The sequence below is a fragment of the Enoplosus armatus genome, chromosome 9 (genome assembly GCF_043641665.1).
Source record: "Enoplosus armatus isolate fEnoArm2 chromosome 9, fEnoArm2.hap1, whole genome shotgun sequence".
Lineage (NCBI taxonomy): Eukaryota > Metazoa > Chordata > Actinopteri > Centrarchiformes > Enoplosidae > Enoplosus > Enoplosus armatus.
In genome coordinates this window covers 15,508,528-15,580,448 of record NC_092188.1, presented here as the reverse complement: position 1 = coordinate 15,580,448, position 71,921 = coordinate 15,508,528, and the positions used below count along the sequence as shown (strand labels likewise).

The window sequence follows — 71,921 nt, the reverse complement described above, 5'->3', positions numbered from 1 at the left end:
CCCCCTTGTTTTTTTGTTTTTGTTTTTTGTCGTCACTCTGTCCTCTCTCGTATTTTTTCACTCTTTCTTACTTGTTTGTGTTTTTCTGCCCCCTTTTATCTCCTCACTGTCCTCTCCTTTTGTTTTCTTTCACAAGCTCTCTCTCTCTCCGTGTTCCCAGCTTTCTCTGTTATCTGTTTTTCTCTGTCTGAATCAATTCTCTCCTTCCATCTCCATCCTCTTCCCATTATTGTCTCTCTCCTCTCATTTCTGTCTCCTATCGATCTGTCCCTCCTACCATGTGCGTCCCTCTCTGCATGTGTATGATTTTAGAAGTGTGAGATAGTTGAACCGCAATAAACTTCAAAGCTTCCGAAGATGGAGGCAATATTAAAGTCAAGTCGTAACAGTGAGCAGTGACTTCAAAGTTTCTCTGTCTGTGTAGACGTTGTTAGACGGCTCAACTGTAAAATGTAAATGCTAACACACACACAACCACTACAACAAACACTTGAAATGAAAAATAAGAACATCACCCATGGACAGAACAGATGGTTCTCTGCTGGCTGGCTCTCCTGTATGATAAAACTTTAATTTCCCACAAAAAAATAAAATAAATTAAAAAAAGTACATTATTCTTGACAGAGGGAAGTGCAGTTGTCACTTTTCCTTGCTGGGAATGTGTCCAGTTATTGACAGAGATTGTGTCCGTGAGTAACTCTCTGTACTTTGCCTGTGGCAGTTTGAGCAACATCATGACTCTCCAGGTTTGAGATGTAGGAAAACAGTTAAAATGCTGACCAGGATCTGAGGTCATACTCGTTTGTGAGAAAGCATCTTTTTGCCCAGCTGCTAACAGGATCTAAGGCTATGATCATATCTATAGAGTCACACTGCTATGGACGTTCCTTTATTCAAAATGTGGTGCATCTCCACAACATGCGCCAAAAAGTATAAAAAAATAAAGAAGGAACAGTTTTATATTGTAGGAAATAGGCTTATTTGCTGTCTTACCAAGAATTAAAGAAGAAAATCGAAACCACTTTCATGTCTGTACGCTAAGTTTGGAGCTAGAGCTGGGAAGCGATTAGCTTAGCTTAGCATAAAGACTGGATGTTAGGGGAAACCGCTAGCCTGGCTGTGTCCAAAGTTTAAAAAACAATCTGCCTACAAGCAGCTCTAAAGTTCACTAATTAACATGTTGTATCTCCTTTGTTTAATCTGGACAGAAATAAAACAGGACCCACCTTTAAGCCTTCATCAAGCTATCATTGCTATCCTGTCCACCAGTCTACCAGTCTTCAGAGTGTGCAATGCTTTCTTCAAGTGGCTTGGTCTTAATGGGTCTAAATGGTCTCCTCCTGATAATGGCATCATATGTGTGATGAGGTCGTGGGTGCCCTCATCCCTGTTAATGCCCCCCCCTTTAGTGTGTCTCCCTTTAGTGTAGTGTTTTAGGAAAAACTCTCTTGACAATAACAAATAGCATCATGTACAACAGCTTGCGGAAACTGAACTGAAAGAGAATGAATCACATTAATCTGTTTAACAAACAAGTAGTTTAACAGGTTTTTTCCTGAAAATGGGATGTGTTAAATAGATTTCTCTTAAGAAATATGAAATTAAATTTAACCCTAAATGTCCATGTGACTTTCAGCTGCGCTGTCACAAATCTTGGTTCAATTATTAATCCTTTTAAGAGCATGGTTGCAGCATATGGTTGAACATTCACTTTGCTGGTCTTAAGTTTGACTTTATTGGTCAGCCAGCTATACAAGGAAATAGGTTCAATATCTCATATAGTGACAAGGTGAGTTTTTGCTTTACACAGATAACACAGTGGTTTGATAGAGCTGGAGGGCAGATTCACAGGTACAGATTAAGTCCTAAGCCAAATGTACCTTGACCAGCATGTTTTTTTATGAAGGTCCTTCCTAATCCTCACAGCCAGGACAAATGCCCCTTTGACTCACCAGTAAATATTTAGTAAATGTTTAAATGGGAGGACACCCAAGTTGAAATGTGGTCTGTTATGATTAATCCACGAAACTCACATTTACACTGGAAAGTTGAATACTTGGTGTTCCCAGATAATGTACATCCGCAAGACTAAACCTCCTCTCTCTTTTTGTTATTTTGGGTTCAGAGCTAAAATAGTTTAAGAGGCTTCATGTTAAGTGACAAGGAAATCTGGCTTATCTTTTCTTTACTAGACTCAGAGCACTGTTGCATCCCTCTGAGGGTTTCTCTCTTCATTTCAGCAGATGCTGTTTAAACTGTGTGTAAGCCTAAGAGGACAGACAGAAGAAGGGAATTTGAGGAAAGGCGAGGCACGTACAATGATGAGAAGAGATGACAAAAGGCAAGGAAAGAGAAGTGAGGAAGAAGAGTCTTGATTCATCTTTATTTTAACTATGTAACATTCTGAAGACATTTTCTTCACCTTACTGTGACATAAACAGTGTATAGGGACATAAAGTCTAATTTTCTGTGACATTGGTGACAGCTTTAATTTAAAAAAATGATAGGCTTATACTCTTATCTTTTACAGTGTATATTAAAAATTGTTATGAGAAGGTGTGGAGAGACAGGATAAGAGGAAGTGAGGAGGGGTAAAGGAGAAAAAGAAAAGAAATTGAGAAAGAACAGGAAAGGCAGAGATGAACAAAGATAAGGAAAGGAGAAGAGAGATGCAAAGAGACAAGAGGACAAAATGAATTAGCACATAAAATGGATTAAGTCTATCTTCTACTATTAATCTGTGTCATTACTGAGGCAAAACACTTGAAAAAACTGCAGTGAATGTGAATGTGTGAGACTTGGATATCCACAGAAAACATGTATGGCTATGTAAAAGGAGGAGATGACTCCTGGTAGAACCAGCATGGTTCCTCACAGTATGACAGTTTTCTACAGTACCACAGTTTAACCTTGACACATTTTTGAAAGGATGTGAAGACTTTTTTCTCTTACCTAGGTCAGGTATATGTCTGCATACTATGATATAATAACCCACATACTTCCGCTGGAATATTACATACAACTGGAATGATACAACCTCTTACTTTAGTTTATTTTACTGTGACGTGTAGCATGTCTCCTGACCCCTTAAGTTGTCCCCAGCATCATTGGTTCAATGTGGAGGTTTGTATTCCATACCTCATCATATATTTTACCTAAAAAATCTGCAGCTCCTATGGCCAAGGAAGGAGGAAGTCCAACTGTTAGCCCTGCCCATTCACAGCACTTTCAGAACAGTTGCATATCAGCCAAGAGAGGGCACTTTGTGGCCCTGTGACAGTGGCTCAATATTTACACACACTTTAGTGGAGAAATCATTGATGGCATGCTGTAGACTTAAAACATGAATAAAAACATGAGACTTGGACTAGAGTTAGACTAGGCCACAAAAATGAGGAACTAAATGCTTGGCAGTATTTCCTGGACATTTTTGACAAAATCTGGTCCTGTTTCTTATGAAAAAAACTGCAGAATCCAGAGGTTTTTGGCCCGTGTGTGCTTGTATGTCTGTACTGAAGACTGAATACTAACTTTTAAAGTGACACACACGATACACACACAGAGACCCAGAAGACCTGCAACTGACAACAGTTTGCTTATGAAGAATTGCCCCTAAAGACTTGAAACGTGACTTGAGTTATGCTTTGCCAAGACTTAAGACTTGTCGTGGACGTGTGCAGCAACAATTATTCCATATTCAGTCATCATCTGGATTTAGGCAGAAGCAGGGGGGCCAAAAAAAACAATTACATTGATTCATTGTGAAAGCTAACCATGTTTTCTTGTTCTCTAAGGTCATCTGTGACACACATTTAATAGCATAACTCCAATAGGCTTATATATTTTGTTTTGTTATATCAAAAATATCAGTCTTTCAACAGTATTGTCACGTGCATTGTTGCTTTCCTTCATGGAACTGTTGTGAATGCATACAGAGTTCATCAAGGAATATTTTGAATAAAATTACTGCATGAATCACATCTGTATGCATCTGTAACAGACCTACCAAGCTTGAATACATATTTTCTATATATAGTCTATAATCCTGTGAGACCCACTACCCTTTGATCAAGTGAGAGATTGAACTTCATTCAAGCAGTACCAGACTTATATAATTCCATACATTCAAGTCCAAATAGCGGCCATCCAGTCCATGTGCTGTTCTCCTGGTGATTCCCGATGTTAATGCATTGTGTCTTGCGTGCAAGAGATGGGTAATTCAGAAAATGGCAGATAATGCTTCCTCTAGGTCTAGTATAACTCATGGGGCATCAAGTTGTTGCTAAAACAAACATAATCCTTTAAGAATCTCCTCTACCAAACGCACATCTGGCCCTGGAGTCTCCCCCCTCCCTCCCCCTCTGCTCTCCCAGTCTGTCCTTAATCAACTTGCCTTTTACGGGCAGCAGTTGTATTTTTAACCCAGAGAAACACCTGGAGCTGATCTAGACGCTCTCGCCTTCCTCCGGGGATTTGATGGAAGAGCAGATTCATCACATTCACTGGGGCTTTTCCAGGTCCCCAGTGTGTACTGTATGAATAAAGAAAGCTGCAAGGAAAGCATGTTTGCAGAGTTGAAACCACCCTGGTTTTGGAGTAGTTCCTATTTTAAACCACTGTGAGCACCTGGACAGTGGAGTGCTGTTAACAGACATGCTGGATTGTTTCTAAGTTGGTGGTAAACTCAAGAATGCATTTCCATTAATTTTGTTAGTTGAAACTGAACCTGTACTCCCAGTTCCATGTTGACACGCAGTCAAATCTCACATCTCTATTTCATGCCTTACCTTAAAGGGTTTAAGACCACAAATACTGATTGGACGAGCAGAGATCACAGTCATAACATAAATGAATTCTTGAAATTAGTACGATTCTACTTTAGCTTCAGTTACAATATTTTGTGCTTTTTCACAGCTCAAAGTTCATATTCTTAAAAAATTGCCAAATCTCAGCTTGAGCACACACATAAGAACCGTTTACCATGCCTTGTCCTCTAAACCTCTGAGTCAGCCATCCTTAATTGTTTGTGTGTCAAAGTTAATTGTAATATAACTCTTACTTTGCATCCTTATTCTGGACTCTTTTTTTACTTTCTTCAACTTTTTTTCTTTCTTTAGTATTTTTACTGCTGGTTTTATTCCACAGAGATGAACACTAACTGTATTGATCAGTGTTTGAATTACTTTTTTTTTTTACTGAAAAAAGTTTATGATGTTTTAGAGCTGCTCCTAAGTTTCTCAAATGAGGCTTTCTGGGGAGCTCATGTCTCTTTCAGGGGAGCTGAGCTCCCCGTAGCTCCCATGTATTTCAAACCCTGGTAATGATGCTACAATATGAAGCAGCAGTGCACTGTAAAGGCTGCAACGTGTACCTTTTTAAAATTCATATTCATTGAGAACACAATCAAAGAGCCTTTCTGTGAGATCAAGAACCATCCTACAGATGCATTTCTCTCGAGGCCAGAAATACTCCCATATGATATAAGGAGATTAGTTATGGAAATGTAGTAGGAGACAGCATTATGTCATATGGCCCACAGGGGATGCCTGAGCATTGCCTGTTTGCAGTGTTTTGAATTGACCTGAATAAACCAAAAATTTCAATACCCTTCATTTCATTGTTCTGACCGAGTGCCCATTTTCAAGTGGATGGGAAAAACGAGCATCTGTTGAGGCTGCAACCTAAACCGATAACATTTGATTTCTAAAACTATGAGGTGAAATTAAATTGAGTCAAATTGGGTCTACCTGATAAGGCTAGCAATAGATTTTCAATATTCAAAAAGGAATTTATTCATCCAAGGTTGTGAACCATAGAAGTTTTAGAACCCGTCCAATGATAACCGAAAGGTTAAAGCTGTTTTAACTTTTCTTATCTCCTCCTCCAGACAACTGGAGCTGCACTCCCCTGATGCCAGGCACACCGTGGTGCTGCGGTGCCCAGACCAACCATCTGCCCTGTCCTGGTTCTCTGCCATGCACTCTGTCACATCCACACTGGCACAGGTCTGTCTTTGATTTGATTGATTTTACAGGTAATTCTCATCAATGTGACCATTAGAATTAGACATTTCAGTGATCACATACTGTGGCCATGATTCAGCTCTTCAGAGCTGCTTTGAATCTAATGCGTCTTGAATGATCATCTTTCCTAAAAACTGTCATCCCCCCACAGCGGGCGCTGGCAGAGGTCATCCAGAACACAGCCAGGACGGGGGTTGCTGGCAGCAAAGAGATACGACACCTGGGATGGCTGGCAGGGAAGGTAGGTGTGTGTGTGTGTGTGTGTACGTGCATGTGAGAGAGACAGCAAGTGTAAAAGTGCTTTTTTTTACCCAAGTGTACAATCGTGTGTGTGTGTGTGTGTGTGTGTGTGTGTGTGTGACACTGATGCTTCTACATTTCTCACATTTTAAATGGGGTACCTTCTCTCTTATAACCATTTTGTGACTATGGTGTGTAGGTGTATATGTGCATGTGTGTGCTCTTATTTTATCTTTGTAAGGACCGATTTGAACACCTCAGACATTTTTGGAGACATTTTTAGTTGGTCCTCTCATCTTCAAAGGGCTGTTTAAAGGTTAAGACATGGTTTTAGTTTTTTATTGTGTCCACAGCTGTAAAACATCTGAAAGATATGAGATATTTGCTTGTTTTCTGAGATATGGGTTGTGTTTTTGACATAATTTTTAAGGTTTTGTTTCATATTTATTGTTGTTACAATTGTTATTTATTAGTGTTTTCACATCTTGTTTTCAGGTGCATCACTTATGATTGGCCTTTTATTTATTCAATCAATTACAATAACATTGTGGGGGTTTTTTATTTGTGGCTAGACGGGCTCCTCTTAGTGTTCTCTTGAAATGTGTTCTGTTTCGAACAGTCACACTTGAAAGCGAGGTGAAAGAGAGGAGGGAGACGCAATGTTTAAATATGGGTCTTTCCTCGAAGACATTCATAGTGTTTGTACATAATAAAAGTGACAGAAGTAATTGTGTTACAAACAAAAAAAAGAGCTTGAGAATGAAGTTCAAGCCTCTGTACTTTCTCATTTCTGTACTCCTGGCCGGTCGCTGCATGATGTGGGTGTGAATGTCGGATTGTCAGTTTCAATATATTGCAAAAATGGTAGGCCTCCCGCCAATTCCATAGTCATAAAGGTGTCAAGGGAGGGGGTTTCTGACCATCTGACAAGCACTTCAGTTGGAGCATGCTGACGCCTTCAGTGTTGGCTGTCAGCTGTGGCAGTCTTTCATGTGTTGTCTGCTGTGACCTGTCTGACTTGTTGTAGTAATAATAATAATATTAATAGGGTTAAGGTTAGAATTAGGTTTAGTTTAAGTTCAGGACAAGGCTTGGTGTTTGGCATGTAGTTGTCATTGTTAAGGTAAAAGCTATGAGCTCAGGGATGCAGAACGACAGTCAGGGTACAGAAGTACAAATGTGTGTGCACACAGGTACCTGTGTTTGCATGCATATTTTTATATTGTTCATATCTTCTGTACCCACACATGCACACATCTTTTGAAATTCATACAAGCACGTACGCACACAGATAAAACTTCACTCTCTCTTTTTACACACAGACACACACCTGTGCAAACATATCCACACACGCACTTCCATACCTGTCTAATTTAGTCCTCCTCCGAGTCCTGAATTTGCCTTTTATTTGATTCTTCACATGCAGAGCAGTACTGTTACTTAGCAACATATTGTCATTATGTTAAAAAGCTGACCCTTGACCCTCTAAATCCCACGATATGATTGGCTGAGGCAGAACTTCAAAGAGCAGCTTAGGATTCCATGGCTGGGCTGCAGATAAGCTCTCATAATGAGAATAGTTATGGAGCATTGTAAAATGAAATACCGGGCTGTGTGTGTGTGTGTGTGTGTGTGTGTGTGTGTGTGTGTGTGTGTGTGTGTGTGTGTGTGTGTGTGTGTGTGTGTGTGTGTGTGTGTGTGTGTGTGTGTGTGTGTGTGCTTTAAGTTAACAGATTTAACAGTGTGTTTTCTGAAGGGAAAGTGAGGGGTTTGCTCGTTAGGAGGGATGGGTGGGCAAGGGGGCACAGCAAAGCAAATTCATAGAAAGTGTATCTGCACCTGCACACCAGCCACCTCTTTATTTTTAGCTAATTCCCTACTGGGTACACAGTATAGTTAGTACAGACCAGCCCAGACCAGAACAGCTTTGTAACAGCCCAAATTAGAGCTTTTTTTGGAGTGAAATATGACACAGAGACAGATGGAAAGAGTTAGGGTATACAGTAAGTGAAAAAATATTTGCGTACCCAGTCTTGGATTAAGTTGAGAGGTGAAGACTGGTCTACACCCACTGCTGAGTACACACTAAGTCTTTTACATATTAAACACAGACGTCATTCCTCTCTCTCTGACACAACATTAGTCCCATGAAGCAGCTCACTGGCACACAACCATTGATATCACTGATTAAATACCTTCTTTCGTCTAAAACCCTGAGGACGTTTTCAGTATTCATGACAAATATAAGAGGGCGTAAGTACATAAAATCCTGCAGCATCAAATTCATCAAGGTTGTACTTGATTCCAATTCAACATGAGCAGCCTTGTAGGATTGATTAATTGCTTTGTTGATTCACTGAAATAGATTCTTAACAATCAGTTATTCATTTAATTTACAGCTCCATGAAGATCTGTTGTAATAATATTTAATACTTACTATAATTTGTGCACTTAAAACAGTGCAATAATCCATTAAGCATTCCACCAATAGCCCTGCCGTGTCTCATTGTTTATCTGTTTGTGCTGCAGACAGAGAGTGAGAAGCAGTGCTGGAAGCCGGTGCTGGTGGTGGTGACAGAGAAAGACCTGCTTCTGTATGACAGTCTACCACGAGGCAAGGAGGCCTGGCAGAACCCTGCACACACTTATCCACTTTTAGCAACACGGTAGGTCCACCACCATATGTACATTTCAAAACAGTATATTTTGTTCATAAAATATTTAAGGTATTTTATCTCTTAAATAAATTATATGAGACAAAAATGTCTTCTCCCTGACCTATACTATATGACAGTTTATGTGTGTGTGTGTGTGTTAATCCAGTCTGGTCCACTCTGGCCCTGACCGGGGATCGCCTCACTCTGGCACGGAGCTGTTCTTTGCCACTCGGACCGGCACACGACTGGGTATCGAGACCCACCTGTTCCGGGCTGAGACCACTAAGGATCTGTCCCTGTGGACCAGACAAATAGTCAACGGATGTCACACCTCAGCTGAGATGATCAGAGAAGTCACTACGAGTGAGTACTGATACATAACACATAAACACTCAGATTTAGTAACTCAAAGTACCTTTAAAAAGGATAAAGACATAGAAACATACACAGAGACAGAAACACACACAAACATGTAGCTGTGGATGGAGCGGAGTGCTGGATTCTGTGAGGCTTCCTCAGACGTGTTCAGACATGTGGCAGCAAAACATGTCCATAGAGATTTAAGAGGCTGCAAGGTTAAGTACTGCCTGAGGTCTTTCAAGCCTAAAATAAAGTCTAAATCCAGTGCATAAACTAAATGTATACATACACACATACACCCACGTCCACTCTGAGATAGAAGGGGGTTTGTGATATAATTTGACAGCCATATGGAAGATGTGGACAAAGCACTTGCTATTTATAGAAAGGAATGCTATTCTAGTGTGTGTGTGTGTGTGTGTGTGTGTGTGTGTGTGTGTGTGTGTGTGTGTGCTGTTTGGCATTGGGTATTGGACGTCCAGGGAATTCCAACAGAACACCCCCCCCTCTCTCTCGCTCCCTCTTTGCCTCCCTCTCCCCAAGCACAAAATGTCCTGGGAACAGCATTTCTCCCCTGGGTCCCCCTCCTCTCTCCATCTATGATAACACCGTGCCAAATTAAGTTTCACTTCAGACTCCACTCATATATGAAACAGCGAGTATCCAGCAGCAAATGATACACGACCCCAACACTACATCCTTGTTGTCAGTGTTGTTTCCGCATCATTTGCAGCCACCAAACTCCTGTCAAAACTCTCCTAATTTGTTTCTGCATCCACTGATCCAGCTGTAAATGTTACACTGTGATTAGCGTAGCAAGGCTTCATTCACGTCTGCAGAGCGATTCGATTTGAATTTAACACTCCAAGGTGTTTGATAAAAATCTGATTTTCTATGTCATGGTAGTTAGCAAGGAAATGTGAATGTTAAATGGACATCTTATTTAATCCCATGACAAAACGCTGTCTAGACCGAAGCAAGCTGCTCAGCATCGATGTGCTGTTGCTTAAATGTGGCAGTGAAATCAACAGATAAAGTGTGGGTGCACACCCATTGTACAAACAGACAGGTGATTATCTGTAAACACACCACTGACATACTATCACCTTTTAAGTTGATATGGTTAACTTGTTATGAAACAAAAACATCAATTAATTCTCCTTTTAGCTCGGTTTTTCTCACTACTAACACCTGAGGGAAATATATGCTGCTTTAGCTGCTAAATGCTGCACTGCAAGAGCTACACTAACTTAGGGTGTCTGTCGTTTGGTTCTGGGCAGGTATTGCATAGTGGGCTGTAAAGCCAAAAGAATAAACTAAAAGGTGCTGAAATGATCCACAAAGCTCCGTAGACTCACTAAGTGACACCATTCATGCTACAGCCATGCTGACATGATTAGTTTAGATCACCATCCATAGATGAAAAATATTTGTTACAGCAGCTTCAGTTTTGTAGTGTAATACTGATTTAGGGTACAGGTCATTGACATAGGCCAAAAGAATGAGAAAAAATGACAATGGTTTTGAATATTTATTGCTCATCACTGTTGAATTTCAGTTTGAAATGGATCTCACAACTTTTCTGAAACAGATTGATGTTAGCACCAAGCCCTCGGTTTCTTGTTATGGAAGTAGAAGTAATTTACACTTCCCAGAGAAGGAGTGTGAAAATGCATACAAAGTGAATTTGCTCGTTTTTCAGCAGTTGCCACCTGAGGAGTGGTTGTGCTGACCTTGTCAGCTTTTCATCTGTGTAACATTCTGATAAATCATTGTGATGGTTTATTCACTGTCAAGGCTCGTGATAAAGATTTGCTCTGAAGAGAAATCAACTCTCAATCAGTCACTGGGCAGCAGGCCATTCTTAGAGGGATTCTAAAGGGGAAAGTAATTTGTCCAGCTCTGAAATCAAATTTCACAGGCACTTGGCCTGCTGTCATTTCTGTTGTTATTATATCCAAGGTGACTTCAACTTTTCAGAGGTTATATTGATATTTTGAGCAATTAGCAGGATAAGGCACTGCGTATCATGTAGTCACAGCATCTAGGTTTATACCCTGCTTATGTCTACTACATGCTCTTTTGATTCGCTTTCTTGTAGAGAGTTAGATGAGACAATGAGACGACCTCTAAACCTCACTAACTAACATGTTATGTCTCTCTTGTTAAATCTGTACAGTAAGTCGGTCATGGTTTTACGGGTGTCGTGTGTGCAATGACACTCTTTATGACAAGCTACAATACTCTAACCAGCTGCTCCAAAGACCCAGAACAGCTACTAAATTAACCTTGTGTTGACATTGTTTTCCAACTGCTATGGCCAAGGTATAGAAGAATAAACCTTGAACCACATTTTCAAAATGTTATTTTATGGCCAGCCTCAGATTTATCTGGTTAAAATCAGTAATCCTTCCTCTCCTTCTTCCTGCACACCCACGGCCTTCTCGTTAATGTTGTTGTCAAAGGTGACAGCTGTAAAATCTGTTAAATTGTCTGAGAGGTCGATCCGGTCTCTTTAATGAACAGGTAAACAGCTTAATGACTAAAAAAAGCAATTTTACCTCAGTGGTTGTGTAAAATGAACCTAGTAACCTGCTGTGACACTTGAAGCTCAGCGCTGTGTGATGCAGTTTCAAAATATAAAGTATACCTGCTGCTAATGTAATTTATACCTATAAAACAAATGACAGTGAAAACAGAGTTTCTGTCCCTTAATAACCTTTTAGTGTTTCCACTTGTCGTGATGGGAACAGTTAGTGTCTCCCTCCTCTCTCCTCTGTCCCTCATTCATTCAGTTCGCTCTTTCTGTCTCTCAGTGTTATCACTCTCTGCCCCTCCTTCTGTCCTTTCCACTCACCGTCAGGCAGAAAGAAGGGCTTTTGTTGCAGCCTGAAAAGCCCCTTTCTCTCTGTGTGTGCATGTGTGTGTGTATTCTGGTGGGAAACCCTGCTTTGCCCCACAGATCAAGGCTCTCAGGTAGAAGAGTAGAGTTTCAGGTCTAATTTTTCACTCCTGAACACAACAAAGACCCACCACTCTTTGCCCCATTTGCAACTGTTATGCCATTAGGGAGATGTTTGTCCTGCCAGATTGTCTATACATCATCAGAATAATGTTGCACGTTATGAGACTCATTTTTCATCATGAATGGGACGTCTTCAGGGTTCTAGGGATATTACGCTGTGTATTTGACTGTGTGTGGTGCGCCTCATTTTTCCATTTGTTTCACAGTGTCCTTATCAAGATTATTTCCTGAAGCTGTAATCAACACACCTCTGTTGTTTTAGTGTGTTTCACAGTTGATAAGGAGAGGATAAATGACATACTGTTCTGTTCCTGAACAAAAAAAAAGAGTCTAAAACCCACACTAGCACTTCCTACTATAGGTGCCTTACTGGTCCCAACACCTCACCTGATCAATGTGGCTTTAAACCAACATTGCTTCTCTGGTATTACTGTCTAAAAATATGTAGAATACTGTATATTACAATAGATTATTAAAACAATGCAAAACAATACAGAAGTTGTGTTATAGGTCAACTCCTGAGAAATGTTTCACACACATAATGAGGTGTTAGACAAAATGAGGTAAACACTTCATCAAAAAGAAAAAGGACCTAAACCTTCAAGAATACTATGTCACCATTGCAAACACTGCTTCAAAAATGGATTATACGAGGTTGCAAGATGATTAATAGTATTTGTCAATCCATGACATTCCTCTTGCAACTTGAGAGATCCTCTTCCTTTATCTGTTTGACAAAGAAAGTTCAGTCAGGGACCCTTCAAGAAACTGACCTTTTATAGAAAACAGTTATGCACTGAGATCTGGTGCATAGGGCTCTGCTCTTTGTAGGAGCTCTCTGAAAATCTGAGCAGCAACGACGATTCTGCTGGGAGATTTAAGGGTTTAGTATATTCTGTCTGAACTGCTTGTCAGATGGTCGAATAGCTTCTTAAACCACATCCCATCTCCATGACGGCTGGCTTTTCACTCCACCTTCCAAGTGTAGCCGTTCGGAACAACTATAAACACTTTTGATTTCAGATGTGGCCGGACAACACCTCGTGAGAACTCGTTCTGATCGAGCATATACCCAGCCCGTAATCCCGCCTCAGCAAACAGATACATGAACATATCTTGACATAATGAATACATCTGTAGTTCAGTGCACCTGCAATTTGGGCTCTGACTACGTGCTGGTTGTCTCATGTTGCTTTGTAAACTTCCATGTTAAACTGCTAATTACCACACCTCTTTTACAGCTGACACCTGCTGCTAAATGCCAGTAACCTAATATGGCCCACCTAGCAGTGTTTGTAATTGTGAATAAGTTGTTTCAGAGTGAGAGTGTTTTTTCTTCAAGTGTTTTGTTATTTTGTCTCTCTGCTGAACCTAAGGATGTGCAAAAATGTGAGATGCCAAAAAATGTAGTAACAGAAAATCAAAGTCAATTTAGCAAGTGTTTCTGTGACTTGATTACATTGTTGTGCAGTACAACCCATCCATCTGCTACTCTGTGCAGGGTAAATTAAACTCATAAGAGTTATTTGCGAATCGCGTATTGACCGTAGTCTGGTGTGTGTGTGTGTGTGTGTGTGTGTGTGTGTGTGTGTGTGTGTGTGTATTACTGTGTACACGTTTGCCAACCTTGGTTTCATAATCGCCTTTAGATAAAGAGCCGAACAAGGAAGGGATTTGTATATAGGGTGATTAGCGTGGTTTGACTGACGACATAGTTAAGCAGTCAGAGAATCAGCCTGTTGACGGTCGGACAAAAAAGACTGAAACAGGCCACAGAGGGCGATGAAGCACACGTACATATACGCAAACACACATGCATGCTCATATATGCATCTCCACGTCTCTTTCACATATCTGCAAGAGAGACAATAAACGCCTTTTCCTCACCAGCATAGAGGCATTACACACACTGTCATATGCACACACATGCAAACACACATTCCACTCCCTGTACATGCCATACAGACACATCCTGCTCAGGCCGTCAGCAAACGATAGAAAGATAACAACTCTTTTCTCACTCGCTGTGTCTTTGTCACACAAACACGCCGCTCGGTAGATCAGTTGTCGTCAAGAGAGAGGAGCTTTTGCTGTAAATGAAGTTTTCAGCGCACAGGCCTTCATGTCTGCGGGGGGAGCGGGAGAGGGAGAGGGAACTCTGCTGTCAAGGCACTGAAAAATAGGACTAAATGCCACTTGATCACACTGTGTGGAGACGAGACAGGTTTGTCATTAAAGCAGAGGAAAGTGATGCGTAAATTGGGAAAGTAGATAAAGATAGTACACTCAGCTTTCAGCCAGACACACGCTGTGAAGAGAGAGGAGAAAGAGAGCGGGAAAGAAAGTGATGAGAAATGTTGTAGAGCAGATGAATTACATCGAGCTTTCAGCGGGTTGGTCTCCACTTGAAGAGAGTAGTCTGTCACTGAAATGTTGTAAATTGCAATGTGAGAGAGACATGGGACACATGAGTTAGAACAGAGTCAGGCTCCCTTTTGATAGATAACTAATGTGTTAATGATTGACGACATGACAGAACTGTACAATATATTTTAATAAGGAGAGCATAAATCTCTACTCAGCTGGCAGTTTACTGGGTTCACCTAGAGGTGTCTCTAATATTTAGTCTACCCAAATTGATGTAAATGGCTTGTATATACACCACAAACTACAGTCTGCAAAATTACTAAAAAGTTGAATCACCTCTCTAAAAGAGTTCAACCAAAAACCAAACATCATAGCCTTCATGAAGGAAAGATTTCTAATGATACGATTAGTGTATCATTAGTTTTGGCTCTGTGTTCCTAATAAACTGGCAACTTAGACAGTAAATGCCTTCTGAACAGTAACAGCCGGAAAATATAGCCAAGAATGTCACTACAGTCGTAGTATTTTCTATTATCAAACCATAATAAACTGAGTTAATTGGAAGCACTAATATAGTACAGCCAAAAACTCTGTATTATTCAAAATGTATGTATTGCCTTTCAGTGGAAATATCAATATCATATGATATGAAGTATCATATTACTTGCTTGTTTTACAAATTTCTGTTGTCAAAATGAATGCTTCTGAGCAAAACGTCGCCCACATTGTTAATACAGGGAAAATGAAAAACAAGAGGATTTGTTCATGAGCATCTTGTTAGCTAATAATCAAAAATGAAAATATCCTTTATATTTATCTTCCAGGTTGTCTATACCGGGGTCAGGAGTGCCGGCTGGTGATTCACTACGAACAGGGCTTCTCTGTGCTGGCTGACCCCAAACTGGGAGACGGGGAGAATGGGGAGGAGAGAGGAGCTTGCATACCTAGCAGGCCCCTGGTGCTCCTCTCCTACCCCTACGAAAAGCTAAAGATGTCCTCGGATGACGGAGTTCGCATGCTCTTCCTTGACTTTGGAGGGAAGGAGGGGGAGATTGTGAGTGTTTTCTCTGACACACAAAATGCAGCAAGAAGCTCAATTTTCCTCCATGTTCATGGTCCACTGAAAAATCCACCTCAGAGCATTGTAGCACTATTAAAAACAACTGGAAGCGATGTACATTCTTGGCTCCATTTTGTTCTGTGTATAAATAGTCAAACGCAGATGATAGGAAATCATATTAAGATATTTTTGGTTCAGCTGTAGAAATGCAAATCGCACTTTCTAGTCTCACCAATGTTAAACACACAGGTAGAAAACCATCACGGAAGAGGCTGATATGCCAATTTTTAGACCAGAATGCAATCTTGCATTTCGCAAAAGTGGCACAGGACTGTTGATTTTCAAAAAAGTTTGAACAAACCTGAACACGTAATTAGTTTCAATTAATTTGATCTCAACCCACACAGCCTAACCCTAAACTAGATTATAAAATAGGCGTGTTTCATTCATTCACACGGAGTGCTTTTGCTGCTTCACTTGAGTGACAGGCGAACGTTATGAGGCAGTTTCATTCTCAGCAAACATCCTTACCTTTATGCATGATGCATCCACACATTACTTCTTAGATGGTTTAGTGTCATGATTGTTCGTTGAACATGGCTTGCTAGTTTTCGCCATTTTGCATTAGCGAAGGGATGCAATAGGTCAGTTGTAAAGTGCATTCAATAGTGTCATTATCTCCACATTTAAGAAACCTATGAGACAAAATATTTCTAATATTCAACACAATCCAATCATTTTACATTTCAAGTTCATGTGAGCCTCTAGAAAAATATCAATAACATATCAATAACTGCTTCTTAGTTTTTGATCTTCACTTCATACTGATGGTAAAAAATATATCCAAGCTGTACTTTGCTGTGGTGATGTACAACTCACAGTTAATAGAACAAGTTCATACCCACTCTCAGGGGCTTTCAGAAGGCCTTCTGGGAAATGAAGCAAAACACAAACAGGAGTTCAAGTATATGAGACAGGAAAAGTGAAAGTGGTACAGCAGAAAGTAAATTACAGCACTTCATCACAAACTAACTCCTGGAATAAAATGAACTTCACACGTACGTAGTACCTTACCAGGTAAGAGCGTTCAAGAGTGGAGTTTTCTTTAAAAATAGCCTGTCACTTACTGTAAGAGTTCTAATCTGTTTACACCACTCAACAGCTCACTGTATGGAGGTCCAGGTGGCTCATGTTTCGGGGGGAAAACAGCCAAGTACAAACACTATCACCCTCACTACCCAATATGTTTGTCACTTGTGTTTTCAATAGTTTCAATTTTTAGCTTTTTGGATCTTATTTGACAAAACTGATATGAATATCAATGTTGATGTCAGGAGGATGAGCTCTAGTAGCTCTTTTATTACCTTCCCTTGGCACTTCTACAAACTGTTTTTAGCCAGAAAAACAACATTGATGTTTCATCATTCATAAAGCCATTGCACTGTGATTTACTGTATGCTGGAAATAAAGCGACAGTGAGAACTAAAATATATACTCTCTAGGATTGGATTCAGAAATTGGAAACTGAGACGTTTTATATCTATGCCTCGAACTTTCTATTCAACAGTCCACATACAGCGCCATATAAAACTTCATGTCTCATGTTTGACTGCTCAGATTATGCTGAAGGCAAACAAGAAAAGACTTAGGAGCTTTCATTCAAAACCCTCTGTTGGCTACCTTAGCAGAACAGATTTTGGTGTCTGTAGCATTTCTGAATCCCAACTCAGCCGTAGACAAGGCTTTATAAAAATCCCAAGGCACTTGTCGATGTGGCTGATGGCTCATTAGCTCAACATTTGAAAGTGGAATCAGCTGGGCTTTTTTTTCAAAGTGTTGACTTTACTGTCATTAGTTGGCAGGGACTATGTATGTCTAATTTTGTCACAGCAATTGACAGTTTATCTCCCCCGTACAGAAAATGTATTATTAAGCTTGGACCAAGCCAAACCACTGATTGTGGCTTGGAGAACTTAAATGATATTCACACTTGTGCTCTGGTTTATCAGCAAAAAAAGAACAAAACTGTGTGAGTGTACAGCAACGCTAGCAGGTTGTACTCAGGCATAGTGGCTAACTAAATGTTTGAGTCAGCATGCTAATAGCTCACAATGACAATACTAACATACTGATGTTTAGCAGGTACAATGTTTACCATTTTCACCATCTGTGTGTGTTAGCATTCTAATATTTGCTAATTAGCACTAAACAACGTACAACTGAGGCTGACGTTAATGTCATATTTTTGGAGGTACTGGACAAATTGAAATATTGTTGTGATGATAGCGCTGGATGAAAAGTTGAGGGATCACCAAAGTTAGTACAGTTCATCTTGAGGGGTCATGAATACTGGTGCTAAATTTCATGGCAATCCATCCAAAATATTTCAGTCTGGACCAAAGTGGTGGACCAACTAAGCCTTGCCACTGCTAAGCCAGATGGCTAAAAAGTTCACTTCATTCATCCCAACTCCTGCTGAAAAATCGGACGATTTTTGTGGACCACTAATGATTTGCAGGTCTACTTTTGTTTCATTGCATTGGGTTTGCTGGAGATGAGGTAGCCTCTAAGACTTCCTCTGTGTCAAATTTGACCAACTAAACAGTAGTTTAAGTGTAAATTTATAGGTTAAATCTCCCTATAGGCCTAAGGAACAGGATGTGAGTCATAGCTCCGGTGAAATCACCCGCTGCTGATTCAGGCTATGAACAGAGCTTTGTTCACAGTGATGTGGTGTGTTTGTGTGCATACAGTGCTTAGCTCCAGCTAGGACTGTCTAATCCTTGCCTCATGGGGAACTGTGTTGACTGTGTAGTTAGTTTTGAATATATTTTATGATTTTATGTGCTTTACAAACTCTTTCCCTTTCCTCCCCTGCCTCTTCCTCTCTCTGTGTCATCCCTTCTGCTTTAATGAATTCTCACATCTTTTAATCATATTCTCTCCTCTTTACCCCTGTCAAGTTTTGCATCATTCTGTCTTGTTCTACTTTTTAATTCTGTTGTTTTCCCTTCCTCCTCCAGCAACTGGACCTCCACTCGTGTCCAAAGACCATTGTCTTCATCCTCCACTCCTTCCTCTCTGCCAAGATCTCCCGCCTGGGTCTGGTGGCCTGACCTTTCTAAAGGGACATTTCATCTCCTTTGAAAACAGAAATCCAACCTGATTCTTCACCTCTCTGCAGCCCGCATGCAGTACACCACGTCAAACTCTTTCAGTCGGGGACCCAAGCTGAGTGAATGTAGCCTCAATCAGAAAATTGACATTTTTTGGGTCTCCAACTCCAAGTTAAAGAAACACTGGAGAAACCTTTCCAGATTGGTTTTGCTTTTAGTGAAAGGCACAGACTTCCCTTTAAGGGCTGTACGGACTGAAGTGTTGACTGAAGAACCACAGAAGAAAACATGGACTGGACTCAAAGCAGAAGCATGATGTATACAGACAGAGGGACACATTTAAGGGAGCAGATTGGGCATTACTGTCGCATCCAGGATTGGAAGGACTGGACATGTGCTGCACAGTTGAGATTAATACATTTTTAATTCCATCAAAATGTAATGGCAAACTGCCTTCCATTTACCAATTATATAATTTATTCACCATTAGCTCTGTAAGGACATTCTGAATTTCACTCTGTCATTTATTATCATTTTCATTTGCACAGTTTCCCACAATTTGACAGCTGACTCAAATTATAAAATGTCACAGTATTATTTTAACAGGTTGCACATGATGACCACGGTGGTCAAAGTATTTCAGTGTTTTGACAATGATGTGTACAACTGCGTATTAAGGCCATTGTAGGTTAAATAAATAAATAAATAAATAAATAAATAACGGAGCATGGGGAGGGGGGCAATATTCAGAGGAAAAAACTTGGATATTCTCTGAGATTAAAGTCACAAATTTACAAGAAAATAACTTTTTTTTTTTGTCCGAGGACCCACATTTTTTTTCTTGTAAATTTGTGACTTTGTAATGTCAGTGAATATTCAAGTTTTTTTCTTGTACATTTACCACTTTAATCTCAGATAATATTTATTTTAGTGTTTTTTCTTGAAATATCAGCCCACTCCTCCAGCTCCGTAATTTTTCTTCTTTTACAATGGCCCTAAAACGCTGTTGTAGATGTGAGTTTATGTCTTCAGATATAAAAAAAAAAAAAAGCATTGGCTTCAATTAACATGAATTATAATATATTCAAGCATTCAGATTTTTTCCAAAAACAGGAAAAAAAAAACTCATATCCACCTCATGACAGTACCTGAGTATAATAGCTTGGATTGGCATTTTGTCCACTACACTGGGCATCCAGGTGGCATTAATTTGTGTGTCTGATACATGCAACTGATTAATTTATCCCTAACAGAACCATAACCAAATAATTAGGTACTATTCAGAGTACTTTGGTAAACACATTTTGACCTGATGATTTAAAGCAATAGTTTGTACTTTTTGGGAAATTCGCTTTTTCACTTTCTTGGCGAGAGTTAGATGAGCGTCCAGTTAGCTTAGCTTTGCTTAATAACTGGCAACACAGGGAAACCGCTAGTCTGGGTCTCTCCAAAGGTAATAAAATCTGTAGTAATCCAAATTGTCTGGCACACAACCCCTCTTAAAACCACAACTTGACATTTCTGTTTGACAATGCAACATGTTAATAAGTGAGCATTAGAGGTTACCTTTGGACAGAGCCATCTGTTTCCCTGTTTCCAGTGTTTATGCTAAGCTAAACAGCTACTTATATTAAACGGACAGGTATGAGAGTGTTATTGATCTACTCGTCTAACTCTCGTATTTCCCTAAATGTTGAACTAACAGTCTGATCTGACATGATTATGCTGTTCACTCCTTCCTGCTTTATTTCAGGGTGGAACTGTTCATGATTGTAAGCCTGATTTACCAACTGAAGTCCTTCAATACTCTGAAGAACTGATCATGTTTTAATGGTTAACTGACAAACTGCAATCATGTTCTGCCCCATTAAGCAAACATCTGCAATGAGTTCTACTATTAATTTTAAAAACTGAGGGTCACAATCACCCCATCAAGTATTACTAATCTTTCATTATCGCAAGGCAATCATCATAGGAGTCTTCAGTCCTGCTTTAGTCCTGCATTTGAGAGTGCAGGTCATTATTTCTTTGGATGTTATGCAGCAGATCAAATCTTTCCTCGTGCCTTCAGATGACTGAGAAAAAAAAACATTTGAATTTTGAATGAAATTAATCATAGAGATCACAGGGATGAGCATGGAGCAACAATGTGACTTCTATGATGGCTACTTTCATTTTGGTTATGAGTGTAGAAATACTCAACCAGCAGTCATTTTGTGTTTGCTCTCTTCTTTATATCAGACACACATACACATTTCCAATGACCATTCACACACACACACACACTGTGAACAATGATTTACACATTGTAACCCCACCACTCTCTAGAGGAAATATCATCTGTTTTGTTGATACTAAAAGATAGTGGAGACGTTGTAACACTTTTGTTCAGCCAAGAATACAGCACTTACTGATGATCTCAAGTGGAGAGAAGCTCTTTGAGTAAAGGCTGCTTTGATATGTAGAATACTCTGATGCCTTTGGCAGCTACTGTACTGTCACTCAGAATGATAAAGCTTAGTTTTGAACTCAAACAGTGCACATAAATCATGTATTTAACAAAAGTGACATGATGTGTTTGTTTCTTATTGTCTTCACTTGTCATTTATTCATTTTTCATCAACAGCAAATAGAAATCAATGGAAGCAACTTTGAAAACGTGGAAATTTCAGTTTCACTTAAAATGTAAATTATATCTACAATTTGTTTGCTAATCATGCTGGTTATTTTTGTTCCCCCTTTTCCCCTTTCAGAATTGATAATAACTCAACCCTGCTGTAAACTCGCATGTTCTCTGCAGTGCAACAAAAGCAGGCAGTATTTTATTTGGGTGGACAGTTGAGGTGAAAGTTGGTGTACTAATTTACTGCATATTAGTGACACTTCAGGTTGATTTGGGAAGCATTTATTGATTGAAGAGAGGATTCATGTGTCTTTAGTCAAAAAGCTTGCGAGTAATTGAGTTTTAGGCGGCGCTCAACACAATCGTAACTCTTTGACATTGTTTACGTGGCTGCCAGGTAATGAGCTGGCATCCTCTCTTCCTTCCTCGCTCACAAACAGACGGATGGAAACATTCATGTTATTGAGGGTAAGGAGTTCAGGCCTTAAACTCAGTCATAACTGACATTGTTTACCAGCAAATTTACCCACCTTTTCCCACCTCCTTGTGTTTATCACTGTTTCCCTTCTGTTCAGGTCGTTATTGGATCAAGTCTCAAACCTCTCGGAGGGACACGAAACGTCTGCAGGTAGCAATTGTTGCGTCATGCAACAGAAAAACACAAAGAACTCTTCCCAGCTCATCTTTCCCACTGAGACAGACAGAGTTTGTGCCAACAGCTGTGTTTGTGCCAATCTTAAGACTTACAAACAGACACAAATGGACCAAAACCGCTACTATTGAAATTTTAACACATACGCAACCATGCTCACTAATAGCCAGCTTTCAGTGGGAGAGGGCCGTATTGACTTAGACTGTCAGCTTTTCATTTTGAGGGTCTGGACGAGAGCCAAATCAATTAGCAATCAGCCACAAACTGTGCGTGAGTGTGTGTTTGTGTGTGTGCGTGAACTAATAAATGACCAGAGTTGTGTTCATGTGCACACAGTGGCTACTTCTCTCAGTGACATGCACATACAGTCCGCAAAGTTTTTTTGTTTGTGTTTGTGTGTGTGTGTGTGTGTGTGTGTGTGCGCGCGTGCGTGCGTGCATAAAGGGGCCCTGAATGAAAAGCTTTTTTCTTGGCTCCGTCTCTTGTTGCATTCCTCAGCTGTGGCAGGTCCCCACAGGTTCTGGACTGCCTCACTGAGTGTGTTTGTGTTTGCATACAAGCATGTGGCCTGTACTACTTTATGTGCTTGAGTTTACATCAAAATAGTGCAGGTAACAGGGGAGGGAGAGATCGTGGTCAGCAAAAGGAAAAGGAGGAGGGGGGGAGTGAGCAGCAAGAGGAAGAAAACCGAACATAATTAGTAACTAATAATTAAATAATTGGTTATTTAATATTTACCAATGTTACATTGAAAATTCAGTCTCAGTAAGCTGATAGCGCTCAACCAGTACTCCCATAAGACAAAGCTATTTAGAAATATGCACCATGTAAGCACAATACCAAGGTCCCTCCACAGTGTAAGACAGGGCCTCTAGATTAATAACTAGGACCCAGTATATGTCCATTATTGTTTCAGTGGTATTTTTGATGAGACCTCAAACACTCTTAGGTGTAAAGGGAACTAAATAGATTATAGTCTCTTTAAAAGTAATTCAAATTACCAGTTCTTCATCTCTTTTATTCCCATTTCAATTTCAGCTGTCTGTGAGAAAAGAAATACATGCCAGCTCCCAATCCCCAGTAATCATAAGTTCCTGGATCTTCTGGGCAAAAGTGCCTATGGAACACTCAAGTTATAGTCTCTTTAAAAGTAATAAAAATAACCAGTTCTTCTCTATCTCTTTTGTCCCCATTTCAATTTCAGCTGTCTTTAGGAAAACAAATACATCCATGCCCTAGATGCCGGCTCCCAATCCCCAGTAATTATAAGTTAGTGGAGCTTCTGGGCAAAGGTACCTATGGAAGAGTGATCAAATGTGTGAACCGAGACACTAAACTCACTTTGGCCATAAAAATCCCCAGAAAGGTGGGACACTGTTGATTTAGATCTCAAAGTTGCAAAATAGACATTTAAAAAAAATAGGCCGGGTCAGGGTATGTACTATTATAAAAAAAATACCCTGTTGACCCTGTTTTCCTAATATTTCTGGGTAGAACTACTAGCAGTGATGATTATTGTTGTTGTTGGTGAACATATCAGCACACTGTCTGCAAGTGAGTGACCGAGGTCCATATCGTTTCATCACATTAGGATTAAGAGTTCCCTTGATAAAGATGCGTGAAAAGGCTGTATGATAGGTTACATCTGTAACTATGTATTAGCCTAGTACAGGGAAAACAAATTGTTTTCATTTCCAACAACAGGCAACAAAGTTGTTTATTTTCAGGTATGTGGTAACTATTATGATACATGATATGGATTACTGATATTACTATCTCTGGGATAATTGCCCGGACATTTTGACTGAGTGAGTATACAATCCATGCAACTTTTACTTTTTGCATTTTAATGAAAAAACATTGTACAGTGGATTTAAGATTGTTTACTTGAGTATGGACATTATACTCCACAGCCACCCCTGATCACCATACACTGGTCCACTTTCACTGGTCCACTTATTACTCAGCTTTGTAGTGGTTTGGAGGAATAGTATAGTATACATATTTAAGAGGACTGCAAGGATGTTGTACTGGGCCTATCTACCTGTTTTATGGGATGGTTAGAAAAAGGCATGTCGCCCACCGAGAAAGTGCCCGGTCTGCCAGATGGCCAATCCATCCCTGATCTGAGACAAAAGCACAATTTGTAGGCACTGCAAGAGAAAGAAACTGGGTCATCTCCTCACTCTGTCCCTGTTATTATCTGTTAATAGACTTGAAGAGGATGAGTAACGGTCTCAGCAACATAAACATACAGTACGCAAACACACACAGGTGGGTACACCTTACACACTCAGAGGCATGTCACTGCCGTGACCCTCTTAACAAGCTCTGTTACTCTCAAAAACAACTGCCCACATGTTACCTATACACATATGCAGCTTCAAATCATGAAACTATGTACTCCCACTGACTGTACTCTGTCTTTCACTGTCTTTGTCAGTGAGGAAGAGACACTGTGTCTCTTTTTCGCCTTCTCTCTCACCCACGGAAACACGAAAGTACCAGTCTGGGAACCTGATGATAAAAGAGATGTGGGGTGAGGAAAGGGTGTATGTGTGTGAGATAAAGAGAAAGAAAGGAATGTTTCAGGATGCCACTGCCAAGTCCTTACAGTACCCCTGAATGCACGCCCACCTCTCTCTCACACACATATTGTTAGAGTGCTCTTTGTGTTCTCCTCCGTCCAGTGAACTTGTGCACAGAAGCACAGGGATTGATAAATGTGCAATAAATGTGTGTGTGCTTTGTGCACAAGTGAATGGATCCCAAGGGTAAAGCATGCTGTCATGAAAAAAAAACAGCACCAAAGGGAGTTTGAAGTGGTGATGTTCTGTTTAGTTTAAATACCAGGAAAACCGTGTCATAATAAGATGATTTGATCAGAAGAGCAGGATTTCACCTGGATCTGCAGAGACCAGGACCAAATCTCAGGCGAAACCTCAGAGACGATATCTGATTTGACAGAGAGAGAGACAGAGAGAGACAGAGAGAGATAGAGAGAGAGAGAGAATACGTACACATGAAGGAGAACATTACAAATCATAACACTCTTACTGTGACAATGACAAAATGCTATGCAGTAATAGGCTTCAAAAGAAGCTTTGGGGACGTAATGGGGAAAGTGTTTGACGAAAGCATTTATATAGTAGAAGATATATTAATTATTACATTAAAGGTGCACTAAACATCTTCATATTAACAATACATCAAATGTAGTGAAAAATGCACAGAGAATTATCACCAACTCTGCTTCCCCTTTAGCTCTACAGGGTTTTTTAGCATTGTTCAGCTGAATGTTTTTTGTTTTGCAGCTTGCAACTTTGATGTTTTTGGCTCCACCTCAAAGCATCACTGTAGTTTATAACAGCAGGCTGCTGTTTTCATGGAAAAGCTCTGACAAACCAGGGTATGCTACCTGCCCATCACTAAATGGCAGACAAAGTTAGCAACTAGCTGATGAACATAATGGAGCATTTAACAGCTAAAGAGTCAACGTGACACAAGCCAAACGTGCTGTTCTTTTAACTGACTCTATAAATCCATTCGTTGTATAGATTTTGGGGGTTTTCTATTGAACAGCTTTTCAACAACATCTTGCTGGGTGGACCAGATTACAAAATGCATGCGCCCACCTGTTGTTCATCAACACTCCTTCAAGTTACTTTTTTTTTTTTTTTTTAAATGGTCATGGTAAAGTTTTGGTACAGATGGTGTCTGGCTGCGCAGGCTAGGTGGCAATCATGATTGTAATTTCAACTTAATGGCTCCTCGTTTTCATCATGTCTTATATAACGTTTGTTGATGTGTATTTTTGCATTACCGTTTTTGTCACCAAAATGAGCACTGTCACACACCGATGCACTCGTACAAAATCAACCACCTACCCATACTCACACACAAAATTGAACACACACACACACACACACACACACACACACACACACACACACACACACACACACACACACACACACACTCACACACTAACTGTGGCTACCGGAGTGGCTTCCTATAGTCTGTTCAGCACTAATTGCTGTTCTATAAAATGTACAAACGCAGCAGTCTGTGTCAGCCTGTTTCTCTAGGGACTTCAGTTTCTTTTAACTTCCAGCTCATTACTGTCCCAGTTAAGGTATATCAAGTCATCACTCTTGAAATGCTTCTCAAATGTGAGGTCACACATCAACATGGCTGCCTAAAGACAACAGCAGTTACTTCTGATTAAAATGTAAGAAGCATCATCAGCCTGTCCAAGTCTCTTATTGTCTAATGCAGGTATGTATTTCTACTCCATCAACCCACACAAAAACATACAATAAGTAGCAGGGATGCTAGCCACCATTAAGGACTCCAAGGTCATGTCTTCTGTAATATTTACGAGAATTTGAGGGGTTTAATAACAAGCGACTAAATAATTTAAAATACCACAGTTTTTAGGCAAAAAAGAATGAAGGGTTTTAGTATTCTCCACCAGAATTATATAAGTGACAGTGGAGAGGGCTTTGAAACAGCATTAGGGCCGTAATAAAGGGAGATAGAATTTATAGAAAACATAACTTTATGTTCAGTCCTAATACAGTGACAGTGGTCAGTCAAAAAATGTTATAGGTGAGTTGCATCACACTACGGCAATTTGGACTCTTGACTTCAGTGTTTCTAAATCCTGTCTTAGGCCCTGATACAGTAAGTCAGGAATGTACAATAACCAAAGAAAGGTTTATTTAAAGTATAAATAGAGATCAAACATGATCTTGTCAAGAAATCCCTGCTTTTAGTCAAACAATTCACCCTCACTGAATTTAAGACATGGCATTGAGGTTTTAGAAAATGTGGCAACATAAACCAGACTTCATTATACTTATGCTTGTTTTGCCACACATACATCATGTGTTATTAATCTTAAATCACTATCATTATTTTACGCTATTCCAAAAAGACAATCATCAAGTAAAAAAAGCCCAAATGCAAAGGGTAGTAAAGATTCTATTTTTGATTTCACAGTTGAGAAGATGCACAGTAATAGAGTTACATTATCGAGAAACTACTGAAGGGCTACACAACAAGGTGGATAACAATGTAATACCACACAGTATGAACTAGCTCGTCGGCACACAATACTGATCTGGGGAGGTACATTTACACACTGAATTAGCCTTTTACACCTGCTGTCATGAAGACAGATGTTCTGCCCCCCCCTTCCGCCCCCTCATCCTTCTCCCCCCCAAACACACACAGATTAAATAGTTTTCCTGGCGAACAAGAGCTGTTCACACCTTGAGTTTGTCTAATGAAACAGTTTAGAAATGACATAGAAGACTGTCTTTTCCTCTCTTCCCTCTTTAGTCGTATAAATCTGCTTCAGCCTATTTTCCCCAATCTTCCTTCTTTACTTTCATTTTCTCGTCCCTCTATCTATAGCCAAAAGACAAGTCCCTGGAACAAGAACCTCCCACGGCCATTAATAACATTTATTTTACAACAACAAGCAGCAGCGACAACAGATGGCCAACTCATCTACTCTGTGCTGTATTCATTTAATGAGCCCACAGAACATGTCTGTAAATCATTTAGGGTGCTGAAATTAAAACCAAGAAACCATGTCTACTAAAATAACGTTAGATGCTGTAATATTTGGTTGTGGATTAGTTGTTCCACATAAATCCTCGAGGTCTGGTGACTTAAATGTGTACGAAGTCTGAGTAACATATCAAATTTAAAAAATGTTTTAGTCTCCATACTAGTAGACTTATGCTAGGTTACCCTTATCACGTTATACCAAGCACAAGTGATAAGTGGCACCACTGGATGCTTTCTCCTCTGCAGTCACGTAGAATTTTTCCTTTTCTGGTCATCGTCTACCAAGGATCTCGTGTGTGTGTGTGTGTGTGTGTGTGTGTGTGTGTGTGTGACGCAGACGTGTGAGCTACAATGTCAACTGTCTTATCTCTTCTGTTGGTCCACTGCGATACAAGCGGCACATGCAGATAATACCCTTTTATTATCTGCATTCACCCTGACATTCAGTGGTGCTCCCACATACTGATGGTTTGGATACACACTCTGTCTTTTCCCACAAAAACATGCGCATTAAAAATGTCAGGTTGTGCAGCTGCCATGCCCTTTGATACCCTCAAACTTGAGTATCCCTGCTATGAAAAACAGACGCTATATTTGGACAGTCGAATGTTGATTCTCAACTATCAGCTGAGGCGAAAGTAGCAGTAGATGTTCAACAGTGTCACTTGCCTACATTTTGATGTGCAGTGCAGACCCTGACATTAAATATAGACTGGTTTTCAGTTTCAGACTTAAATAACGTTAAGTATCTACTGTACACCAAGTGATTTGATTTCCGAACTATTTTCCAAGACATTTCTAAGAACAAATTATGTAATTTCCCAAAATGCTTTTTAATTTTTACTTAACATATACATATACACACGCTCAAGAATACAAGGCACATAAACAAAATCATATAAATCTAAATTAATATTAACTGAGGTTTAAATAGTGCAGTTCTTTCAAGGAAATTCCTGTTTTCACTATAATTAGTACCGAATTGCATATTTCTTATGGACCTGTAAATGTTACTGTACATTATAATCCAATTTAAGTACCAAAACAGTCCACCAGCTATCCTCACCATATTTGGCTAAGCAGAAATTTGCTCCTCATGCACAGTAATAAAACTGTCTGTGTATAGTCATCCAGGTAATACAATGCCAACTTAGAATAAAACTATCCACCTCTGCGAAGTTGAAGCTTCAACTTCACAAAAAGGTAATGATCTTATGTTGTCTTGGCACAGGAATGTTTTTGCCAGAAACCTGTAGCCAGCTCATCTTGGATAAAAGACAACTTGGTGCGAGTGTTGCATCTCATCAGAAAGCAGTGTTCCTGATCAGTCTGTTCTGACGACAAGCAGGACAAATCTGACTGTCGGTGATAATCAGCGCTGCATAATGTGCTGCACTGCTCGTGGCTTTGTTGTCACTGTATGAATAACAGCTACCATCCAGACTGGGCTGTTAGCCGTCAGCACTGATAATGTAATACATATTTCTTAGAGACAGCGTACACATCGCACACACATGCACTCTCGGTTTCCCACCGGCTCAGGTTGTAATCAGGAGGTTCAACTGCACACAAAATAAGATTCAAAAACACTTTATTGTGTTACAAACAGTAAAATGTAAAACCCAATGATAAAATATGTACATTCATAAAGCCATAAAATTATTATTGTATTTAGAAACAAAATGAACAAGAGGGAAAGGATTTAAAATCCTGTTTGAAAACAGCTACAAAGAGAAGATGACTGCACCCTGATGCCAACATTGAAGCCCTCATGGCCTCTCAGTGACAGACTGATTTTGTCTCCGTGTGTTTCAAGGCTCTGGAGCAGTGGGAGTATATCAGAATAGATGTGAAAGCTTAAAAACAAACATAATACATCTGAAAAAATGGTATGTCACTTTATGATCGCCTCAGTGAAAGAAACAATAAAATTAAATAAAGGATTACATTCATTAAACAGGCTTAATGCAACCATTTAAACTGAAGAAAGGCTTAAAAAGCAAACACTTAAAAATATGTGGAAATGTCACACAAGATGCATTTCTTTGAGGTGGAACCCTTTTTCCACTTATTCTTCAAGACCATCTTTACTTCTTTGAGGTCTTCTCCAACACCCAGTCAATGACCTACAATTACAGAACATAAAGTTTAAAAAGTGTGACCTGAGGTTCAGGAGAACTAAAACAAAAGGAGGACCACTGGTGTTTGGTGGCGTTACCTGTTTGACGTTGCTGCTGGCTGCCTTCTTCATCTCATCTTGCAGACCCCTAGATGTCTTCAGATCCTGGGATCAAACAACAGAAGAGGAGGATCACTAATACTGACGCAGTAAGGCACATTCACGTCTAACCCTAACCCTAGTAAAGTATACTGTATAATAACATCCGCATGGGGCCAATCTGCTTAATGAGCACTTTACCTTTTGATATGTTGAGTATGTTTTGCTGATAATACTTATGTACTTTTACTTAAGAATTGGTAAGAGAGTACTTTTACATTGTTGTATTGCTACTTCTCCCACCACGTCTGGTAAGTTAGGCAGTTTTGCCTCATTGTTTATATGCCATCAAACAAAAACACCTGATAACAATTTAGAAGGAGGCACAAAAGAAAATAGCTGAAAATGTGTTGCGAGGATTTATAACAAAACACAACATATGGTCAAAATTGCAGTACAAGTGCTGGATGCACAGAAGCACACAAATAAAGGAACTGTCAAACGTCAAACAGAGGACAGCGCTGACTGTGTGTGTGTGTGTGTGTGTGTGTGTGTGTGTGTGTGTGTGTGTGTGTGTGTGTGTGTGTGTGTGTGTGCGCGTGTGTGCGTGTGTGCAGTAAAAAGACCAACCTTGAGATAGAATTTCGAGATATCAAACAGTCTTTTGCTGCAGGCCTCAAAGCACTTGTGCTCGGCAGTGATCCCATGGTGTTTGAGGGTTTTAGCTACTACCTCCAGCAGCATCTGAGGACACAAAAGACAGACACACACACACACACACACAATTCCATATTAAGACAATTGTGAAAACATTAAATCTACTTGTGTTTATTCCCTAACCACCTGACACTAACCCCGTTCAGAGAATCTAATTTTAGCTGCCTTTTTAAAAAGGAAGGGATGTCAAAATGTCTTGATTTTGGGGGCGTCCTCATGCAGAATTGCACGCCTTTACATTCACAGTGTGAGCTCGCAGGTACAAACATACAAATATTCTACGGCTGGAGTCGACAGGGAAAACGCATTCCTGAAATAAATAGATCTGCCTTTTATCTTGTCATAGCGACTGTTCTGAGGAAAGACCATAAATTATTGTGAGGAATCATTGGTGCCATTCAGTCTCATGAGGAGTAGAAAGGCAGCTTTTAATCTCTGTCCTGAATAAACTGCTATCATTATTTCTGAATAGGGCCAACTGTTCTTTCCTATACTTGGATTTGGATGATAAGCCTGTTTGCATAGTAATCACAAATCAGAACAAGTCAAGGTCGGGAAGCAGACTGAGCTGTACGTGGGACAGAGGACGCAGTGTGCAGGTGTGTGCGTGTGTGTGTGTGTGCATGCATTTGTCCACTCTGTGTTTCTGTCACTGCACACACTACAGATACTTGAAAGATGAGAGCAAAAAGTATGTGCATCTGTGGAGGCAGGCAGCAGGTGACATGATAATGTTATAGTTGTTAAAGTGCTTCTGCCACGACATTATAATGCAGCCCACACATTCACAGTGATCACATGCAAAACATAAAACATTTATCTTTGCTGGAGATTTTGCACAACTCTCATCTATAGTAGAAAGACTGTGAGTGTGTTTTATTATGTGTCTGTGAAGTTTGTGGTGAGGGGGGAATAACAAATTCGTCCTATTTCAGATTTTTGTAGAAAAAGTAAAATAATATATTTTAAAACTAAACCGGTGAATATTACAGAAACACTATGATTTATTACAACTTTTATTGTCGCCTCAATCAGTTTTGACAACATTCCAGGCACCAAAGTAGCTGAGATCTTGTTTGGGCATGGAAACATTGCAAAACATTTGTAGGACCAATACTGATGGTAACCTAGCCAGCTCATTACTGTAGCAGCCATTGTTTTCAGATGGCACCATGAACACATCACAGTGCTCCTACCTTCAGGGTTTGCCTTTTTACTCGTCAAACAGAGGCAGAGTGACCACAGCAGGCCGGCCAACCAGACTCCTTATCTGTTAAACTCTAGATACTGAGGCACTGCTAACATTAGCTTGTTGACCTACTGGAGCACTGAGGGGTGCTGAAACATATCGTTAAGTGAGAGCGAGAGAGAGAGAGAGAGCATGCATTTTACATGACTGAAAAAGAGGAAACAAGAACATTGCACTCTTTACCTTGTGTTGTTTATATTGTTTAAAGTGTATTTGATGTTGAGCCCAACAAATGTGCACCATAGGGTTCATTTGACACCGGCACATAGAACCAATGGCCAGAGCCAAGAAAATAATGACAAGAAAAAAAGCATGCCGTCCATTTCAAAATAAATAAGAAGATACACACTCACCCTGTTGTGTTTCTGGGAGCGTGACTCTTTGGCAGACTTGTCCTCCATTTCTCCATGATGCGTCTTCTGCTGTTGAGGTTTAGGTTTGTCAGCAGAGGGAAGAGTCGCCAAACCTGGGTGGTAATGTCAGGAAAACAAACAATAAGGTATTACCATTGTGGCATACAAAAAAGTACCTACTGTAGTCCTAACAGTTAAGCAGAATCGCTCGTCCCTTCCCATTTAAAGTTGAGTGTTTTTGTTTTACCTGAGGCTGTCCGTCTTGCTGCTGAAGTGGAAGGGCTATTGGAGGAGGAGGTGGACTGGGATCTGCTCGGCTGTTGTCGTAGAGACCTAATTGCAGGGTGTGTCCCACTGCTGCCACTGCTCTGAGAACAGAGGGAGTCACTGCTCTCTGACTTCACCAGCCTGGATCATTCAGACAGACACACAAAGGCACAAACATGGTGAACGTTACCAACGCTTACTGTGAGAGACGACGTTCCACAACCCCAAGACCCATCCAGCCATCCACCCATAAATGTATCATCCGTTCATACGCTTTGTTGCTGCCCACCAGTAGCAACACACACTACCATCATACCTCTTGTGAGGATGACCTCCAATAACGTCCGTGTCCCACGACTTGCGTTTGAGTCGTGCTACATCAGCGTTCTGCAGAGTCTCTCCGTCAGGCACACTTCCTGGTTCTGACATCACAGCAGGGGAGGGGGCGGGGCTGAGGGCGAAGGGGAGGGCACAAGGCTCCTTGGAGCAGGTGGTTTGGGTCTCATACCGAATCAGACGGGACTGGAGTTTTACAAAGCCCTGGTCCCGGTCCAAGGACCGATGGTTGTCCAGGCAGAACCTAGATGAACAAATAAAACCAATAGAAATGAAAAACTGTAATAATAATAATAAATAAAGACGTAATGATGTGGCTAATTACTGTCTGAGCTTCTGCCGATCATAACACACTCTTCATAGCTGCCTGTACTGTAACACGCCAGTAACCGTAGCTGAACAGGGGTATAGTTTTTAGAAACTTACTCTATGCCATGGTAATGCGAGGCTGAGGCTTTGTTGAAGGGCATCTGGCTGATTCTCCTGGGAGAAAGGTCCGGTGACAACTGAAACGCATTATTCCTGAACAGAGAGAGAATGAGGAAGAAATAGAGAGGAAGGGAGGAGAAAAAAATAAACACTTTGTCAAAGAAAATTAATCAACTGTCTCTTTATTAAACCACAAATACAAATGTCACTAAAACACACACACAGTTTGGCCTGACAGAATTATTAGCACTAACTGATGACGGCTCTGCTCCAGAATAATGTTTTTTAAGATTGTAAGCTCACTGTAACAGGCTAATGATCATAATCAAATCCTCATTATGGCCTCATTAACTGTTTGTCACTCCGAACCATCCTAAAACAACACAGATCCTGTTTAACTGACTACAGTATGTGTATGTTCATTTGGAAACCATTTGTCTTGTTTCATGAGCATCTTCGTGTCTGCCCTTGCATACTTGTAATCCTGTCTGCCTGCTCATGTGGCTGCCTTTGTCTATATGTTTGTCTCTTTATGTCTGCCTGTGTGAAGGCCTAGTTACAGCATATGTATATGAGCTTCAGCCAGTGCTCACTGTTGAAAAGTCCAATTCATGGAGCCAGACAAGTGATATCTAAAGTTTCATGTCAAGGTGCTAATCAGCATGGAGTCAGAAGAGATGACTGGACCTACCCTCTATTGATAGCCAGTGGCTGCAGCTCCGCAGTCGGCAGGCCATCAGATGTGAAGTGTTTTAGAAGTTCTCGGGCGTCCAATGAAGCAGAAGAGACCTTCTGACTGTCTTTAGGACCCAGCAGACTGTCACTGGAGCCTTGACCTAACAGACCAAATCTAAGACACACAAAATACACTGTAGAACAAATACAGCAGATTACAAACACACAGTTGTCATATGTCTATATCTTATTTACCTCCTCTTCTGTCGTCTCCTCTGCAGGTTCTCCATGTTGTGGAGGACGCTCCTCTCAGGCCAGTCGACTTGCAGGTGGGAAACGGTCTGAAAACCTTCAATGACAAAACAACAAAGCTTAGCTGGTCAGAGTTGCGCTTCCACTGATTAATTTGGAAATTCCCATCGAGCAAGACCCAAGATGCTTTCGTACTGTTTGGCACTGCTTATGGGTCATAAGCTGGAGCTCACAGTAGTTTAAATGGATGATGGATGAGCATTTGCAGCACCTTAAAGAAGTAGTAGTTTAGGGCTGCCGGGAAAAATCAGTAAGACATTATATAGGTGGCATTATATTTTAGAACAGTAGAGATACTACCCAGCACATTGGCAAAGGCAACGTGGGGTACTGTGTGATGGATTGCAAGCATTATCCCAGCTTTCACTTGAGCCAGGTCAACACACTGGACTCTTGGCAGACAGAAACCTGAACAGATGAAAGCTCAGCATCCAAAATACCATCGCTTTGCACTTTTCTAGTTTGGACTGGGAAGATTGCATGTTAGAAACGTGATGAAACTGTAAATGGCAGGTTCACCAATGAGATGAGGGTGTTTCATGCACAGCAATGGCCTGAGGTTGTAAGTGTGTTGTATGAAGAGAACAACGCTCACCGCAAGCAGTTTGACAGCCCACACAAAGTCATTCACACCTTCAGGCCATACAAATACAAAAAAACCCCAAAACATTCCTAATGGATTGCAGAACCTGATTATTGCTGTAAACGACATTCCCATCTCCAGAGCAGAGGGCAAAGATTCTGGGGGGGGGGGGGGGGGGGGAACCTGATTTGCACTTTAGAATGTATATCTGTATGTTTACACTTATCATCACCTCTGCTTTTGAAGCTTACTGGCTCCCCTCTTATGAAATTCAAGTAAATCCTTTATGTGAAGAAATAATGATAATTGGCAAATAATGTCACAGCATTTATGACATGAAAACTGCTTGACATGCAAGTCTATTAGCCCCGCAGCTACATTTTTAAAACCAGCGCCACCCTCACTATGCATATTCAGCTCTAGCTGCAGGCTGGGACTTGTTTTATTGCTTACAATTTATTTGCGTATTATTAGCTGGCTTTGTTTCCTTAAACTGTGTGTGAGGTGAATACTGATGCACTGCAGTTTAAAATTCACCGGCAAGTCAGAATATGTATTTTGGTAAATGTGTGAATAGACATCAGTTTCCTTGATGTCATGTGTGTGGATTTTTGCACACTGCATTGTGAGATTTGCATTGTGCAGTTCACTTCATGCACATCTTTAGATTGGCTAAATAATCTTATCTCTTAGCTTTATATATGCATAGCTAACATCGTACAGGTCCCCAGTACCATTAGCTTTGTTTGTATTTGGTTTCATTTGTTAAAGAACAGCTCCAAATAGATAACACAGCAAAGGTAGCTAATTTGGGCTATTTGAATGCCCTGACAACAAGGCTAGCAAAGGGGGTAACCACCTTGGACACACAAGTCGGAATAATGACAGTTCTTCCCATTTTGGCAACATGGTGGGAATATAGCATTTTCCAAACAGGCATTAGATGGAAGGAGTTTTAATGTAAAATTGTGAGTTTTTGGTTAAGGTTTAAAGTTTTTAATAACTTTAGAAAAGTGATATTTATTCACAACAAAAACAATGTTATTTAAGGGGGAAAAACATTTAATATCACAGGATGGTTGGAAAGTTGGGTGTTAGGGGTTTCATTGAATAAGACTGACCAGTCGACAAACTTTCACTGTGTATGTATCTACTGTGGCTTTGAATAGATGTGAGCATACCGTTGGCTTGTTTTCTTTATCTCTTTCTTAGTCCATACCTGAGTTTTTGGCGGCCGTGCCCTCCTGCTCGCCTGTCAGACAGCTGGCAGCAGAGGGCAGAGTGGAGTCAATCATCTTCAGATACTGCTCCCTGGCCAGACTCAGAATGACCTTCAAGTCATTGATGGGTATTGAGGTTGGGGCCGATGCTTCTTCTTTCTGCCCTGGACACACAAACAGAGGCTGGTTTTCATTTCGGCAACATCTCTGATTTAGTTTTTGGTGTCCTTGTTACTTAATGAGTGGGTCGAGAGTTGATTCTCCTCCAAAACAGGAGTGTATTCCTTGAATTAGTTTTAGTTTTATTTCAAAGCAGCACTGGGTGATTATACATGCATGCCCAAAGGGCAAAGATGGGCAGGTGAAATGATAAAGGACATTTTTATAGTATTGATTTGTCAAGCAAAAAAAGGAAAGTCAATTATCATCCAAATAAATGTATCGGATGTATCTGTCAAACAGTGAATTTTACTTCACTCAATCTGCAGAGTGACAGGAGTGTGATGGGGAAATTTAGAAAAGTCTTACGTTACATTAGAAATGGTTGAGAGTTAGATATGGAGAGAAAAGGAAACTTGCAGAAAAACGATAAACGGAGTCCTTGGCATGCACACACGAGCTTGCATACTTATCACACAGACTGATTACAGCCTATAAGACAACAGACAGACCCATGATAGTGCGCACACACACATACATTTCACAGAAATCAGAAAAACTTCCAACTCTTAACTTCTGCAGCCTATAAGGACATGCCTTTTCCCAATTTAATGCCAAGTCAGAATATAGTGCGATGAATTTCATTAAGGCCTGTGGTCTGTCAGGACGCTTCATTCTGCTCACGGCCTTTTCAAAGAACAGCCCTATTGCTTTTCCCCCAGTCTGAAGAATTTCACTCCACTCCCTTTAATCTGGCTCCACTCCACTGGTGTTTCACTATCTTCGCCTGCCAAGGGGACATTATGTGTGTAAAATAATGATATTTCAACAGTCTCTCTACACACCAGCCTGTGCTGAGGGCTGGGGAGAGCCGAGAGTTCAAACTGATGACAGATCAGGAGCTCCGAGTAGCCCCGTCAGTTGATACGTCTCTCTCTACGTCCATTTGGCTTTGTCTCGGGTATGAATACATATCCTAAAGTCATTTGATCTCAGTTGAATTTATATTAGGAGTCAACACTGACTTTTTTTTTCTGAGCTGACATGTACACTGTTGGTCTGGTTTACTAATTTATTATATATGTAAGTACTGCAACTAAAAACTACTTTCATTATTGATTAAGCTGCAAATTATTTTCTCAATTAATGTTTTTAATTGTTTTGTCTATAAAATGTGGGAAAATAGTGAAACATGTCCGTTGTCATTTTCTATAGCCCAAGATAATGTTTTCACATTTCTTGTTTTATCTGATCAACGTTACAAAAACTCAGTTTATTATAACATATAACAGAGAAAAGCAGCAAATATTCACATTTGTGAAGCTGGAACCAGCAAATGTTTGGCATTTATACTTCAAAAATAACTGAATTGTTTAATCGCTTATCAAAATTGCTGCCAAGTTGTTTTTAGTAGATGGACAGAACAGTTAATTCAGTAATTCTGGATGAGATTAATAAAAGTATTTTGTAATTTTTATTGCCCGTTTCTGATCCCAAAACCATGAGGACTCAGATTTAATATTAGGCCAGAGTCAGTCTGGATAACGCGAATATGATGAGATGGTGAAAAGGACTAATTAAAGAGGGGTGTGAGCCAGCAGCCAGCCGGGTTGGCGACATGAGGCCACCACATCCTTCTCAAATATTCCCTGTCATACTGTAATCAGACAGGTAAAAAGGTGTTATGTATGTCTGTTGAAAAATGTGTTGCCATAGAACTCCCAAATCTGTTCCCTCCTCTCCTGTTGTGTGAGAGGTCGCTTTCCCATCCTGCTTGGGGGCACAGCATTTTGATTGACATATCGAAGTGAGCTCCAGGTGCTGTTCTGAGGGCTTGTCTTGCTTATTATCATACATTAGCAGGCAAGCAATTAATACAAGCACAACGGCAGCGCTAAAATGCAACAAAAATGGTGATGAAATCTGTTTGACTACAACTGTGTCCAATCATTTTCTGCAGCTTCTACACAATGTTCAACTTGTGAGATGTGTTTTCCATTACAGGACTTCTTTAAATGTAGTACTTACTGAGATATTCTTTGAGTACCAGGGTCTGGACCTGGGTCACCTTCCTCTCTCTCTTTAGCAGGCCATCTCCTTGGAGACAGGGCAGAGGGCAGAGGTTTTTGCCTACAGCTCCACCTGGTCAAGTAGTGAATGGAACAAAGAGAGAATTTTTAGATCATCAAAAAAGACAAAATATGGTTCTGCTACACATAATAATGCATTTGTTCTGACTTTTCTCTCAAATTGATACTTTTACATTTACATTTTAAAAATTTTACAATGAAACAATCAGAGAGGAAAAAAATATCACTCTTTGGTGGAATTATTCACAACTCATAGACATATGCAAATATTACAAGGGGTCACAAGTAGACCATGTTCCATTTTAAGACGTCATGAGGTAAAATGTTTGGGAACCACTAAACAATAACAAAAACATCAACCTAAGATTGCTGCTCCAATGCTTACATACAGTAAACACATGGCTGATGAATAAAAGGTGTAACCCCTTTGCTGACAAAAGAGACTCAAGAGACTCAACCAGAAACCTTATGCTAATACAGGAGTGAGTATTTCATGCTTTTGTTAAGGTGCAACAACCCTCAGGTGTGCATTTTAAGAGAACATTTTTGTTATTGAAAACTGTGCTGTGTTCATGCTGTGTCATTGCAGCAGTTAGGGCACCTTTTATAGTCTTGTTCTGCATTTGAAAGTATTTCAAAAATGTCTCCTGAAGGTTGTATGAAAGGTTAAAAACAGCAGGAACTCTCAAGAGAAAACACCACAGTAGGTCTCTGAATATCATAAAAAGCCCAAGAACAATGAAGGACATTCATCGGGAAAGCAGCTTTAAGTTTGGGGAACAAAACAAACAAGTGTCTGCCCTTCTAGAGAGCCATAACCAGCCAGCATTTCTGTTCAATTATCCACTTATTCACATATTCAGTTATCCTCCATCCATCTATACATTCACTCCAGTCATCCTTATCACCTGCCAAATCCATCTGTCCCGTTAATACCCTTTCTCACTCCTTTCTCCTTAAATTGATTGTTCTTAATTTAGAGACAAAGATGAGGGAATCCTTAACAGCACAGTCATAACTTTCCAGTGCCGTGAGAGAGGAGGGAGGAAGGGAAGAGAAACAATGAAGGAGGAAGATGTGGCAAAAGAGAAATATGTAGCCCAGATGAAGAAAATCTCTGTAGTCAGGATGGCCAATAGCATTGAAGACTATCCGTTTTTGTAATACAGGCTAGCCTGATGAAAAATGACAACCCCTCAACTTCTGTCAATAAAGCCAGAAGGACTTCTACACCAATCAAGCTGAGGAGCTGCGTGAAGGGCTTTTCTCTACAATATGGCAGAAAACAAATTACTGCTAGATGTTCCCAAACCTCTAAATGTTGGTAAAATACAAGAGTGCTCTTTAAATTTGATTACAGTACAACAGAGGTTTTCAAACTGTGGAGCGCGACTCCCTAGCGGGGTGTGGAGGGAGAGCCATGAGGCAAAGATAATGTGTGAGGGGAAAGGATCAGGTGCAGTGTAAAAACAACAGAAAGTTAGTTATTGTAGTTTGGACCGCTGATTTGGCCCGCTCACCAACACAGTCAGCAGTTGGAGCTGCAGCAGTGGCTGTGACACACAGCTCATGGGGGCAATTAAGGTACTTTGAAACCCTTAGTATAAAAATGTGTACTCCTTCTTTGAGTCATAACATAATCTGAACACATAGACGTGATTCACATAGTTTTAGATTCACTGTAACAGGCACTTTCCAAGAAAATCATTATCTCAGGTCTATTGCGAATAAACGTCCATAAATCACTTAGAAATGGTAGAAAAAAGACGCTCCTTATAACAGAACTTACCTGAGAATCATCACATTTTAAAGTTTTCTTCAGTATCAAAGTGATCCAGTAATGTCGCTGTCTGTACATTCATGGGTACATTGCAAATAGCAACTGCAAATAGCTAATTCTGCATACTTTTAATGATAGCCCACAGATAACTATATCTACCAAATAAGTAAGACAAAGAAAAATTTCAAGTGACAATATCCATTAATCTCATTTGGCACACAGAAATACACACACACACACACTCTTAAGAACATGACAACATAATATACCTGACGACGACAGAGACTTCTCTCTCAGCAACCCGGAGACGGTTGCCATGGCAGCCGCTCCATTGATTTGACTGTCTGAGTGCAGCATCTTGACCCTGCAGGCCCCACAACCGACGTCGTCTGAGCCCTGGACCAACAGGAAGTAGTGAGCGCTCTCACCTTTCACCTCTATGTCAGGAACTACAGGGTACGGACAGGAGAGAGATTACATCCAGAGCTAATCCTCGACAAAAGAGGTATTTCACTTTTTCACAGCTTACAAACTTGCTTTATTATAATATCTGCTGCACTCTCAGTATGTTTTCTAACCCAGTTTGTCTTAGGCTTTGCTGCTGCGTTTTATATGATAATTATTTCATCAATACCTTTCTACTTAATATATAATAATTATATCTAAATATAACCTACATTGTTATCATTGGTCAAACGTATTGTATACAAAATTCCAGCTGTCCAATTCTTATGTCCTATTTGATGCAGGAATTCAATCCAAGGGTTATATCAGTTATATCTTGTCTCATGAAGCTTTTTTCAGATTTGAATGTAAGATTCAAATCGAGTCAGTCCCACTTCAGAGTCTGCTTCCCCAACAGAAGCCTTTATTATCTATGTCAGCGTAGTCCTAGTTATTAATTTATTTCCCCACAGAAGGTGATACGGTTCCTTTCTGTTGTTGCCAAACGGTGATCCATCTAACAACGGCTTGAAAATTAAAAAAAACTGTCTTACCGGGTAAGGACTTTGGTCTCCTGGCTATAGACTCTCTCCAGCGCTGGGAGCTGAGTTGGCTGGCTGCGGGCTGAACGATGGGGGTGATTATACAGGACAGGTTGAACAACGCTCCAACCTGGAGACAAAAAAGCGGTTATATGCATCCTCTACTGTATGTCCTGTTTACATTTGACTGGGGACTAAAGTTAACAGATTTCCTCCTCAAGCAGAAATCTAAGTTCAAATGCAATAATTTACTTCATTGGAAATTACAAACTTCTATGGTGGATGTTTTCCAATATTTGTACGTATAAGATCACAGCTTAGGAGCTGATACCTTTCCACGCAGTGACCTCAGCTGATCCAGCAGAAGTTTAGCTTTCATTGACTTCCCAGACAGGCTTCTGTTTGTTGGTGGTGAAGGAACAATACAATATTAAGGAGTAGGTGTTACCATCCACGTTTTGAGAAAGGAAAAATTCATTGGGGGCTGCAGTAAAAAGAGTAGAAGCTGCATTATATAACACTTATTTAGTTTATTATTGTGTCAATCACACAATTTGCATCTAGGTAATACTAAAAGTTGTCAATATATTGAAATTTGAACATACCGTATAGCTGTTTCAAGTGGGTTCATTTCAATGTGAACAGAGTTAAACATGATGTTACTTTGGTTCCCAAGACACACACACACACACTTCAGAAATGAGGATACAGTTCAAACTGGGTTGTGGACATCAGAAAGCTGGGCAGGTCTGACAGATTAACCAGCTGGACCAAATCTAAAACTGGTGCGTAGTAATGGAAGACCTGCAAACACAGAACAGAAAGACAGGGGTGGTGGAAGAGAAAGGAATAAAGAATGAAAGACAGGATGAAATAAGTAAAGAAACAAACAAACACAGAAGTGGATGAAGAAAAAACAACAGGGTTATCGCCGAGAACAGCATCTAAAAAGAAACAATCACAGCGGCTTGTGACGCAACAGCTTCAGGAGTTGGAGACCATCCATCAGTAGGTAGACTAAGATACAACTGAAGTGTCCTTGACCAAGGCACTGAACCATAATCAGTTCAGAGTCAATGTTATATAACCGACCCTGAAATTTGATCTTTCTTGGTCTCAAATATGGATTTGGACTTCCAATGTCAGCCAAACAAATATGTTGGTACATCCAGACGTGTCCAAGTGTGTGTGAGGGAAGGAAGAGGAGAGTTTGAGAAAAAGAGACAGAGCACAGACACCCACTCTAAACTAACTAGCTACAACTAAAATTTATTTTCATTATCAATTAATCCGTTCTTACTTTTTTGGCTGCTTGGTTGATTAAAAAGAGAGAAAAATGTCCATCACAAGTTCCAACTGCTAAAAGGTGAGGCCTTCAAATGCCTTGTTTTGTTCAAACAACAGCACAAAACACAAAGATAATCAATGTACCATTATATAAATCAAGAAAGAAAGAAAAGCAGCAAATCCTCACACTGGAGAAGCTAGAACCAGAACTTGTTTGGCAGATTTCTTTCGATAAATGTCTTAATCCATTATCAAAATTGGCTATTCACTTTCTGATCGATTCATTGACTACTCCTGTCAGCATTACTAAACACATGAACACACAAAATATATTCTGTTCTCTGTCAGGAAGCCATCAGGTACTTAACACACTGTGTAGCCCACATTTAAAAAAAGGCCTACATTTCAACAGTCTGCAGTTGTCCTACTTATCTAATGAGCTGAATGTTAAGAGGCAATCAATAATATATAAATCATTTGTCACAAAAACAGGTCGTTTGCATATACAGAAACTTACAAGAATAACAAGGAAAGCCTGAGATCTCAATCTCATAATTTATTGATCTGGAACGAAGAATGAAGTGCCGACCTATTTCTGATGGACGCCTATAGATTAAGAGTAGATGGAGATTTTAATGAACCCGGGTTGAATTCCCAGTTTTGCTGGCAATTTGAGAAATGTATTACTCCCTTGTCCAAACAGCTTGAGAGAATGCCTAATGCAGTGACCTGAAGAGATGATCCAAACAGATCATTAAGACCTCCAATATCAAATTGTCCTCATTACTTGAAATTGCACATGCCTGTGGTTAAAATGGGTTTGTATGTTTAAACATGATTGGGAGATCCAACATGTAATTACTGCTAAAGACTGTGACTTATTATTCTCACTCATTTCCTGTACATACATTGCTGTAATCTTCCCCTGTTAATAGATGTGCAGTGTTCAACAGTAAGAGCTTTTCATTAGCAGTCCATTGTTTTGTTACACTGTTTAACATCCAAATATAAACAGGCTACTATGAAGGCACTTCACTGTCCAACACGTGCTCTATTTTCACAAATACTACATAATTCGTATATGTTAATTTCCATATCCACAAAAACATCATTAAAGTTGTGTTACACTGTAATGTCAGCCATCAAGTCTTCAGAATCACATATTCCGTGTTTATTTGTAAAAGGAAATGTCTTTGGTGTAGCCTCAACAGATTAGCCATCAACAAGTAGTTGTTGCAATGTTGCTGAGAAAAAAACTGACAAAGTTTCCAGCAGTGACAGAGTGATGAATGACTTTTGCTGTAGGTTTAAGTGCTTAATGAGGGGGGTGTTTGAATGCAGACTTTATGGCCAAAAGACTGTTTGAATTCCAAAAGAAAGTGCAATGTGAAGTCGTTTCCCTCCCTTGACAAACAGGGTTGAGGTGCTTTTTAAAAAGGACACTCCAAGAGACTAAATGTCAACATTTGAATATGCTGTAAGGCAGCTGGATCTGTGTGGAAGAACATTCACTATTAATAAAAAGGTTTTCTCATATACAGCACCCTGGAGAATAAAGTTGAAAGAATAAAAAAGGGTTACATGATTCAGAGGAATTTCCTCCATATCCTTTGAAAATGTGTAGAATGGATGCAGAATTATTCTTTTAGCAACATTTCCTTTGCTGTCCATTTTCCATTTCACTTGAACTCTTAAAGAAACACAATTTTGCCTTGTAAGTGTTAGTATCACTATAGAATAAAGCTCTGTATCCCTAACAAGGTAGCCCCTATTCTTTTAATATCTCTGGTTGTATTGGGCCATTGTGGGTGGTGCTGAAAATCAATGAGCAGAACTGTGTTATGGCAAACATACATACAGACAGAGATTCCTTCCTTTATAGTTAGATAATAGACAACGATATTACCATAGACTGTATATAAACATGGACGACATGACAAAACGTCTCGATCTCCCCCTGGTGGCTGGCAGCAGTATACGTCATAAACCCTTCCCCTTCCATGCTAGCGGATGGGACATGGGCCAAACTAAAACATCAAAGCACACATTTATGTAAATACATTTTTCCCAAACACGGTTTCTGTCATTTTAGGTAGTTTTTATCACGCTGACGTATGACAAGTTTGGTTTTAATTAGTTATTTGATGCTATAAAAAGGGGGTGTGACATCATGATTGACAGCTGTGATTGACTGTGCTATACTCGCGATTGGGTTGGACGTGTGTATGGGCGGGACCTTGATACCGCGACTCCACTCTGCGATCAGAACTGTGCAGACTCTGCCTCCAAATGACGTCACCAGCGAAAGAGGGCAGCAGCCGTATCTGGGATATTTTGGAAAATGGGAGGAAGTGGAGAGGCGTCGTCCATCTTTATATACAGTCTATGGATATTACGCATCAAAGTTAGTTTCATACTCGCCTGCAGGTTATTCCTAATGTGCAGTAGATTTCATGAATCTCACACACTTCAGGTTTGGTGCTCACACAGCACAGTGTGGACTCCCTGCCCACGGAGGCAGAGCGTGTGTGTGTGTGTGTGTGTGTGTGTGTGTGTGTGTGTGTGTGTGTTTGGCCCCCTCACTGTCAGGAGTAACTGTCGTGATAATTACTAATAGTTTTTGTCTGAGCATAGTTTAGATTGTGTGTGTGTGTGTGAGACAGAGAGAGACTGCGAGTTATTCTACAGTCTGTTATCCCAGTGTGTGGAGATGTGATAGTTTTGTTGTCCTCAGACTTTTTTTCTGTTAATTGTGTGCCAAGACAATCACCGCCATCTGCTTCTCTGAACAGGGATCTGATGAGATCTCTCACACACACACACACACACACACACACACACACACACACACACACACACACACACACACACACACACACACACACACACACACACACACACACACACACACACAGTCTTAGTCTCCACAGACATGTAAACTCACAAAAGCAGACAATGGTTAAGATAAACACAACACACATATTAAACAATATAAAACTTACAACAGCTACTCTATATCACTGCTCTCGCCTGAAGAGCTAATGATTCTTTTCAGCATTTCTTTAATGTGTACAATAGACATCCATTCAAACAATTGTCTTTAATGCTAATGCCATTAACAGTATCTATGTGTATGTGTGTGTGTTTGTGTGCATGTGTGCTATAGACCCCATATCAGACCACGACTTCCTGGCGCAGTTCCTGTGTGGTTTTATTGTTACAGTTATTAATCTACATAAGAAAACTCATTACAGAACTATACTATACAAACTGTTATAAAAGACCTCGTCTCACACAGAGCACACTCTCTATACAAATACAGCTTTTACACTGCACATATCAGAGCGTATCTTCTCCATAGAAAAGTACACATAACTGTGTGGTCTGCATTAAGACTAACATATTTTAAGCACCACAGTCACTTGTGGCATTAAATGTGTATTGTAAACACAGACAATTTCATTGGTTTTTAATGTCTTAGAGCTAAAAGTTGTAGTAAAAGTAGTTAAAATAGTTTTGACATAAAGACATGAGTCACTTACTGTCATCAGTGTTGACACATGGACATAAACTGAGGCTACGCATTGCGTGGATGGAGATAGCTGACAGCTCACTCTAGTTTCTAAGTACCAACCAGTTTTTCATATCACCTCAAGACAAATTAACCACTCCATTAAAAATGTGGAATATAAAATATGACAAAAAAGGAAAAGCTGATAATTAAATCGTGAAAGGGGCAACTTTTGCCCTAAAAAGTATGTAAACTCTGGTGAAAAACGGATGGACAAAAGATGAGCACAAAATCCAGGAAGTAACATATAACTTCAACCTACAGATTTTCCTCAGCTAAACCCTTGAGCAATGACCTTCCGTGATGAGATGATTTATATTTGAATATTGTTTTCTGGCCACGAGGTCATCAGAGGTACAAGAGGTCTACACTCATTTGGCAGATAAAATGCATTTGCTTCATCTGACTGATAGTCCTTCTGTCACAGGTTCCTCAAAGGGCAACCAGGAAGTGACCCTTTTGAACTCATCTCCTTCTAGCCACCAGAAATCATTAGAAGATGGGATTGTGTGCGCAGCTCATTCAACTCTTTAGCTAGGAGGTAAGATGTGGATTAAACTGGGGTTAAAGGAACGGTTCTCCCCTAAATGAAAATTCTACTCAACATCCTGTCAATCAAAACCTCCCCTAAAGTTTGTAGAAACAGACATAATTTCATCAGTCTTCCTTCAAGCTGCAGGAATGAACAACCTCAAACACGTTACATTTCCCCAAACAAGGTTTCCTGGCTGACAACATCTGGATCAAGTGCAGGGCCTACAGCACTCTGGCAGAAGACTCTGCTTGCTACTGCTGGCACATTGGAGAACAAATCTTTGTCAGAGAGGAAGAAACAAGAAATAATGAGGCAAACAATTGGATTGTGTGGCAATAAAACCCATACATTTAGCTGCCTGAGCTGTTTTGGGAAATTAAATGAGATGCAGCTATGACATAGCCTGGTCCCAGACCTCTGAATCGCAGCCCACATCTCCGATTTGTTCAGTGATTCACATAGGTCTGCTGTTGTGCCCACTGACTGCTGCTTCACCAGTTGGAAAAACATTCAACCTATCAGAGCTTTGTAGGAGGCATTAAGAGTGGGGACAGCTTCTTTCTATATACTGTAGTTAGCCATTTAGCAACACCCATGAGAAATGGCGATGAAAAAATGCTGTGGATGAGATGGACGCAGCTATTTGGGATGTTGTAAGTGAACGTACAGAAATAATAACTCTTTAATCGACACATTTATTGATCATTGTGAAAAACATTAAAAAAAGGTACCCTGTGAGGTTTTCTTGTAAACAAAAAAGAAAGTTGCATTTAGTGTTTATCTTAACATTTGCAAAGCCGATTTTTTAAATATTTCAAATTCAAATTTACATCCATGTTTACTTGCTAGCAGACTTCTTCTTCCCTGCCTTTGTTGGCACATTCCTGCATTTCTTTGCGTGTTACTGCGTAAAGAGTTCAGGACTTACCTCAGACTGTAGTTTGTGGTCTGTAGCGGTGTAGGGAGCTTGCAAGAGACTGGACCCTGATATCTGCACTGGAGAGCGTAGAGAAAAGCCATCGAAACGGAGCTCCGACACATACTGAGGCAAACACACACACACACACACACACACACAGGAGAGAAAAGGTCACATAGCAGCTTATGATTTAATTATTTTGATAAAATCACAGACAAGCTATCGCAGTCAGTACAACAATAGCTGAACAGAGATACACAAACTGTTTGGCCGTACGCAGATTGCTCTGAAGTTATAGTTTGTCATGCAGCCATCAAGTGTTTGTTCTCAAATTAACTGACAAAAATAGTCATGTTTGTCACATGGCTGCATAGTCAATGGTACGTGTGCACATACACACACGTTAGTTGTTGTGTTATGCATTACACGGCTGTAAAGTGGTGGTGGTTGTTCTCAGACAAGCTTTCATTCCTTTGGGAATTCTCCTTTGTTTCACTGCTCTCCAACTGTGCTTTTACTGACTGACTGCCGGAGCCCACTCACTTCTGCAGGCAGCAACTTAGAAAAGGTCACTGTAGTGAAGGAGAAGCTGCACGTTTGCCTCAGCACACTCAGAGACACACAGTAGACAGAGAAGAGATAACTGGAGGAAACTGATACAAACTCATCGTTTAAAATGTTCACAAAATGGCAACTGAAAATCTCAGCCAGATTACAAAAACCCAACAGTATGAGACATAAATGGAAACTCCACAGCAAAACAGATTGCTGACTCTCCCCAGAGAAAAGTGGAAGAAAAGCACAAAATTGGCCAATTCAGACCAAAAACGACTGCACCTGCCAGAGTTTCCGCTTAATGAGAAAGATGTATGAGTGGGTAGCGTGAAGAGTAGTAACAAAAAATGCTGTCAACTCACCTCAGCCTATTCACTTTGACAATATAAGGCAGTGTGTGAAGCTACTTACGGGAAAGCAAGAAATAAAGTACACGACATGGTGTGTGGACACCTGGACATCACAGCAATATCTTTTCGTTTAACATCTTATTCCAAAACAATGGGCATTAATATGCTGCTACAACAGCTTCTGCTCTGCTGGGGGGACTTCCCACAAGGTGTTGGATCATGGCTGCAGGGATCTGTTCTCATTCAGCCTCAAGAGCATTACTGAGGCATTCCAGTTGATCCCAAAGGTGTTGATGGGGTTGAGATCAGGTCCACAAAGAAATGGGAAGACGTTTAATTTGACATGGTAAATGTGTTTTTCTTATTGTTACTTTGCTGTGATGTTTGAGCATCACTGTGCAGAATGATGTATGTGTAGAGTTTGTTTTCACATTCATCAGCTTAAATCTCTGCAAGTGTGGAAACCTGAAGCTTTTCAGTGAAGACATCTTGTGTCCAACATATTTGCATATTGATGGATTATGGCTTTTTGAATGAGGGGAGAACAACGTGGAGAACCAATTCATCAGACAGACATGTCTGTCCCCACATAGCATTACGATTTCCTTTAATTGGAAGTAAGGAGTCCAGCCCAAACCCAGGCCAAACATTCAGAAAACATGGGTGTTTGCATGGTTTTGGCCATTTCGTGTGGTATAAAAACTAAATGTAACAGGCATAGATAACATTGTATGGATTTCCTTCATCCATTTAATAAAATAAGAAGAGAGTGAGGTTGAGTACTGTTGTTAAAGCCATTTTCTTCTTAATGTATTTTTACACTTTAAATTCCTAACAAAGTAAAACACAGCACGGTGCGTAATCAATTGCAGGGAGTAAGATCAAGTCGGAGGGGGGCCATGCCGGGCTGGGCAAGGTCAGCTCGGCTCGGCCAGGGCAACGCCAGCAAGGCAGAGCTATTTCCCATGACCTCTCAGTGACCTCCAGCAATACCTCTAGATTTATTCAGCAGCAGAGAAAGACTTATCCCCCACTGAGTCAAACATTCGTCTAATGTAAAAGCAAATACAGTATGTGAATTTCCCCTATGGCCTTGTGTGCAGACAGTGCATAAGTAATTCCTCATGAAGATAAAGGAACAAACACTGAGGCCTGAATCAGGTCTCCGCACCATGATTAGCCCTGGTACAGAAGGTTTTCGCTGCCATCTCTCACTAAGCCCAGCTAGCTGTGTGCTCTAGCCTACAGAGAGCACGGCTCATAATAAAATGCCCTGGGCAAGCAAGCAGGTAGGTTGAAAAGGACACAGCTTTTTCTCATGCCCTCTACAGTACTTGTCCAGAATGCACACTGAGACGAAATAAGTTCTTTCTCCCAACAGCTTGTACCTCACACACACATTTTTCCTTCATTGCTGCTTTTAAATGATCAATTACACCTACAGTACTTCAACAATGTATAAAGATTCATAGCATATACAAAGACTTACAGATAAATCTTTACTTTCTTCTCTTTGGCAAAACTGCTGTCACACATTTTTCTAAATATCTTAACCTCCTTGTTAATGACAAACAGCTTCATCATACTGCTGAGGCATGCACATATTGTACACACACCCTTCTTAAAAAAATCCTTTTTCTTCCTTCCTAAAGCCGGCCTCTTTGGCCCCCCAGAGACATGTGTCACCAACACCCTCTCTATTATATTATGTTTTCAAAACAAACTAATACTGCTGGTCTGCTCTCCTGCTGTTCATTATATAAAGTCAAAGTCAAATATTTTCTCCACCTCCTCCTCCATCTTTCTACATAAAGTAAAACACGACGAAAGTGAAATAAATCACGCAAAAAGAACTGCATCCTGAATGTTTCTTCCACACACTTGCTGTAGTTTCTGTGCTCCTTACCTTCTTCTCTCTGACGACCAGGCCGCCCCTCCATAGTTCTCTGTGGTCCATACAGCTGTCCAGGTCAGCAGGCTCCACCAGACCTGCACTCAGATAGGATGCTGCTTTCTGCCACCTGGGCAAGAAAAATAAAAAGGAACATTCAATGACCAGCACAGGGGAACTTTAATTCATGATTCCTGTAAATTAGGTATAAAAAGTCCTGATTCATATTAAATCTCCTTTTTATGAAAAGTACAGCAGTAAAATATTGTTTAGGATTTAATGAAGCTATTTTGCCATTAAGTAAAATGAGTATTTCTTGTTGCTGTTTGTTCATCCCATACTGTAAGTTGACACCTGCTCATACTTACTCTTCTAACTCCCCCTAGTGGTGGACGGGGAGCATTTCACAAATAATAATATCCGCAAATTCAATGCATTTTGAGCCATTTTTGCAATTTCTCTACAGCCTTTCATGTTTGGCATACCAGAGTGAACTAATAGTAGTTATGTGTGTGTGTGTGTGTGTGTGTGTGTGTGTGTGTGTGTGTGTGTGTGTGTGTGTATTGGCATATGTGCACTTGGACTCCAAACCCAGTGAATGTACAGGTATCCTGGTATTCTGGTGTTTGCATATTAGATCAAGTGTATTCATCATTTGCTTTGTGCAACTCAAGAAATGTAATGCATGTGTACTTTTCATCTCCTCACCCTGAAGTGTGCTGTGTGACTACAGTGATCTTAGCAGCATGCCAGCAGCACATGAGTTTGAGTGCTCCCAGCAGAGGCAGCAGGTCTTTAATAGGAGGGGACTGCTCTGCAGAGCCCAACACCAGCACATCCAACAAGGCTTTGCCTGAAGGGGAAAATGGGACAAACCAGAGAGGACTTCATTAGACTTTTTCTTTCTTCTTCTTCTTCTTCTTGGTTTTTTTTTTTTTAGATGCATGTCTCTATAGGATTTCATAGAGGGGTCAATAAACTAAGCTGGTTGCTCCGCTGACACCATCTTTTTAACAAGTGGGTAGAATTGCCTTTTTGCAATTCTAAATATCAAGATCTGTGGAAGAAAAGTTGGAGATCAGTGGTGACTCCAGCTCCTCGGGGCAGCTAACGATGGAGGGTGAACTCCTGTGGAGGTGGTGAGCTAAGAAATGTTCTTTAAGAAAGTGAAATATCACTTCAGGACGCAGACTTGCTAAAAAAGTAGTCAGAGCAGAAGTATCCCATCTTCCCGGTGGTGAGTGAATATTTATGAAGTACAGCAGGCCACCTTTTCCACGAGGCTGCTGCAGGCAGATTTTCAAAACCTAATTGCTTGAAATTGGACTGGATCCTTTTCACACAGCTGAGGAGTTTGGCTTCAGTAAAGAGGTTTTAATTCCTCGTTACTGGGGACATTGTTTTGTGCAATGAAGTAACTTCTTGCTTTGTTGCCCTATCAGTAAACTAGCCGAATGTTGTTCTCCTCGTTAAAGCAAAATGGAGGAAACTGGCGAGCTGTGCTGTGCAGACAATCATATGAGAAGTTGTGTGTGGAAGAGTTTGGGATACAACACCATAGATGGAATAATTGTGCCTTCAAATTAATTTGAATACATTTCATGTTAGTTCTCATTTATTTTAATTAGATATTTTGAAAAACTGACAGCACTACTGAGCACACATGTCAACATCTTCACAGATGACATCTAAAGAATGATAAGATGACTCACAGCTGTTAAGGATGATACTGTATATAAAGAAAGTGAGTGCTATGGATTGGTCAACAGTACCTGGAGGTGGTAGCTTGTCCGACAGTAGATGCAGTCCTTCTGAAGCCTCCTCTAACAGCCTGTTCAATAAAGACATTCACATCCGATCAGAAAGACTTGCAGGCCCACTTGGACTTTGAAACACATGAATAATATTTTCTTAATAATATCTTTGTTCCCATTTGTTTATTTTTTCACCTATAAATTATTGTAGTGATTCAAGTGTAATAGATATATAAAAAAATAAATATAAAATTGTTTCCCTCCATTAACTAGAGGGGCAAATTCAGTTCCATCAATGATGAAGTTTGTTCAGATAGTATCAACTTATTATGAGCTCATGTATATATATCAGGCACATACCTGCAACACAGAGCAGAAAAAAAACAAGCATCCTTATTTATATACAGAACAGAAAATAGCATCTGTCGCTCACTCTGTCAGTGCTGGCTGGTCAGCCTTTTGGTCCAGTGCCTCCTGATTACTCAGAGAACTGAGACATGACTCTACAGCAGTGGGCTTCTCCTCCTCACTGTCTGTTTTCTGATGGCCTGTCCCCAGCTCTTCCCAGTCTGAGCTGCAAAACTACAAAACAGGTGGTATAGATTTCAGTATGAATACAGAATTCCAGCCCATTTTCTCCTTAAATGTCATTTTATACTTTTCCAGGACCCACTGTGTTGAAGAAGCACAACCAATAAGCAATTATTTCCGAACATTATACTATAACCTAGGAGGAAAAGCTTCAGCCTCATAAAAGAAGATTCATACGGTTGGTTTATATGTATAACACTTTTAATTCTTATGACAGGAGCTCTCCATATGATTAGGACCAGGAAACTAAACTCAAAACTAGCCTACTGAGGGCTGACAGAACTGTGTCACGTATTGAAAACTGATAACAGGTCCTAAAAGTTGGCACAAAATGCTTGGTCAGTTTTCTTAGTCTTTCATTTATTAGTTAAATGATCAGTAGTTGTCTGATCTATGGATACTTTTCTTATTTATTGAGAGGTATATATACACAGGGCCACAAATCGAAAAGGCCAGTGGGCACATGTATAGGACTTCTTGAAACGTAAACCATGTGTACAGCAAAACTGTCTTGCATCCTCTAAATGTCTCACCTGCGTTGCTCCTTGGCAAGTCTGGACAGCGAAGTACCACCTCTGAACTGATGGGCTGCCACTGAGAGAACAAGCTGGGAAAACATGCAGAGGGAAAGAGGTGAGGAAGGTTGTGGAGCAACGTCTGTGTGCGAAAGATGCCCATAGTGCCAAAGTTACTGTACCTGGAAACACAGAGATCCCTCTCATTGATTTCTGAGTTGAGATGTCCACAAGTCTGTCATATATCTGCTTTACTGGCTCCAGACCTGTGAACAATGACAACTGAGCTGTCAGGCTTCATCGCAGCCAGACTAATGGTTTATTTAAGATAAAGAAAAACATAAATAGCACCTCCTGTGTTAGCATGTTTCATCATCAATTTAGACACGGGAATTTCAGAAAAAAAGCACTGTATGCTGCTAACATTTTAGTTAGCCAACTTTCAACACTTAACATGGCCACAAATCACATTCTCTTATTTTACAACAGAGTGGTTTTGACAGGGTAACTGAACTGTTTACAAGTCAAATGCATGTGGCTCATCTCTCTCTTGAAACTTTTCTGAAGAGAGGTTAACAATGTAACCTAGATATTAACTGCTCCACCACGACAAACCTTACAAGTATACAGTTAACCTATATGTGGACAGTGAAACGTTGACTGTACCCACGGACTTTTTAGAGCACTGGCTAAATTAACGAAAGTTGGTTTAGCAGTTTTGACGTTAGCAAACGTTAAGTACAATCTGTTTCAAACGGGGAATTAAAACTTACATTTATACTCCTCCAACAGGTCGTCATCAGTTTGGGAAAAGGATATAAGCAACACGTACCGGTCCATTTCGTGTTAACATTAGTAAACTCACTGTAATGTTCGCTTGGAGTGAAATATCGGAAACAACAGATCTTTCGCGCACTGTCAAATTTCCCACCGCTTCTTCTTCTTCTTCTGTGATCTGTACAACGTGTCGGAGTTGGCAACAGACCACAAAGCGCGTCGTCGCCACCTTCTGGACTGAGACTGAACTACCAGCTGTATTATGATACAGTACTGTGTATTATGCAGTAGACAGTGGGCTCATCTTCAGCTCAGCTCGTGTACCAGCTCTCTCATTGACTTCTGCTGAGGCTGATTGAGACAGGCTGCACAGCAGCTGTGATTATGACTATAGCTATGGGATGACAGAGATTTGGCTGTTGCTGCTGTGATTGTGGCTGCTTTGGTTGTTATGATTATGGCTGTGACACATTAGTTTATTTTGGTGTAACTAACACTGTATTGGTAACACATCTGTCATATCTGATAGAGATCAGATTCAGTTTGGCTTAAAGAAGCTTTCTTGGCTGTTGGTAATGGCAGTGAAGACTAGTTACAGTCCAGCTACACCATAACCATATCCAGATCATCATAGATTTAACCACAAATATAAGTAATGTGTAAACATACTGTATTCATAACATATATATGTATTGTATATGGTTTTCAAAACTTCAAAAAACATGTCTCCGTTCTATGCTCAGAAAGCTTCTTATTGATTGTCAATGTGGCATCTGACCTCTTTTCCAGACTTTCTGCAGTGTCTATAGAGTGGATGTTCATATTGTATCAACTTGTGCAGTAGAGTCTTATATCATCGACATTGTGATGTCTGTTTCCAAGCTACAAAGTGAAAGAGAAACCACTATACTGAGATCATGATGCAAGGTGTTGCTCCTCCAAGTGCAATGTCTTTTCCTCTTTAATTTTATTCAAGATGTTCTTTCTCTAGTATAGCACTTTTTGCTATACTAATCTTAATTTACTTCCAGAAAAAAAGAATATTTTGTGATACATGTTGTTTTATCTCATATTATATAGCCACACATGTCAAAAGTGTGTGAAGACCATAACAAACTTTACAGAATGTTTGATAGCAAAAGTGTTTCATGACAAAACATTTTGAGCAACAACGGAACTCAAATCAACAATTTGCAGATTTGTTTTGTCGAAAATTAAGCCACTCCAGTACATCAAGCAGTGCAGGACAGGGATTTTATTTAAATATACTTTGTAAATACAAAATATGTCACACAATCACACAACCAAGTATTGCACTTGCATTGCTTTCATAATTACCAAGTGACTGAAATATAAATCTATATTTATTGCTTATTGGTTAATTTCATGTTTGTAAACTGATCTATTCCTATTCAACTAACGATCCTTTTCATTATCGATTCATCTGCCAATTATTGTCACAATTAATCGATGAATCTTTTAGTCTAACTGTTGTCTAACCAACAGTCCAAAACCCAGAGTCTTCTTTTACTATCATAAACACAAAGAAAGCAGCCAATCCTCACATTTAAGAAGCAGGAACCAGAAAACGTTTTACATTTTTGCTTGAATAATTACTGAAACTATTCATCAAATATCAAAAGTAATTTTCTTTCGATTGAATAATCGATTAATCATTGCAGCTCTACCCTCAACACTGATGGACCCAACAGTCTTAAGTTGAAACACTAGCATTACTAGTTGATTTCCACAGTGTGTTCCTGGACATAGACGATATAGTGGTGAGTGTTTTCACCCTGAGTGAGGACCGTCAGAGCCTCCAGGCCGTGTGCCTCCTCTACCACCATCACCTGGTTACCAGTGAGACCCCCCTCTGCGTTCACCACCATCAGCTGGTTGCTGCAGTTACCGACTTCCTGCTCATCAGCCACCTGCAACTTCAGACACAACTCAACTTTAACACTTTGTCGTCACCACTCATGATTTCTTGAGTAAGCGATGTGTTGCTGTTTACCTGTTGTACGACGGTAACGGTGCCTGGAGCCATGGCGACCATGGAGGTGACGGCGTCGTGAGTCTCTGAACTAAATTCGGTGATCTGCTGGATATTAACTGAACACAAAAGAAACACATTTATTGTGTTACATAGTATGAACGCTAAAGCACTTTAATAACGAAACATAAACAGGAATAGTCATGAGCAGCACTTCCCCTAGCTGTGGGGAAGTAAAATGTGGAGGTAAAATTTAAAAAGGTGTCTTGTGGTTTGTCTGAGTCTACTATATGTATCTACTGTATGTTTTTCACTGTTGCTGTTGTTACCGTGGTCCTGCAGGGCTGCTACAGGTGCTTCTGTCAGCTGCTCTTCATCCTCCACAGGAACACAATGGGCCTCTACTGCCTCCCCCACCTGTATATTTATACATATGGCAGAGATTGTATTATCCTGAAAATACTGGCCTTGACGAATAATAACGATTGATACTTATACTATATGCTAACATATCCATCCCTAGATCCGCGCTGCTAGCAGGACTAAAAATAACCTAATGCCCGTTTTCACTGTATCTAGTCTGTGTATGTGTATACTGTTTACCTCCCAGGTGCCTTCCACCACTTTTAGGCTGTGTTTGCTCTTCAGGTGGCGGTTCAGCTCCCACTTGGTGCCATAAACAAATTCACATTCAGGACACTTCATACCACCTGAACACAGGCACACACAAAAGCTATGTTGGGTTACGCTGAACACACTTTTTGTTCTATACAAAATCCACATGTTTAATTTTGTCCAACACTAACTTTACTTCCAGTTACTACACTTACATTGGCAAAACATGTCATTAATGCTACAGTTATTTTAAAGAACATGGAAGGCAGTATGAGAGGAGCAGAGATCAGACCTTGCTGTTTCAGAGCATCAGGGTTAGGCTGTCCAGGTCCGGCATTCTGATATTTCTGGTCTGGGTGTTTCATGTTGTAGTGTCGCTTCAGAGGACCAGCGATGTTACAGGAGTAGTGGCAGTGGGCACAACGAAATGGCTACATAGACAAAAACACAGGAGATGAATTAGGTTTTTAGGCAATTTCTTCCTATTTCCTATTTTACCATTCACACAGATATAGCACAGTATAAGGGTATGTCTACATACTGGGGCTATAAGATGTATGTGTATGTGTCTGTCTGTGTTTGTATTCTGACCTTAAACTCAGCGTGTTGCTCCATGTGTCTGAGCAAAGAAGGTTTGGAGACTGAGGTGAAGTCACACTCGGAACATTGAAACCGTTTCCCTGAACAAACACAAAATATTTGCTCTTATATTCTAGCAGAATACTTGTGTCATACATGAATCAATTCTAACATGGGTAATAATAAAAAGTCAAATAATAAATAACCAGTAAATTAGTGACAACAATGGCATTACAAAAAGCATCGTCAGGGACAGAGCAGAGTGTGTGTACCTTCATCGCTGTGGCTCAGTCTGTGGCTTTTCAGCGTGACTTTAGATTTGAACTTTTTGCCACACAGATCGCAGAGGTGACGTCTCTCTGTGTTGTGTCGGTTCATATGAGTCTTCAGGTTACTCCTACTGCGGCCTGCATAGTCACACACACTGCAGACATATGGCTTCAAACCTGCACACATGGACACACGCATACAAAACACACACTTAAAAACCAGCGGACAGCAACAATATGCTAAAAAACAAAAAGACTTGTTTTGGAGTAAAGGGATATAAAAGTGTGAAGAAACGAGATGGTATTTGGTGAGGTGTTGGATTACAGTGGTTTCTTGAAGGCTCAACTCAAACTTAATAACGTGCACTGTGTTGAATGACGGTACTTGAGAGGCAGACCTTTTAAAGGATGTTTTGAGTCCACCACCTAAGAGTTATATCTGCATACACTGGCTTTTTAGTTGTATGGATGCAGGCAGGAGAAAACTGGACTGACAATCCTGTGGACAAGGACAGTGACAAGGACAGAGCCAGATAAACCTGCTGAAAAACGCAATGAGCATATGCATTGCAGGGTTTTTTTTTTTGGTAAACTGGCTGTATTCACAGAGACCTTCATCAACACCTGTGCTGTATTCCTGTCTGCTAGCTACCTCAGGACAGATGTAACTACAAAGTAAACAGCTTATCAAGGTGAGTGAGTGCTAATGCAGGGACCACGGGGAAGAGGAGCAGAACATTACAGCTAAAGTAGACAAGGTTTATGTATTAAACTATTTCAGCAGAACAAACATATATTAATTAGCCGTACAGTCTCTCATTACTCATTAGATTAATTAGATTAGATAAACAAACATATAGCAGAGCAAAAGTCACACACGACCAAGAGACCTTTGCAAGAGATAAACAGCCCTTAAAAATGAAAAAAACAGCATGTCTCACAACTGCCAATCTTCATTGCCAGATTTTTCATCTTTGAGATAATGCCAGACGATTTTGTTTGTTTGTGTAACTTGACCAACAGTTTAATTTCCTTCCACAACGTCTGCTGTGTGTGTTCAGTCTAGTCCATCCTCCTGGAGGGAAGCCAGGAGGTGGAGAGACAGATGGAAGCTCAGATCACATAGTCATCAATACTGTGCATGGACACTGACGGTCCCAGAGTGTTTCTGCACACTCGCTGTGTGTGAATGTGTTTGTCTATGTTAAAGGGAGAGAAATATACACCTTGGTGGGCCCAGATGTGCCGCTGAAAGTCACTGCTGTTCTTTAGGAAGTAGGAGTCACAGTAGGGGCACTTCTCTGCACGCTGCACCATTAGTCCTTTACCCTGTACAGGTGGTGCGTCTGGCACACACACACACACACACACACACACACACACACACACACACACACACACACACACACACACACACATAAACACACAAAATGAAATCGCAACCTTGGAAATTTTCTTGAACTTGGATATGTGACTAGCTATTTATCCACAGCTACAAATAAAAAGTGCTTGGCCATAATGTAATATACAAGATTGCCTTATACAATTTCTCATCACAATGAGACACCTAAAATCTTAACAAGGGGATGTCATGCTGTAAAATTAGCAGAAACGTGCCAACTTCAAATGTTTTAGCCAAGAGTTTGAATTTTGGCAGAGTGGAGACAAATTCTAAAACTCACACTGACTTAAAGGGCAGGTCTGAAATTGTGTTTAAAGAAAAAATATTAACAGGTAGTGTGTGTGTGTGTGTGTGTGTGTGTGTGTGTGTGTGTGTGTGTGTGTGTTTTATCTATGTCAGTAGATATATTTGTGTGTTCTTTACCAGGGTGGGCTGTTTTGATGTGGTGTTTTAGTTTGTGCTCTGGATAGCTGTGCTGGCAGACATGACAAGTCGCACTCTTCCTCTGTAAAAAAAAAAAAACGCAAGACAAAAACATAAAAAGATCTGACAAACCTCAGCAAGAGAAACCAAGAGCCAGTGTTTTGAAGGAGTTATTTTTCCAGTCGAGTGAATGCTGGTTACCTGTTCCTGGTGCGTCCTCAAATGGGCTTGAAGCTTGTATTTGTCAGGTGTGGTGTATTTACAGCCAGGATTGGAACAAGGCAGCAGCAAGCCGCTGTGCTTCTGGATCTGGTGCCGCTTTAAAGAGCTTTTGGTGATGGACGAGTAGCTGCACTTTGAGCAGTAATGCGAGTGCTCCTTGGTGTGTGTGCGCACATGGACGTTATAGTGGACTTTGTACCAGAACAGTTTACCTGTGCAGCAGAAAATAAAACGTGATTCAACACTCAAGCAAGATAGAGCAAAGACAAAGTAATAATAATATGTAATATAAAGTAAAATTAAATATAAATAAATAAAGTAACAGTACAAAACAATACCAGGCTACTCAAGGGGGTTCCATCATCTCACCACAGTATTGACATTCCAGGTCTCCGTAAATTTTCCTGAGCCGTTGGAAAGACTCCATATTAAGTTGAGTCTTCTGAAGAGACGAGAACACCTGCTGGAACGCACTCTGATGGAAAACCTCCGACACCTACCAGAAAACAAAGAACTAGTCAGACTGCCAAGAACAACGCTGAGGAGGTGAAAGTCTACCTCAGGAGATTAAAATATGGTGAGAAGTCGAATTCCTGCTCAATTTAGTTATGTATGTCAGACATATAAATTAATTAATTAATTAAGCGATATGTAGTCTAATTAATTAAATAATTACATTAATAGTCACTGAGTCATAATCTTTGGAGTGAAATCCTGCTGATGTCAAAATAAAAGTAATGTAATAGATCACAGAGGGTCTAATTATTTGCTTCCACTGGAAAATGTTGTGCTGACATTAAAGCCGAAACAATTATTCAATTAATTGATTAGTCAATTGACAGACAATTAATCAGCAACTATTTTGAGTTATTTTTTCCAACATAAATCCCGATATTGTCTTGTTTCAGCTTCTTAAATGTGACAATATTCTGCTTTTCCTCATCGAAACATTAAAATAAATGTTTCTGGGTTTTGTTGGTCAGACAAACTAAGACACTTGATGACATCATCATGGGCTCTATAAAACAGTGATGGGCATTTTTATCTGATGCTTCATAGGCCAATGATTAAACGAGAAAATAATTGGCAGATATATCAGTTATGAAAATAATCTTTAGTTGCCGTCCTATCTGACACTATTGTCCCTCTCAAGTACATGTAATGAATTTACCTCTGATTGTGGGGTTGTTTGTCTGTCGACCCCTGGAGGTGCTGGTGACAAAGATGTGTGTGTGTGTTTGGCTGCATGTGTGTTCTCATCAGCTGGGTGTGTGTTTTCTTGAGTATTGTCTGCAGGGCAGCCTGAGTCTGCCGTGTTGTCCTGTGACTTCTCCCCAGCTGTTGCTTCTTCCTGTCTGTCAGAGGGAGCTGTGGTTTCCATAGAAATCGTTTGATGGAGCACTTCTTGGGAACCTTCCTGTGCACCTCCGTTTTCTAATTCTCTGTCTTTCCCCGTCTCTTCTTCTATCACCTGCACTTCTTCTGCACTTTCACCCTCAAATTTAGCTAGTTCTACCTCCTTCTCTTCAGTCACTGCTACTTCCAGCTGCCCTCCTTCCCCATCTCGCCACTCTTCCCCTTCAATACCATTTCTGCTACCCTCCTCTTCTCTCGTCCTCTCATCTTCACCCTCCCGCTCTAACCCATGCTCTTCCTTCATCCCTTCCACTGTATCTTCCCTCTCCTCGTCCCCCGACATGCCTCCTCCAGCCTGTATCAGATAGTAGCTGTTGTTGATGCAGTCGGTGAAGGCCTGCTCCTGGTCCAGCTCAGGGTGGGACTCGTTCAGGTGACTCTTCAGTCTCTGAGAGCTGACAAACTTCCCGTCACACACACAGCACACGTACAGGAAGAGGTGTTTCCTGACGTGAGCGCCGAGGGCGGCCATCTTGGTTGCAGCATGGTCACAGAGGAGGCAGGCGAAGGGGCGCTGGGGGCCGTGAACCAACAGGTGGCGCTCCCGCTCGAGCTGGTTCTTAAAGCGCCGGTTACATGTGGGACAGTGGTAGAGGAGCTGCCTGAGGCCCTGACGAGTCTTTAACCTAGAAAAGACAAACAGAGTAGAAGGGCAGGTGTGTCGGATGGTTGTTAGGGTTAAACAGGTAGAAGGGAAGGGAAAATTATGATTATGTCCATCAAACCTGAGTTGCTGGTAACTCTGGTGGACAGCAGGGTCTTTCAAGTTATGTCGTTTCTCCATGTGTTTCAGCAAATTCTTCACATCTGAGTACTTTTTCTCACAGAAGCTGCAGTGCTGCTTCACCTTCAAATGGACTCGCTCTATGTGGACCTGCATCACCAGAAACACACAATCGCACCGTCACAGTGAGATTTATCCTAAAAGTCAGTGGACTGCTGTATTGCAGTATTCACATAGTGTCTTGAAGCTTACATGTTATACATTCTTTCATACTATTTATACTAAAGAAACAGTCCTACTAATAATATCATTAACAGTAATAAAGTAATAAACACCTTGAGGTGTCCTGGGCTGAGGCAGTTGAAAGGACAGTGCTGACAGCTGAACTTCTCTCCTGTGTGCTTCCTCAGGTGAACATTCAGGTTGGCTTTGAAGAGAAAATCAAGTAAGTAGGCAGCTTTTACAGGAATTTAAAATAGTTTCTAACTGCACGTTCTCATTGGCTTTGCTTCATTTTGTGCAAACACAAACTTCAGATTTCAGAACCATCAGAATAATTTGAGACATGCTATAATCACATAAAATCTTACAAACAGGGGCATGTGGTGGTAAAGATGCATACCATATAACCTGGGAACCGTCATAACCCCCCCTCTCTCTCTCCTGTCAGCACCTTTAAGTTACACTATCTCATGAAGTCAAACTAAAAAATAAATCCTACACACAACAATTTGCTGTGGGGACTCGAGAACAGTTTCTCCTGTGTGCCGGCGAGCCTGGATTTACCTTTGATGGCTGATGCGTAGTCACAGTGTGGACACTGGAACGGTTTCTCCTGGGTGTGTGTCCTGAGGTGGGCGATCAGTGAGTGTCTGAATTTAAAGATCTTATTACAGAACTCACAGGCAAATATCTTCAACTGGCTCTGAAGTAAACTGGGAGACAGAGAGTGACAAAATTACAGTATGAGCAGTATCATTGTAGTTTATATGGTAGCAGTGGAGGTTGTTGTTGATATTGCTTATAAAATAGATGAATTTCTTCGACTGGCTCTAGGCTGCACAGATAACAACATTACTAATAAGCAAACAAACTAGATAACTCCTCAAAAATAGGGAAAACATAGCCAAACATCTATTTTCTGTTAGTTTAGTAGCAGATTTATTTACAGCAGTGTGTAGCATGTAGTTCACACAGCAGCATTCAGCTACATCTTATGATCTATAAAACAAAATCAATGTTAATACACTTAATAAAATATTCATACAGTACTTGGTAGCATCTTGCTTGATAGAATATTCCTGGAAGCCTCTGCTGGCTGCTGCTGCTGCTGCTGTTGTTGTTGTTGTTGTGGAGGTCGGGTCAGAACTAGGAGTGGAAAACAAAGGGATCAGACTGCTGACAACATTATTTATGCATGCAGTTGATAAGTAAACTCTCATTGCCAGATTTTATATATCAAACAATCTGTTATCATAACCATCAATTATGTTTTACATTCAAAGAATTACAGGAGAGATGGACATTTTCCATTATATTACCTTGGCTGCTGATCTGTTTTAGGGTTACCTTCGCTGGCAGTGGTTTCTCTTGCAAGGTCTTGTGACGGACTCTGGAAGACTGCAGACTGCTGACGGCCCAGAAAAATTCAATAAATAAACCCATATAATATTGGGATTCACAGATCAATTCCTATAAAATAAATATCAGATAATAAAAATGGAAAAACACATACTGCAACATTTTATCACACATTTGAAATGCCAAAACAAGGTACATTTTAGAAATAAAATGCCATATTAATGTATGGCAAGCCGTTTTAATTTAATTTATATATTGCAGATATCTGTAATTTAATTCTTCCTAGTCAGAAAGATCATTTCAGATATCCACATGCCAATACCATTTTTACTAGTCACAATGTATTTTGGACATTCAGAATTACATTATAGATATCTGGAATGGTTTTTCATTTTGGATATCTGAAATTTAAATTATGACTAGTAACAATTGGATTGTAGATATCTGAAATGGGAGTTTTTCCTAGTAAGAATTCTATTGCAGACATCCAGAATGTTCATTCTTGATATCAAAAATTGTGGAAATCTGAAATTGAAAGCTCAACACACATGAATGGCAAGAGTGATGTCTTTTGTCCTGGGAAGAATGTCATTGTGGATATCTGAAATGTTCTTTCTGACAAGGAAGAATTGAATTACAGATATCAGAATCAGAATCAGAAACACTTTATTTATCCACAAGGGGCAATTACACAGTTACAGGTGCTTCCATTCAAGAGCAGAAAAGTAGCATACATTTAGAAATGAGAAGTATGTACAAATAACGATATATATATATATATAATATATACATTTACAATATTTAAGAGAAAAATCTGCAATATCTGTAATATATATCCAGTCTAGCTATTAAATGTTAAAACCGCTTGTCATATGTGTATTCCTGTACTTACCTGAGGTTGAGCTTGGATGGCTGAAGAGTCTGTTTCTGCTGAACTGTCCTCTACTGGAACCATTTTAGAAACACCTGTTGAATTAAAGGTAACATCTTACTTATAAATATGTTTTCTACATCAGTTGTTAGCCAAAACATAAAAAGCTAGCTCAAAAAAAGCTCTTTAAGACTAACCTGGAAGTGTTTCATCTTCTGTCAGAACAACACTGATGACAGACTTTTTGTTTCCTGTTGCTAGGCCTCCTTCTTTGGATATGCGGCTTCGGTTGGTCCTCGAGGGTCTTAAGCTACCCGCATCTACAAGCAGAGAACGAGAAAGGGTCAGACAACTAGGGTCATAAAAGTAAACCTGAACCGTACTTAAACAAATCCTGGAGTGCTCTATTGAGGGAGCGTAACACTGAGTATTTATGCAGGTTAAATACCTGTAGACATTTTAACCCTAACCCTAACCCTAACCCTAACCACTTCCAAAAGTATAGTTAGGGCACACCACTAACCCCATACACTCTCAGTAGAATTTCTTTTCTGTTTTCATATGATATACAGTAAATCCATCACAGATCACATTTAGTAGTGATTTTTAAGCAGCAATAAGATGTCTCTCCTATTAAGAATTAATTCAAAGAAACCATGTCCTGATCTTAAACGTACCCTTTTCTCTCGCATGTCCTGGTCTTGCTGAGTTTTGCTGTGTCTGGTTTGGCTCTGCTCCCCCAGGATCCAAACTCCCAGAACCCTCAACTCCTGCTCCACCACAGACACTACCTGAAAATGATTATGTCTATTAAACAGATTCACCTGAATTGCCAATGCAAATGTTATTCTTCTGTACTTTTTCCAAACACCGGCAGTTAACAGAGAGGTTTTTAACAATGTATAATTATAGTAAGTAATTTCAAACATAGTCCCTTGAGCCATCCCTATTTACTTTTCCTATTGATGGTTCATTTCACTCCTCACCATTCTCCTCTTCGTCCTCCTCCTCCTCCTCTTCTTTCAGGCAGATGTGTTTGAGGATCTGTCGTCTGTTGCTGAATGATCGATGACAGTTTCTACATTCTAGCCCCAGTATCCCGTCATGGCTTTTGCCTAGCAGAAGAAAACAAACGTCAGATTGCAGAGTGCAGGAAACACAGTTTGTGTAGCATATTTAGAAAAATCACAAAGGAAAACTTATTTTCTTGAAAAAAATAACATTCTTGAGGCTAAAATGTCTCCACAACAACTTAGTGACCGTTAAGCAAAGCTAGGTTACTAACCAGGCAAGAGCCAGCTGCCCAAAATACTGGCAGTACTATTTGTGAGCAGATAAAACAGTGTGCGATATCTCATTTATGTCAGTTGGACTGTGTGTCTATCGTCACTCAAACAGCAAGGTGATATTCACAGTTGGAGTAAAACTTGTCAGTTTGAAAACAATAAAACAAAGTTAAGTCAGTATCACTGGCCTTTTATACATGAAGTTACATGGAATTGGATATAAACTCTATGCAAGCATTTTCTCTCATGAAGAAGGTACTTATCCTTTCTTTTGCATGAAAAAGAAGGAATTATGGGATTTATATAAATGGCAACAGGACTACCTTCTATTATGCTACATTGACTGTCTCCCTCCTCCTTCTTCCCTTCTTCTTCTCTTTGCACATTATCCTCTGGAGAATGGGTGGAGTCAGCCTTGCCCTGTGTCAAATCTGTGCGTGTCTTCTTCGTAGAGCCTTTCGGTCGTCCTCGTTTTCTCTTCACTGGGTTCTCTGTAGGCCAACAAGACAGCAGATAAGAAGATAAGACAGGGTTTTCCTTTTTCATCCTTATTTTTATTAAGAAATCCCCTTAAGAGACCAAAATCAACAATGAGCTTAACCTACAAACACTTGTTTTCTGTGTAACCAAAGCCTGATATACTGTAGCTTATGTCTTGTGTCTTAGAACTCCATTGTTATCCCCAAAATACAATTAAGTGTGACATATTCCTGTGTAGTATGGTGCATATTTTTCTTCATTCTTTATCAATAGTTCACATTTGTATTTGCTTTGCATTTTAATTATCCTGTAAATTACCTTGTACAATGAGTGAATGTAGTGATAATTGTTATGAAATATATATTTTACATGATTTTGTGATACTAATCCTAGCAATGACATGCTAATCTGACCTGCCGGCGTCTCCACAGGCTCTCCTACAAGGGGCTGCAGTGCAATGATGATGTCATCCAGAGGCTCCTGCTGGGGATGCAGCTGGGAGCAATGGGCCAGCAGGTGAGAGCGATTGTGAGAGAAGAGGTTGCACAGCCGACACATAAACACAGAACCAGCTGGAGAGACAGGGAGAAGAAAGGTGGCAGACCAAGAGGCAGAGAGAGGGGAGCAACTTTTGTTATTTGGAGTCATTGTACCCCATTTCCTCATCCTGATATTCCATGCTCCACCCTTCACCCATCTGCAACATCTCATGGAAACTGGCCTTTCTTTGGCATGACAGAATGTATTTCATCTAAGGTGCCAAACAGACAAATAAATGAAAACATTACTTAGAACATATTGTATGTTAGTTTTGGTTTGTTCAATCCACCTCTAACAGAACACGCTGTTTGGGCTCATTGACATAATGGTATTATTCTTCAATTGGCCAGAAGTCTTGTTCATACTCATTCTCTGGATAGAAAGACATTTAACAGCAAAGGAGGCTCTGATCCACAATTAGTTAGATATTCAATATCAACAAGTGGATGTAATTTACATAGATGCTCATTTATAGCATAGGATAATTCTTCAGTCTATGCAGTTATCTTGAGTTTGTCTTATTTCCCGAGTGATATGTTACTTTTCTTTTTTGGTGAAATTGACCACCCTCATGATTAACATGGAAAGAATCAATGAAAATAAGAGCTAGCGTTATTTTTGAATGTTCGTTCATGTATTTCCTTTTTAAAGAAAGCCGATAATCTGTTTTTGTCCACACAGTTGTGTACTGTTTTTTTGTCTCCAAATTTTCATTATTTATAATCTGGTCAGACACATCATTGAGCTTGAGGGCTAACGTTAAGGTTGGGTAACGTTAAGTGACGAGCCTTCAGTAGCAAACTCTCTGCAGACAACTTTTACCTTTGTTGCAAAACAAAAAGATATCTAAATAATGTTCACAGTGTGCATAAAACATAAAATAAAATCAGTGTATGCACATGTTTTAAACTAAACACGTTTGTTTATTTTGATTTGGCCCAAACTAACATGAAGACCCGACAAACATATTCGACTTGAAACTAGCCACAATTCTTACCTGCGTTTTGTCCATCCATGTCTCCAGCGTGTAAACAACAAAAGAATATTAATTTATCGATGGATCTGAGGCATCACATGACTAAATATAATCGCTGAATTTGGATTTAGAGCCTAATTTTACATCACGTACGTGGAAATTTCTGTCGAATCTGCCACACAAGTCCTTCCAACTAGCGGAAGCGGACAGGCCCAGTGATACTGGAGTTTACAGAGCAGCGCCCTCTGTGGCGGGAGGATTGAACTGCGGCGGAGAAGGGAATTACAGCATACTAGGTGGTGACCTGAGTAGGCTGAATTATCCTTTAAAGAGGCCTTAGTCCTCTTTCCCACAAGGCTTACAGTGCAAGGTGGTTATTACCACCATCAAGCACTTGCAAACTCATAGTTAGATGGTCAGCACAAGTGAAATTATTATGAGTGCACACTCGACGCTTGATGCAGAAACAACCATTTAAGTACGACATTTGACAAATGACAAAACCTTTATTAAACAATGCAAGAATTTACAGACATACAGACATTTACAGCATTTGTTTTTTTACATTAAAAAGGTTTCAGCTCAGGCCAGCCCCAATGAGTAACACTAGCTAAAGACTACCAAACACACACACATAATCAAAGAAACCCACGCACACACTTCATATAAACGGTAGCCAAAGTAAACTGTAGCCTGTGTGTTGAAAAAAAAGTTAAACTTTCAGATGAAGATGATAGATTCTCTTTCCTCTCTAAATCTCTACTCTTTCTTTACTTCAATTTTACACCCTCTGCTCTCATTTCTTTCTCACAGTTTGTTGTTCAGGGCATCAGTTCAGGGTGAAGATGACATAGATTATGAAGAGACTATGAGACTCATAGGCAACCTACTAATACATATAAAGTGCATGCTCTATCTTCAGCAAAAAAACTGTACACATTTTGAATGAAAAATTAAAGACGTGTCAGAAGCAGTTGGTGACATGCATCACTCAGAAACAATGCAAATGGATAAGTAAACTCCACCCCACAAGAAAATATGTATATGACACGGTAACCTAGTCTAAAAGATGTGATGACGCACAGCCATGTCTGTGCTAAGATTAGACCAATATCTCAATTTAAAAACGAGAAATAGTGTGATCAACTGCTGATCAGATGAACATTCCTCCCTGACACAGGAACATAAAAAAATATATCTGTAATACCTGCAATGATCTAATTTTCTTTGCACATTTTAGTCGTCAGTGAATGGGAGGAATGGTTCACCCTGACCTCTAGGAGAATAAAAGTGATAAATAGAGATACCTCATTTAATATTATTTACAATTAGTTTACGTCTCTCTGTCATTTTAGAATATGTGTAATGTATCAATACTCTAGATTTATTAACATTATTTATTTTATAATACATACATGTACTTTAAAACTGGCTTGAAATCAGCTGCAAGATGTTTCCTTCTGTGGGTGTCAGTAAACAGAGAATAATATAATGCACACACTGATATGTAAACACATAACTTGAGCACAAGGAAGTATTATTAAAACAGTGATTGTGTCAAAACCAAATGAAGGCTTCATGTTTATCAAAATGCTTCAGAAGAGCCCTTTTATATCCAGTGACACTGAGAACAGACACCAGCAGGAATAATGTACAAGAGAGGGTCAACTTAGAGACACTAGTTTACAGTGAAAACACTGAGCTGCTAAGATGATTTTATTCCTGTGTTTCAGTGTTTAAGTTTTATTCTACAAAAATTGTTTAAAAAGTGTCTCAAGGGTTTTTCATGCCATATAACAATCTCAAAGAAACACTCACAGAAATACTGCAAGTTATTTCATACCGTGATTATGGTGAAGTTAAAACATATTGAAAATCTGTACAAAATAATGAACATTCAGTGGTATTTTCACCGAATATCTGGTAGGATTTGAGGTTTTGAAAGCCAATATATCAGGTATATGTCATAATAAATGTCCTACACCAAATCTGTCCAGGTGTCCCCAGGTGCATACTATGGATTTGTTTGGCTGAGAATGTGATTCGTAAACCTCAAGACATTATCCCTGACCCAACTTTGTGTCTTTTACAGAACTATAAAGCAGATATGCCTCAACAATTAGCTATAAAACATAACTTTTTACATGATTTTTGCTTTTATTTAGCTATATTATGAAGCAAACATGCCAATAAAATTATCTTTTAAAGACAAGAAATCATAACAAACCATTACTAACCCTAACCCAGGGTACATTTGAGCTAACAAAGCCCGTATATATTTTAGTGTTTGTTACAGTGACACAAGGCTTGTATGGTTGGATTCCTGAGAGCATTTGTTGAAGGGTACAAGATGTGTGTGTTCACATGGTGCAACATTTGTTCTTGTTTGCGTGAGAGTCTTTGAAGCGCAGTCTCTGCTTGGATCGATATTTCTCCAGGTAGGTTAGCTGTTTACTGTTGATAGCGCCACGACGCTTCCTGAAACACACACAAAGACAAACAGTGTGTGGAGGAAGTCAATGGTATCAGAGCTCAACATGCTCTTTTCAGTATGTCTACATACATTGACTGTGCAACATATTACAGACATCTTTTTGATTACTTTTATTGTACAATCCAGATCAGGATTGTGCTAAGAAATAACCCCCTATCTCATCACTTCATCTGTATTTTCATCCTGGTATAAGACTCATTATGTTCCATGAGCAAATCCATGATGCTTTTTCTTTTCTTTGCCGTGGTTCATCTCTTGCATATAATAAAAAGGATCCCTAACATTTTGTTCATTTAGCACTCGCATGTGCTCTTCAATTGGCACTGCACATGTTACAGCAGAGTATCAGGGTGCGTCGATGTCTGCCACATTGTCTTCTTTGATATCACCACCGGATGGCACCAAAAGAAGAACAGAGTGGATTTAAGTAGTAACCTGAGAGCTAGTTAACAATCCTCAATGCACTCTACTGTGTTATTTTATTCCTATATATTTAAACTGCTTTAACAGGAAGAGAGGAGGAAAATAAAAGACAAATAAAGCACAAGTGCATAAATTGTATTTGTGGTGTAAAGTGTAAATGTATTATGTACATGTACTTACTGTCTGATGAGTTGAATAGCATCTTCATACTTCATCCCGCTCTCTATAAGAGCCAGAGCAACCAGCACAGGAGCCCTGTATGTATGCATGAACACACAAACACACAAGTCAAGTCTGTGTCTGTTGAGTCTGATGTCTGAGTAAAAATAACAGCAGTTAACTGTCATCTGCATCTTAAAAAAGTTTCAGAAATGCTGTTTAGAAATAGAACGATCAAGTTACAGCAACTGTTTTTGTCTCACTTTTGCTAACAGAGCAGGCCAGAATCTGTCAGGGTGGAAATGTCATTGCCACTAAAACTAGAAAAAGGCATCATCTTTTACAGTTACAAAATGATGGTGTGACTGTAATCCAACTTGTCTGACCTAGGTTTATACCAGAAACATGAAGACGTCTTTTATTTCAGTACTTTTCAGATTGTTTGTGTGTGTGTGTCTGTGTGTCTCTCTCTCTTGGATTCAGTTCAGACACAAACTGTGTCAAAGAAGTTTGCTTCTTTTTTTTTTCTCTCACCTCCCCAATCCAGCCACACAGTGAACAGCCACGCAGCATCCTGGATCCTCCTGAAACTTCTTCTTCAGCAGACTCAACCAATCATCCACCAGCTTACTGGGAGGCGGAGCTCCATCGTCAAACGGCCAATCCTGAAAGAAAATACTTCTGTCACTCTGTACTTTGTCATAAGATGACTATGTTTGATTGTAAATGTTGTGTGTGTGTTTAGTATGTGCTCACCACCACATTAATGCCGTCTTTCTCCAAAGGTGTTTTATCGTAGGTGATATCACAGACTCGAACAACTGTGGTGGCACCGAAGCGCTTCAGGTCCTGGGAAAGTACATCATTTCAGTTCAAAAATGTATATTATATATTATAAGTTGTTTAAGTTATTTCAGGATCAACACACACGTTTCTTACCTCTATGAAGGAGCTGAGTGTGCTGTCTGTGGGGTTGTGTGTGATAAGGAATCTCATGTTCTTGTGGCACAGTTCCACTGGAGCTGGACGGTTCATGGTGGCTAGTGTGACCTTTGACATCAAAGGATGACCTCTGACCTTTATGTGGGAGCAGTTAGTCGTTAGAAGACAGAAGCCCAATGTCAAGGAGAAATCTACTGTACATAACATTGCTCATAAAACGAAACAAATGACACCACCTGAAGTTGGGGGAAATCCCCATAAGGTCTTGCAGATCTTTAACTAGTTACCTCAAGTTCAAATGTGTTTTACTTTGCTGTTTTCTAGAGTGAGACTTCGACACCTTTTTCACCTAAGACATTTTGACATGTCACAGTAGGAAAGGCACAGGTGAAAATAATCATATTAATGATGGCTGAATTCCATTTAGCTGCTTTGGTTTCAGGATCCTATTATTATTCATGCTGGCTCACCATCACACTGTCACGGCTTACTGGGACACACCATCGTTAATGTTATTAGTAACACCTGTGCTTTTCCATTTTCCCAAAATGTCTGCTGTGCAAAAAGGGCCTATTTATTACAACCTGCCCACACACCACGAGCTTGACTCCTGTAGGGCTGCATTACTGCAACGTTTTGATATGTTTGCAATGCAACCAAACCTGTTGCAAGGTCACATATTTACATTTTATGTAAGTCTCATG

At 40.0% G+C, this 71,921-nt stretch overlaps 4 protein-coding genes across 6 annotated transcripts in view; 1 reads left to right on the top strand and 3 right to left on the bottom strand.

Moving 5' to 3' along the window:
• The window catches only part of sntb1 (syntrophin, basic 1), a 29,959-nt gene extending 10,652 nt beyond the window's left edge, over positions 1–19,307 (top strand). Inside the window, exons 3-8 of one of the 2 annotated variants that reach the window (XM_070912215.1) lie at positions 5,888–6,005; positions 6,175–6,264; positions 8,793–8,929; positions 9,087–9,283; positions 15,497–15,726; positions 18,756–19,307. In XM_070912215.1, the coding sequence (XP_070768316.1) occupies positions 5,888–6,005; positions 6,175–6,264; positions 8,793–8,929; positions 9,087–9,283; positions 15,497–15,726; positions 18,756–18,848 (865 nt within the window). In that variant the 3' untranslated portion in view covers positions 18,849–19,307. Of the gene's footprint in view, positions 1–5,887; positions 6,006–6,174; positions 6,271–8,792; positions 8,930–9,086; positions 9,284–15,496; positions 15,727–18,755 lie in introns of both variants that reach the window. The other variant, XM_070912217.1, reaches the window with a different exon arrangement.
• A 10,435-nt stretch (positions 19,308–29,742) lies between these two features.
• Positions 29,743–53,885, bottom strand: mtbp (MDM2 binding protein). The gene is made up of 23 exons (XM_070912400.1): positions 53,819–53,885; positions 53,228–53,311; positions 53,064–53,137; positions 52,373–52,521; positions 51,958–52,016; positions 50,894–51,038; positions 50,201–50,315; positions 47,399–47,512; positions 41,787–41,881; positions 41,409–41,475; positions 41,090–41,207; positions 40,361–40,540; positions 38,250–38,363; positions 36,062–36,226; positions 34,203–34,296; positions 33,964–34,122; positions 33,270–33,365; positions 32,824–33,087; positions 32,488–32,648; positions 32,241–32,353; positions 30,552–30,665; positions 29,922–29,987; positions 29,743–29,829 (listed from the first exon to the last, which is right to left on the bottom strand). The coding sequence occupies exons 1-23, from the start codon at positions 53,883–53,885 to the stop codon at positions 29,791–29,793; spliced, it is 2,652 nt and encodes an 883-aa protein (XP_070768501.1). The 3' UTR covers positions 29,743–29,790.
• Positions 53,886–55,068: 1,183 nt separating this feature from the next.
• zfat (zinc finger and AT hook domain containing) lies at positions 55,069–67,331 on the bottom strand. Its single transcript, XM_070911645.1, has 24 exons — positions 67,221–67,331; positions 66,097–66,255; positions 65,527–65,694; positions 64,904–65,032; positions 64,595–64,708; positions 64,115–64,237; positions 63,939–64,012; positions 63,007–63,095; positions 62,738–62,833; positions 62,252–62,400; positions 61,801–61,892; positions 61,467–61,615; positions 60,497–61,367; positions 59,695–59,821; positions 59,305–59,537; positions 59,065–59,185; positions 58,505–58,615; positions 57,282–57,455; positions 57,022–57,110; positions 56,723–56,861; positions 56,419–56,525; positions 56,145–56,232; positions 55,837–55,934; positions 55,069–55,753 (listed from the first exon to the last, which is right to left on the bottom strand). Exons 1-24 carry the CDS (start codon positions 67,237–67,239, stop codon positions 55,559–55,561), a joined length of 3,714 nt encoding a protein of 1,237 aa, XP_070767746.1. The 5' UTR covers positions 67,240–67,331; the 3' UTR covers positions 55,069–55,558.
• Positions 67,332–69,559: 2,228 nt separating this feature from the next.
• On the bottom strand, positions 69,560–71,334 carry LOC139290012 (protein tyrosine phosphatase type IVA 3). 2 transcript variants are annotated; one of them, XM_070911700.1, is made up of 5 exons: positions 71,215–71,334; positions 71,032–71,124; positions 70,810–70,940; positions 70,297–70,371; positions 69,560–69,677 (listed from the first exon to the last, which is right to left on the bottom strand). In XM_070911700.1, the coding sequence occupies exons 1-5, from the start codon at positions 71,332–71,334 to the stop codon at positions 69,560–69,562; spliced, it is 537 nt and encodes a 178-aa protein (XP_070767801.1). The 2 variants fall into 2 exon arrangements, with proteins under 2 accessions (XP_070767801.1, XP_070767802.1); XM_070911701.1 differs by lacking the exon at positions 70,297–70,371 and having other exon boundaries at positions 71,215–71,313.
• Positions 71,335–71,921: the final 587 nt, after the last annotated feature.

Coding starts and splice junctions, on each gene's coding strand:
- LOC139290012 (XM_070911700.1), bottom strand. CDS start 71,334: ATGTCAAAGGTCACACTAGCCACCATGAACCGTCCAGCTCCAGTGGAA. Junction 70,941..71,031: donor AAGACGGCATTAATGTGGTG/GTGAGCACATAC, acceptor ATTTTCTTTCAG/GATTGGCCGTTTGACGATGG. Junction 70,372..70,809: donor TGTGTGGCTGGATTGGGGAG/GTGAGAGAAAAA, acceptor GCATACATACAG/GGCTCCTGTGCTGGTTGCTC.
- zfat (XM_070911645.1), bottom strand. Junction 58,616..59,064: donor ATCTACTGACATAGATAAAA/CACACACACACA, acceptor CAGACGCACCAC/CTGTACAGGGTAAAGGACTA. Junction 57,456..58,504: donor GCACATCTGGGCCCACCAAG/GTGTATATTTCT, acceptor CCATGTGTGCAG/GTTTGAAGCCATATGTCTGC.
- mtbp (XM_070912400.1), bottom strand. CDS start 53,885: ATGGACCGGTACGTGTTGCTTATATCCTTTTCCCAAACTGATGACGAC. Junction 52,017..52,372: donor GACCAGCCAGCACTGACAGA/GTGAGCGACAGA, acceptor TTTATTGAACAG/GCTGTTAGAGGAGGCTTCAG. Junction 29,988..30,551: donor TCTCGAAATTCTATCTCAAG/GTTGGTCTTTTT, acceptor GTTTGATCCCAG/GATCTGAAGACATCTAGGGG.